General features: G+C 43.9%; 3 protein-coding genes across 3 annotated transcripts in view; 1 reads left to right on the top strand and 2 right to left on the bottom strand.

The window, feature by feature from the left end:
• The window catches only part of ppp4r2b (protein phosphatase 4, regulatory subunit 2b), a 7,842-nt gene extending 3,489 nt beyond the window's left edge, over positions 1–4,353 (bottom strand). The window contains exons 1-8 of the mRNA XM_047583774.1: positions 4,194–4,353; positions 3,151–3,232; positions 2,254–2,424; positions 1,303–1,396; positions 1,161–1,198; positions 967–1,041; positions 707–847; positions 298–605 (exon numbers count right to left, since the gene is read on the bottom strand). Of these exons, the coding sequence (XP_047439730.1) occupies positions 298–605; positions 707–847; positions 967–1,041; positions 1,161–1,198; positions 1,303–1,396; positions 2,254–2,424; positions 3,151–3,232; positions 4,194–4,227 (943 nt within the window). The 5' untranslated portion in view covers positions 4,228–4,353. The remainder of the gene's footprint in view (positions 1–297; positions 606–706; positions 848–966; positions 1,042–1,160; positions 1,199–1,302; positions 1,397–2,253; positions 2,425–3,150; positions 3,233–4,193) is intronic.
• Positions 4,354–7,114: 2,761 nt separating this feature from the next.
• Positions 7,115–24,911, bottom strand: gxylt2 (glucoside xylosyltransferase 2). The gene is made up of 7 exons (XM_047581789.1): positions 24,384–24,911; positions 16,121–16,322; positions 13,793–13,924; positions 11,019–11,270; positions 10,574–10,697; positions 9,442–9,614; positions 7,115–8,339 (listed from the first exon to the last, which is right to left on the bottom strand). Exons 1-7 carry the CDS (start codon positions 24,701–24,703, stop codon positions 8,163–8,165), a joined length of 1,380 nt encoding a protein of 459 aa, XP_047437745.1. The 5' UTR covers positions 24,704–24,911; the 3' UTR covers positions 7,115–8,162.
• Positions 24,912–27,953: 3,042 nt separating this feature from the next.
• shq1 (SHQ1, H/ACA ribonucleoprotein assembly factor) lies at positions 27,954–63,326 on the top strand. The gene is made up of 12 exons (XM_047584221.1): positions 27,954–28,035; positions 29,131–29,297; positions 29,369–29,433; positions 32,314–32,442; positions 32,536–32,696; positions 32,792–32,904; positions 32,987–33,111; positions 38,222–38,379; positions 38,844–38,897; positions 45,810–45,933; positions 51,967–52,087; positions 62,392–63,326. Exons 2-12 carry the CDS (start codon positions 29,155–29,157, stop codon positions 63,059–63,061), a joined length of 1,863 nt encoding a protein of 620 aa, XP_047440177.1. The 5' UTR covers positions 27,954–28,035; positions 29,131–29,154; the 3' UTR covers positions 63,062–63,326.
• Positions 63,327–71,598: the final 8,272 nt, after the last annotated feature.

Below are 71,598 nucleotides of genomic sequence, written 5' to 3'. Positions count from 1 at the left end.
TCCAAGTTTCCATTTAGAGTTTCCATATTTCCTGGCTACGTGTTATCATGCACAATTGTTTTGCCTACAAAGAAATTGCAAACAAGCTCAAGTAACATTGCTCCAGCTGCTTACGATGCTTCGCCCACTGGAACGTTTAATTGCATGTTTTTAAACGGGGGGAAATTATTACAAAGGATATGAGCTGACGACTTCCATTCAAGCCTAAGTAAGTAACACCCTTTTCCATATATTGCATCTGACAAGAACATACAATTTCCTCCTTAATGCATCACCAGATAAATAAAGAGAACCTACCTTGGTCTTCAGTGGCAGCAGCACTGCTGGAGGCTTCATTCTCCTTGCTGTATGGAGCCTTCTCCTCTTCCTCCTCCTCCTCCTGGACCATGGCTTCTGCTTCTTTTGAGAGGCAAGCGGCAAGTAAAGGCCTCGATGTATCCAACTCCTGCTCTTCCTCCTCGTCCTCCTCGTCGTCCTCTTCCTCCTCCTCCCTGCTGAACTTGAGTCTCTTCACCTCTTGCTGTTCAGCCTCCATGTCCTCCTCTGCGTCTGGGTGTTTGTTCTTCAGCGAACTCCCCAGGGAGCCTCCGGGCGCCGAGACCTCGCTGAGAGACGAACAACAACAAACAAGAGACCCAGATATGATTCAAGTAGATTCTATTTGAAGAAGATATGTTTAGTTTTTTTTACAGATATTATGACACACCTGGAGTCTTTGTTGCCTTCTTGCTCTGTGTTGAGGTCTTTGTTGTCTGTGCTGTCTGGCAGACCGTTAGCCGCTAGCGAGTTAGCCGGAGACAGCTTCGGTCTGTTCAGCGGTCGGGGAGTTCCTGGACCGTTAACTTTCCTGACAAAAAGACAAGCAAAACTAATTTAAGAAAAAAAAAATGAGAGAAAGGGAATTAAACAATATTTTTAATATTTTTTTTTGGACTATTCAAATATGAAATAAGTCCTCGACACAACCTCTCTGTAAAGGCAGATGTGTTTCCAGGAAGCATCACTCCATTCATTCTATTAACTGCACTGCATCCATTCTTCCTGCAAAGACAAATCAAAAGAAAAGATCAATCTTAATGCAGAAACTGAAAAAAACATACTGTTAATTACTACAATATTAAAAATATACTTTATTTTATAAATTTGAACCCAACACTTACTCTGAGGTTGGATGGACACAGCTTACCACCATTACGTTCTACAAGGGAAACAAAAAAAAAAAAGCCAAATTAGTAACAGACTCTTTCAGTTTAAGAGCTCAGCTTAAGAAAGGAGGAAAAAAAAAAAAAATCAACTACTTACTTTCTCAACCCCCCGAAGAAACTTATCTGTCCCTGTGTAGTTCCTCTTGGGCTCTGTGAGTAGCTCACACAAACGTTGGATCGTGAAAGGAATCCTGAACGAGGGGAATGAGACACAGATTAAACACAGAGTGATTAGAAGGTTTGTCATTAAGGAGGATTTTGTGCAAATGCAAAGAGACACGTCCATGTAAAAACTGGAAGAGTAACAACTAGAGGCTGAATTATACATCGGTATGAGCAGGGAGCAAAAAATCCTGAAGTACCACTCATCGAGCTAAGATGTGTGGCGTAACCATGACCACCACCACTTTCATGTAAGTGTACAAGCGCTAGTAAAATAGAAGGCTGTACAAACCCCCCAAAGCCCTTTTTTTATTTTTAATTATCGGGTCAAAGTGAAAACATACATTCTCAACTCAACCTTTTTTGTATTTGATTTACGTCGGCCTTCAACCAAAACCGAACTTGAATCCTGCTGAGCCTTTCCCTTTAAGGAAAATGGGTAAACTTAAGTGGCAGTGAAGTTGTTGGAAAGTGTATGGCAGCTAAAAGTGCTACAAGCTAGGTAAGGGCTGGAAAACAAAGGCAGTCACATAGCGACTTGTGAACATGTGCATTAGTCACATAGCGACTCGTGAACATGTGCATTAGTGGTGATAATCAGTGCAAAAAAAAAAATCCATGGCAAACACGCTATAAATGCTGAAAAGTCAACTCCAATTTTATAAATATCCTCATAATCAACGGTGCTTAACCAATCAGACATAACGACAAACCTCATCCAAGGATACTACGGTGAGAAGATACTGTATGACAGACAAGACACTTATTATATGAAGCAGTCAGCGGTTACGAATCTATCCATGGTTTGAGTTTGTTGTCAAGAGCTAGAGATTCTTTGTGCGGCTCTTTTAACCACCCGTGTCCGTAACTTCAGCCGAGTACGTACCCATTGTACCCATTCACAATCTTCAGGATTCTCTCCTTCATATCTTCAAATGGTACCGACTCCACGTTTGGGTTCGCAGGACCTCTTTGCTCAGGTGTCGATGCTCTGAAGTCGTCCATCACTTTCTCCAGTTTAAATAGAAAGTAGTTCTTAAACTGAGACCATTGAACCCTGGGAGGAAAGCAGAAAATACTGAGAATGCACCACAGAAACACATCACGCATGAGATTCAGATGCAGGAAAAATCTAAATGGTGAATAAAAGCAAATGGATCTATAGCACTAGACCAGTCTAAACGTTGCTTTTAGATTAATAGGAGTTAGTATTACACTGAAAACTTCATCCCGTCCCCCAAACACAGAGGTGAGTGCCAACCAACTTTCTTAAGAAACATTTTTTTGGGCATATTTAAGCTTCTCTAAAACCTCTTCTTCTGTGCATCCTAATCTAGGTGTTTATATATCTTTTCTCAGTGTGTTTCATGGCCCAGTCAACCAACAACAACACTTACTGTTTAGCATATGTTTAGTGTCTGTATGTCCCAATTAAAACGTGCTTCAAATTCCAAAAAAAATACTTCCGTTTTCTGCTGGTTTCGAACAGAACTGAGTAATTTAAAGTGGCAACATGGCTTTTTTTCGTGCAAATTAAATTCTACATAAAAACCAATTAGTTGCACTACAGTGAAAAGCTTAACATCTGTGTGCAACAACTACATTTAGGACCCATATAAAGTCTGACCACTAATTAGACCTAAACTACAGGCAAAGTCTACTTCAGTGAAATTAGCTCACAGGCCGCACCTCTCTACACAGCATCCACTTTTCCAGTCAGTTTTAAAAGTATTCATGCATGTTGGACACAGTATAAGCACGTTACTTAACAGTATCCACTTACATGGTCTCTCCAGTCTTGGCAATATGGCATAGAAACTGTTCCAGAAGAGGTGTAGCCTCTTTCTTGGCTTTCTTATCAAAATCTGGGGGAGAGAAACAAACAAATATGTCTTCTTATGGCCAGCTGAGACGAACAGGCATTGATTTAACCAAAGTTTACCAACACTGCTGAGAAAACTCTGCCACTAAACCTGGCCATGTACTTTAGGAAACAAAGTTAGCAGGTCTCCGACGACACTTACGCTTAGACAGAGCACACACTGTATCATAAACGTTACTTATTTACATAACCACCCCAGCTTAAGGTGACCAAAGTTCTGAAATAAAATCCGAGGACATTTACAGGTCGGAGTTAAAAAGAGAATTAAAGGTTATCAAGACGAATTGAAGAAACGGGAACAAGTACGATTTGATTTATTCACATTTAAACAGATTTAAACTGTTACCGTAATTATAGTAGTCTGCGCGCAACATGCTCACTACTAGCGCTTCCTATCTGACTGCTACCGTAATAACCGTTGTTCTAGTGTGCGCGCAACATTTTTTTTTTAATCTTCATTCATAAAACGCTAAAATCTGAGACATTTTCGAGGACAGTTTTAATCAGGGGACAGGTCATCTAAAACGGAGACTGTCTGTCCCCAGAAATGGGAGACGTCTGGTCACCATACCCCAGCCATGTCGCTTGCTAGCTACAACTAGCTTAAGTTTAGCGCAGTAGCTATATGTCTGTGTAGCCGGCGACACTCAGCGAATATTTCACATCATAAATAAATATTGTCAAATACTGACAACAAAGACACACACGTTGGTAAGTACGGACGTCTGAAAGACGGCGTACTTTCGTAGCATTCCTTCCTGGCTCATGTATTCGACAGAAAGCTAACCATTTCCGTGAATCCGCTCGTAACGTTAGCGCTAGCTTAGCGACGTTAGCTCCTGAGCTACAACGCGTTTCTTTTCTACAACACAGCGGGTTCGGGTTTACGTTTACATCACGAGGTGTCAAGCAACGCCAAAAGTATCGAAATACGCTGAAATGACCTCTGAGCGCCTCTTGAAGCGAGTCAATTTCCATCACGTCGGTCGTCGCCCTCTGTCAGTCTTGTGGATGTAAAAAAAAAAAAGAAGCCGACTGGAGGCTAGCTGCTGCTAAGCTACAGGCTCAGAGAGGAGGAGGAGGGGGAGGGAGCGTTTTAACATGGCGCCTCCAGGTCACTGCTGTTCACTGGAGGGACAACACAGACAGGAGGGAGATATATATAAACCAAAACAAACAATAAATAAATAAATAAAAGAGAGAGACAGACTGGAGTTACAGAGATACAGACAGAGATACATTTTTTCTTGATATAGGGGAGGCATTTCATAAGCCTTTCTTTTAACCATTTTTATACAATTTTCTGTCTTCAGTGTGCAAATGAATAAAATATCTCTCTATCTATCTATCTATCTATCTATCTATCTATCTATCTATCTATCTATCTATCTATCTATCTATCTATCTATCTATCTATCTATCTATCTAATAATGTGGGGGTGGGTTGGTGGTTGAGAGCCTTATGTATGCTGTTGTTTTGTTGCGTTGTATTATGTGTCCAAAAACATCATATATAATGAGCACAGAGGAAAAATAATAATGTGATGAAGCAAGTGGACCCTGAATTTGAATCTATCTATAAGAAAAAACGTTATAATAATATTCTACATTAAAAATATAATGTACCATGAGTACATATTTAGAGTAATAAATGTTGACACATCTGCACAACACTCACCCATCTACTGAATAATGCAGATTACATTTCAAACAGGGCTGCGAACGTAACTAGAAACTGAAAGACTAAAAAAACAAACAGGTGGTCATAATGTTATGCCTGATCGATATATACATGTATCTGAGTAAAGCTCAACCAGACATACAGTGTCCAGATGTGCAAAGTCCTGAGAGAAAACAAAGAGAACCCAGTCAAACTAATTTGTTTACTCAGGAAAATTGGGCAATATTACATATCTGTGAGTTACAAAAGTAAGTGCTCCTTTGGGATTAGAAGTCAATTTCACAGCCAAATTAGAGGCCATCTGTTCAGAAGTGCATCCAATCAAAACCTCATCCCATCCGTGGGGGTGCTAATGTCCTAGTTTGGGCCTGTTTTGCTTCATATGGGCTAGGTAGGATGGCCATCACTGATGGACCAATGAATTCTGAATTACACTGAATTATATTAATCCAATGGGCTTAATGGTGCGTTCCAGTTGTACTCCAAGTTCCGAGTTGGGATTTTCACCTGGAACGGCCCCCGAAGTCAAATTTTCTGCTCAGAAAGTCGTAGAATCCTCACTACCCTCAGGCTGAGTTACCAAGATGGCCGCCCTGTGTGTAAACAGTAATTAGAAGCTCCTGTAATATCCTGTTTATTATCACTTCTGATTAGTTTTTGTTGCATTAAATCGGTTGTACAGACAGTATTTTTAGCTGTTACAGTGTAATTTAAGTTTTTCATGTGTTATATGGGAACTACAAGCCCATGTCACGCAAACAATGGTTAAATACAATAGCCTGGTAAAACGAAAACAGAGGGAAAACACCATTGTGGTAAATGGGAGTTGGTAAATAGGATTAATAGTGAATTTTTTTCTACACTTAAATTAAACAGTTAAAATTTTAGTAGTTAGTAGTTGTAATAGGGCTAAGCTAATCTCGCGGTTGAAAGTCACATGGTTGCGTGGTGGCTGCATTGAGGGGGTTGACTCCAAGATGCTGGAACTCACTGTTAAGCCTTCTTGAGGTGTCATGGGCCCAACTTAAAGAAACATCAGTGAAGGGAGGTGTCCACTGGAAAACCCCAATGATGTGCTGCATACTGCCTACTGCTGTTGGCTAGGTTAGTTAGCCGGTGTCTTCTAGTGTTTTACTTCCGATCTTGGCAGAGGGGAGAGGTGTTGGTTGAGCTGGTGTCTTCTTGTTGGTTGCTAGTTGGTAGCTGACTGCTAGCCTGCTGGTCGGTTTTTCAGTTGGACTGAATGTTTCTGCCTTGTGTGGTCTTGTAGATTTCAACACTGTAAATAATTGTAGTAAAAAACTCATGAGTTGGTTCAATTTATCTGATCAGTTTACAATTTGTGTATCTTAAATAGCCTAAATTTAGTTTAACATTATTGCAATATCAATTTTTAAAAACTTTAATTTCACTGGGGGCTCAAAAAATTTAATTATTGAACACACCAAGTTTCTTCCGCACTCTGAGGTAAATGGAACGCACCATAAATCCCTCCAAGCTCCTGTAGTAGACAACTGATCAGCAGTTACCGGAAATGATTAGTTGCAGTTACCACAACCAGACATTTCCGGTAACTGCTGCACTAGTGACCTCAACAGATACTGAAAACATTAGTCATTAGCAACCGTAGTAAGTGACTGAAGGAAAGTACCCATTTGTGTTGTTTAACCTTCTGAGACCCAAGCATTTGTTTGGAAAGCATCTTAATTTCTTTACATGAATATTAAGATCATTAGGTATTTTTCATTAGTGGGACCTAAGAAGTAGAAAAAAATAAGCATAATCCTTGAACTGGAAGTAGTTTTTGAAAACAATCATAGGGACAGGGATTGTTTCAGTGTATACTACAATTTAAGTCACTTTAAGTGTACCAAAATAAAAAAAATGTTAATGTAAAAGCAGAATTGGAAATGATGAAATCCCAACATCCTCAGACAAGTACTTCCAAAGTTGTTAAATTTGCATATAATATCAAACTAGAAAAATTAATAAGCATAAATAAACAAGTGTATTGACTCTTCGTTACCAGTACATGGCAGACAGAAGTGTCTCTGTATGAAGACAACAGGTCTAAAAGAAGCAGAATAAGCTGCTGCAAACCTAAAATCTAAAGTCCCCATATGAGGACGCCGGGTCTCAGGAGGTTAACATATTCCCCTCCGTGTATGAGTAACTGAGGCTGAATTAGGCTCAGTACATTGCATCTTTTTATTTTAGAAACGCGTGTTGACCATACAGCCATTTTCTGTTTCCAGGTTGAAATGATTTGATACATTGAGATCATTATAACACAATGACAGCAATGTTTAAAAAACACATGACCCATATCATCACATTATGACGAGCCAGGATACTCTCTCAACACAGACACACACACACGCCTATACACTCACTGTCTTGTAAATAGTAACTGAGGCAGACATATATATGGCACATCATTAACTGTAGGATGTCTCTTTATTTCAATGCTAGCACTTTTGGTTTGGATTCGGTGGTAGCATCTGATGTCAACATGAATACAAAAAAAAAAAAAAACATCCAGTATTAAAATCATTCTCAAAGTGCATTTTTAACATTCGGTATATAACATTAAAAAAAAAAAAAAAATATCGTTATTTCATGTGTTGTGCTCTACTTAATACTGTCAGCGGCATTTGGCGACTGCAGATCAGAACTCTTCGTCATTCACACAGGCTCACAATTCAAGTGGTTTGCTTGCAAAAACTTTCACATTCAACTTTTTCAATTTTCAAGAGGAGCGGTTCACGAAATCTACTACTGCACAAGTAGTGAAGCTTTCCAGAGTTGCATTTCAGTGGCACGTACCTCCTCTTAACGGCGAGGAGGAAAAAGTAAAAGGAGGCAGACGTCTTTGTACAATTGCTGAGTTGACAAAAAAAAAAGATGTCTCAAACGTTTCTTTCACTTGAGATGAGCATTGTTCGTGACAAAAAACAAAATAAATCATGCAGTCTTTTTTCCCCCAACGTTCTCATAAATCACCCGTAAGCAACTGTGATGCAAATATAAAGATAAGGGCAATAAGGCAAATCTATTCTGTGGCATCACTGACCAGCACTGTATGCGTCTCTGTTTATATATAGGTTTATTACCCATACCATCACCAGGAGAATGAGGGGAGTTCTATATGCATGATGTGCATTATTTGATCCTTATTCCAGAAGGTCTATCAGGAACTTCCTCAATGCAAGTGCAGACAATCCACAAGGAGTTATTTCAGTGGTCTGACGTGTCGCACAACTTTTTCCTGAAACGCGCTCCTCATTGTCTTTTCTATCTGCTTGAGGAAGACCTGAGGAATCCGACCACACAGGGTGTTGACTGTGTCCAGGAACTTGGTCTGGATGGGGTAGAAGAGCGACTGGAACATGTTGTCCTCAAAGGGAAACTGCAGAGACACAATGGCAGAGACATCGCCAAACTTCAGTTAGCAATCCCAAATATATATATATATATATTTAATGGAACATATCACACATGGCTAAATGGCTTTTATAAACTCTGTTAGCAGGAACGGGGTGGGGTGGGGGCGCCGTATTAACCGTAAATTACGACCCGACTTGTCTTTAAGAGGCTTATCTCGGCAAAGCAGGGGGAACTGACTCTGCTGCCGGAGAAAAACAAGTTCTAAATTTAAAAAAAATGACCCAGATTGTTTAATGCAAGCCAAGAGGATGGAATTTGCAACACAGAATAGAGACTCATAGATGCTCCTTTTTTCCAAGCCAAAGGAAGTTGTTTAAAGGTACAGTCCAACATTTGGGAAACATGCTTCTGTTTTAATTTTAACTGGGCTAAGCCAGCGGTTCCCGTTCTCCATGATCCAGAAGAAACAGTAATAATACATATATAATAATACACAATAACACATTTCCATCCACACAAGACTGCTGGGGATGGCTGCTGCCATCGAGGAGTGTCATTGGTATGGGGTGAGGGGGAGGGGGGACATTGACATGAATGAATGAATGAATGCCAGGTTAATGTTATTTACTTCACCTGTCAGCGGTCATAATGTTGTGGCTGCTTGGTGTATGTTGTTACTGAACTCAAGAGCTCCTGTTATTTAGCCTGGCACAAGTGACTAAAATGGGGTTTCAAAATAATAGAAACAACAATGAATAGTACAAAAAAAGGAAACTGTCCGTTACTTTATGCAGCTGAGATTTATCTTCATGAAGCCGTTACAGGACGGTTGTATGTTTTCTATCCTGTTTTCTATGCTTAAAACTATTTTCATTTTCCATTAGTGTACCAAATAAAATGGCTTTAGTGACTATAAAGTGACTACTATTAGCTATATTTCTCTTCAAATTAATTCCAAGGCACCACTTAGACTGACGGAATACAAACAGTGACGTAAATACACGTGACTGAAAATGCTGCCATGTCCCATCATAACTCAATAAGTCATAGGGAATTAATAGCGGTGCAATATATTCAGTGATGGTGTGAATGTAACTCATATCATTAGCACGGGGGATACTCACGTCACGTATGGCGTCGTAGACCACTTTGAACGCTGGCTGCTTGTCGTCATGATACACGCCGCGGTTGCCGTGGAGGATGGACACGCCCTCCTCCTCGGCCCCTTTGCAGTTGCTCCCGTACATGCAGTGGTCAGGTCTGTAGTTCCACTGGCAGGGAAAGATCAGGAGACACTCTAGGGGGAAAAAAAACAAGAAGATGTGAACCATGCGCTCATAAATAAAATAAAAGAGGTTGAACTATTACTAACATGAGAGCTAAATGCTTTTACATGTAACACCAATGCCTCATTCAGCTCTGTTGTTGAGTAAACAAACAAACAAACAAAAAAAAAAGAGATGATGCCAGCTCTGCCAGACAGCCCCGAGCATTTAATACCCACATCTGGCTGCTGCAGCTGGAAATGAGTCTGCTGATGCCTGCAGCAACAGCCTCGTCTGTTTACTGGTTTCTCAGCAGTGAAAAATAAGATGGAATTTATGTGAATGTGATGATAGCGTGAAACTAGTGTTTTATATGCAGACTGGTATTCAGAAATGCATGCATAAAGCACAAATGGATAATCATATAGTGGGTAAAAACATTGATATGGTAATATATCGCGATACTTTTTCTTCCGGTACAATATTCATTTCCAAGAATGACAACTCATATTCCCCAAGTGGTATTGAATGCAGCATCAGCTGGACCTCAACCAAGTTTTCCATGACTCACCCTACTTCTGACTGGCTAGAGTGAAAGCTGCGTTACTCTCACTCCATTGGTAGATGAACTCAATTGACAATGCAATTTTTGCAAAATGCTGATCTTGTTTTATTAATCGCGATCAAACGTCACACGCAGGAGATCAGGCACAGTGCAGGAATGCTTTAAACCCTGCCAATGAACTACCACTGTCATCTGATGTACATATATACAATAAGTATTTTAAGCTGCATTTAAATTTGAAAATTTCTGTGAACTAGGTAGAATATTGCAATATATCGCAGTATCATAATATCGCAATAATGTATCGTCACTCAAGTGTCGTGATACGTATCGTGAAGTTGTTGCCACCTTTAAAATAAGAGGAGTGTATGAATATGAATGAAGGAGGTGTTTTATGAATAAGGGGGAGAAAAAAAAGCAGTGTACCCGGGTTGTAGTGGAAGATAATGTTGAGGAGGTCCTGATCTCCCCAGGTGATGTGGTTCTTGTACTTCTGATAGAGAGGATGGAGAAGATCCTCCCATGACAACCCAGTGGGGATCAAACTGTTCTGAAATACAGACATCAACAAAAAAACAGCTCAAGAGCAGCCTTGGGGAAAAAAAAAAAAAAAAGAAAAATCATCAAAGGAGGAGCACATTTACATTCCAACTTCCATTTCCAATCTGCTGCCAGTGTTAAGAGCTGCTAAATTGAGTTCTGAGGGCAGAAGTGTGTGATGCTAGCGTGGTAATCAGAAGGCTTCAATCACAGCCCACTCAGAGCACTCAAAGAAACAAACCCTTCAGAAACTGAAGAGGGAAATCTCGGCCCACTTTAGCTCTCTACCGAGCAGTGTGTGAGGAAACAGGGACCGTGTTTTCATCCTTACTTTAAACAGTGCACTGCGGATCCTGGTGAGGTTCATCAGCATGACCCCGGAGTTGACCCCCGTGACGCCGTAGAACGGGTGGCGCGCAAACCGGCTGTACCAGCCGATCTTGGGCACCTCGTGCTCCGGGGCCATCGCCGCCAGCTGGGTCTGGTTGAAGGACTTGAGGAGGCTCCAGATATCATCCATGGGCCGTAGAAACAGCACGTCAGTGTCCACGTACAGCAACGAGTCCACGTCCTTCAGGATCACCTGAAAGTACAAATCCAATCTATCATATCGCAATAGACTGAAGTGACGTTTGCGGTTATGTTTAGGTTTTAAGTTTAGGTCTATGTTCTATTTAATTTCTTTCACTGTTTTATTTTTCTGACTAATGCTGCTGTAACATTTGAATTTCCCCAATGGCGATCAATGAAGTATTATCTTATCTTTAGGTTTCTTAAGGTATGTGTGTGCATTTTGCACAATGTGTGAAGGAAAAATACAGATCTTTAATTCCTGCTGCTGTTTGGCTCCACAATGAACACTTGTAATATATGCAATATTATTACTCCTCCAGGTTCAACACTCTCATCATTCACTACTTTTTCTGTACTGTGTAGAACCCTGTGCAATATCCGACAATCATTATGCATTAAATATTTTTTGTTGCAATTTAATCCTTTTTGTACATATGCCAACACCTGTATATTGTTTATTCTATTTTATTTTTTTGTCTTATTATTTATCTTTTCCACAGTCCACTCTTTCTTCTTGTTATTTTTCTGTCCCTATGTATGCTGTTGGAACCTGCAATTGTAATATAAAGGTTTTTCTAATTCAAATTTTTTGATTAATGTAAGGTGCAGGAAAAGAGACTTTAGCTGGAGCATATTTTTTATTTTTACTCTTCAGGCTCCAGTACTGTGCAGCAGGCTCCTGTTCACCATGACTGTCTCCATCAAATCTACCGAGTCTGCAGCCAATTAGCTAATTAGCACACAACACAATACGCAGCTGGGGCTGATGGGAGAATGATTAGTCTTTTGCAGGCGAAGCCATCACGAACCAACGTACCGCCAAAATTAAAAAACACAGACCTGAAAAAGGAGCTTGATGAGAGAGGGGAAGTTATAACAGTCCATCCTGATTGGAACAAGAGTGTCTGCACCAGATATAATGACAATGCACCCAGTAGTTTAATGAGATGTTTCAGTCTGGACTGGAGTCGTTTGTCTGTATGGCATTGAGCTGCTGTTGGTACATATGTCTTCAATAATCCGAGAATAAAACACATTGTTTGCCCACGGCTTGTTCACCCAGACATTGACTCATTCACCGATGGTGACGTCTGGTCCAGATCGGGTCAATTAAATCGCAATAAATGCTGTTCCACATTAAAAAAGAACTAAAATCCAGCAAGTTGTTGCGACAAAAAAAATAAAAAATGTGTCGGATTGAACAAGAAATGACAGCTAAAACAAGTGCAGTGTACACGATCAGCCATAACATTATGACATTATGACGGGAGACGTGAATAACAGCGACCGTCTTGTAAAAAAATCTACTGGGAAACTTTTTGACCTGGCATTCATTTATGTGGATGTTACTTAGACATGTAGCACCCATCTGGACCAGACCAGGCACCCTGACCTCATAGCAGTTGGTAGCACTGGTGCCTCACAGTAAAGGTTTCCTTCCTCTGGTTTTCTCCCACCCCAGAAACATGGATGCACTGGGGCATGTTGGCCGACAGTTGCAGTGGCTCAAGACCTTCCCACCATCCGACCATGTAATTTGATTTTGTGCAAGTATAATGACAAATAAAGCACTTTACCTTTAAAGGAATGAAATTCACCAGATCTAAAACTGATCAAGTATCTGTGGGATAATTCACAAGAAGCCCCTCCCCTTAAAGGCCCCCACTAACAACATTGTGTTGCTGATGAGCCACCAGTGTTTTGGACCTACACAATTTTAGGCAGTTCACTGAGGATATCACAAGTTGCACAAATGTTACAATTGCTTTGTTTGCCACATAATTCATTGTGCATGGATTTCATTTTACGTACGTGGTCAGATGTGTTTACATGAACAGATCTATAGATATTGAGCTGATTTTCCCACCAGGGGAAAACATTGCAGATGCTGTTCTGACCCATAACACGGGTTTAGTCGAAGCACATCAAAGCCAACAAACTCCATCTGAACAAAGCTCCTCTACTCATATGCAGTTTGATGTATGGCTTAGAGAACAATTGAATGATCGTTGCATGAGAAAATGTTATTTAGGAATTCGAATCTCTGTTTTACATTTAGACGTCTGCAGCACAATCTGCATCGTTTGTTATGCGATCGTAATAAATCAGGAGGTACCGATCCAGCCCGTAAATAATTCAGTCTGCAGGTGCTCCTAATAGAGTGAATATTGAATGCCCACTCACCACGTCGCAGTGAGAGGAGAACACCTATGGATCTGTCTGAGCTGCAATATGTCCATTACATTGTAAGCAGTCCGGCTGCTATTTCAACGAACACAGGCAGAAATAGGAAATCAATAACCAGGCGCAAGCTTCACTTGATGAAATTACCGGATTCAGTCTCTGGAGAGTGCTTATTTGTTAAGTAAAAGCTGCAGAACCAGTGTGAAATCATCAATAATAAGTAAGCATAAGTATTTAATTATAACCGCACACTGGAATTAAATGAAAGGGTTGGAAAAAATGCTCAGCGCTGGTTAATGGCGTTAAGCGTGGTGAGGATGTGAGGCGAGATGAGCGGCGCAGCCTTACAGGGAGGAAGAGTCTCTGAGCAGCGCAGGGTTTGAAGAGCTTCTTCCACTCGTCTGCGTTGCCCACGGAGAAGGAGATGGGGTAGACGCTGTACTGGAACTTGGCTGAGACGGATCGGGGCCACCGGTTAAGCTGGAAGTGAAGCAACACGTCGCAGCGTTACACAGAGGAAGTGTCTGATTCTGAGCTTGTGCGAGAAAGTGTGAGAAAGAGTCAAGACAAACAACAATTACAGTGAAAGCTAATCTCTCTCTTTCCCTTCTCACAGACTTATCAGCTCATAAAGGCCGTTCAGAAACGATGACGTCATGTGGAACACACATGCAGTTGCCAGCTGTTGTTTTATTAAAAAGCTTTAGTCTAAACAAGGGAAGGCTCCGTCTTAAAGTGAGGGGTTGAATCTTTCCGCAATTGAGGGTTTAACAGATCGGGCCCTGAAAAGCTTGAGAAAGCCCCAAAAGATGAAACACGATTCAGACCAACCACTCTAACACCCGTACATTGTGTACGTGGCCGAAAGCTGCTCAAAACCTGTGCTACATTACAGAGGCTTCAACTGACACGACTCCTCGTCTTTCACAAGGGAATTTCCTCCACGTGGCATTAATTCAACGAGGCTGGAGGTTAAAGAGTTTAAAGGTCCCATATTGTAAATTTTTTTAAAGATTTCAAATAGGTTGCAGAGGTCCAACATTTATTGTTTTCAAAGTATATAACCCCAAATTCAGCCTTGGTCCTGAATTTCAGCCAGTTCAAGAGTCGATCTAATGAGTTCTACTGAGAACAGGCTGCTTCTGTGTCTGTACCTTTAAGTGCTACTTAGCTGTGTCTGTCCACGCCTACTCCATGCCCTGCTAGGGGGCAGGATGTGGCTTTCACTGCAATAAAGCCCGGGCGGAAGTGCAAAAAACTGCAGTTCATCAAGTGGCCACTTGAGGCTCCAAAAGGGAGCAGATCCCCATAGACCCTCATGTTAAAACGCCCAACTTTACAGCATTATTAAACATGTTTACAGCCTGGTACAAGAAACAACTTTTGCTTCAATAGTTGCACTATTCATGACAACTGTCCGGGGTGGAATTATTTTTTTACTCATTTGTTTATTTTTTACTAAGGTTTAAAATTCTGCATAATTAAGGGCGTTCCCGCTTTGAGTTACAGGTGGTAGCCTGAGCTAACAGGTAGCAGAAAGGTAGCACAACCCCCCCCCCATGTCCATACTTGGAATATCCAAGTGTGGGTGGGGTAAATCCAACATGGCGACCGAAGGCTCTGCCCACCATGGGCTTTATTTAGGAGGTTCAGAATCCAATGGATGACGCTATGATGGGTTTGTCCATAGTTTATACAGTCAATGGTCACCATGCACTGATGTTTACAGTGGATTTATGACTGTGGCTGGTAGAGACACACCAGTTCGATAACCAGGCACAGTTATCGAACTGAACCAGAACCTGACCTAGAAGGAGAGTTTCCTGAAGAAGTTCAGACTTTGCGGCTGCAGAAGAACGTTTCTGAATAGTTAGTTATAAATACTGTGTGTCTGAATATGTTACGTTTGTTCTTATGGGTTACTAGCGTGTACCTAACGGTAGCTTCCGTTAACCATGACGGTAATTGTTATGGTTCGTTGATGCATCCAACAACAGAGCAACGGCCTCCTTGTACCTTTGCCATGTGTATTCGAGAAGGTTTGCAAGGAGAAAAAATGGCACCTGCTCGGTAACTTTAGACGGCGGGCTCAAAGGCAGTATCCACTACTGAAGGGAGTGGATACTTTCCCACATGAAGTCAAGAAGGGAAAGATTTCAGCTACGCCTGTTTGAGCACATATTTGCCAAAAAGTGGAGCAAGCAAGTGAGGGAAGTGACAGATTTTTTCACCTCTGGGACCTCATACACAGGCTAACACATATTACTGTTAGAAAACCTTTATAAAGTGAATTTTACATAATGTGGGACCTTTAAGTCACTTTACTCAACGTTCATGGTCCATTAATTGACGCTAATAGACTGTTGGTTACAGTGTCAGTGGAACTAATCTAATTCACGCTAGGTACCTCTGCAAAGGTGACTTTGAAGTGATACACGGTGTTGAAGGGGAAAAGCTGGGAGCCTTGGTGATATATTACGCCACAGCCTTGAGATAAAAGGGTTGTACCAGTGTGAGTCAGAGAGAGCCAAGACTGCTCTGATCTTGATGTCATCTGGCTGCATAGAGAGGAGGTGTTTAACATGTGCTGCACACTGTATCCAAGCAGGAGATAAAAGCAGGAGGCTCCTTTTTTAAGTGAATAAATCTGCCGTACGTGTTCTGCACGAGTCTTACCCTTTCTTCAAACTGCGGGGCCAGAGGGTCCTCGGCAAAAATGTGAAACTTGATCTTCTTCAGGCTGAACAGGAGGGCCGATTTGACCATGGTGAGGGTCTCGTCCAGACGGTTCCCGCAGGCGACCACGGCCAAGTGCATGACCTCCTCCTGGGCTCGGGGGCGCTTCACCACAGATCGGGCCACATTACTTCGAGGTTTGCTGGGAAAGACAGTGAAACAGAGGGACAAAGGTGAACCGCTTGTACAAAAACCCGACATTATTTAAAGAGAATAGAGTCTGGTTCCTCGTTTCTTTGCAGTGAAGTGCAACAATAGGAAACACGGAGATAAAAACCTGCTCTGCTAATCCAACAAATGATGTGCAGGATGTGCAATTTTCTGCACCCAGCAGTCTCTTCAGATCTAAATGGGCCAAGGCCACGTGTGAGTAAAGGGGGAGGGGAGTGTGAGCGGGGTTTCGGATGTGCTGACAATCACAAACCTTGTTTCCCTCACTCATCGCTCGTAAATTGGCCTGTGTGCTGCAGAGCTTGTGATGAGCAATTTGTACTCAACAGATGGACGACGGTGCACTTGAGTCAAAACACGCATACGAAATGAAATTACCCAAACAGACGCTGCAATTTGAGTCTCCCACGTGAGGGTTGACCACTGTGGACTTGTGAAAGTTGAAATGCACATTTCTAGTTTATTTAAGCCAACATAACCCTGATAGTGTTTCATACACCTACGCACAGTGTACACACGACGAATTTTAGGAAAATGCACAAATTATACTGAAATCCACTACTTCTCCTTATACAGTGCTCAGTTTAATGACATGGTAGAAAAGCCTTTAAGCCTACACCGATAACCGGTAACATTATCACCACTATCCTGATATTGTGTAGGTCTCCGTTGTGCCACCAAAACAGCTGTGACTATTTATTCTTCATTAGGATCAACATCAGCTTCCACCAAGTGGTCGCTAATTCAGCAACGAAAAAAAACTAAACTTGAAATATTACCATATTACTATATAACTAAAATAGAAAACATAGATAAAATATAATAATTCAACAAATAAGTGAAGTTACTCTGAGTATAAATCAAACAACAATAACCAATATAGTGTCAAGAATGCAGCCTATACGTGATACATAATGATACATCTATACAGTTACGTTTCATGTACTTATCTATACAGGGCCATAGGAATTTATGTTTAAGTAACTTTTTAAAATCAAACCCAATAAAGTCAAAAGACAATATTTTAATTTATCGTCACGGAAAGAACAATGGAGAACTAATCAAGCTGCTCTGTTCTGTGCAATTTAAAGTTTTTTTTTTAAGATGTTTCTGAGCTGCACTTGACCAAATAAGCAGGCAATACTCTGAGACTGACTGAAAAATGTCACTCAAAACAGAAAATGGAACATAGGCAGAGCATTTCTTCAAAACAATATGATCAATTCTATAAATTCGCATTCAATAAATTCTCTAATTTAATACTTAATCATTTGATCTTAGTTACCTGCTCAACTGATCTGCAGATAAATTAGGTGCGTTGGCATTAGCAAGAGCATTCCCAATCCTATATACAATGAATTCAGTTCTGGCATTTGGTTATGTTATTTAACTCAACCTGAAGCTTCTCCCTGAAGAACAAAGTAGAGTCATCTGCATACATAATTAAGGTCATTTATGAAAATAGAAAACAAAAGGAGACCCAAACAACTTCCCTGCGGAATTCCACAAGACATGTTCCCACTGGCAGAAAAATTACCACTAAAAATACTCGCTGCCACATCGTTTCTCATCAGAGAATATGGGCATGGTAGAAGAAAGGTATTCAGTGAATTATCCAACATTAGCCAATATACAGCTATAAAGCCAAAATACCCAAGAATACTGATGTTGTACAACTAAATATCCGTCTTCCACCAAATGCATCCAGTCTCTGCGTGCTCCCATCCTCCTCACCTGTCAACCCGTCACTCTTGAACAGAAATGTCACTTCATGAATATGTCAGAGGCACAGAAAAGAATTCAATTTGGGCTTTATGGGAATGAAAAGAAGAGGAAGCAAGAAAACAGCAGATAATCCCCTTGTCAAATAGACAAGGTACAGAGTCGAGGATTTTCTCTCGGAGACGTGAATCTGCAGCTTTACATGCGGTTCAACAATGGCTTCGCACACTACCACACACACACACTACCACTTCTCTTTTTCTTCTGCAGCGCTGAGATTTCCCACTGGACTCTGTTCTTACATGCTCAAAGGCAAGGAGGTCCTTTATCTGATGTAAAAAAAAAATAGAAACGTTCCACTGTCTGCAGAGCTACTACTACTGCTGCTGCTGCTGTTGCTGTTGTGTTAAAACACACTCAGCCATGTGGAGTATCTCCCGCTATCTTAGAGAAACATTTGTACAGTGAGGCAGCCTGAAGCTAAGGCCGACACCGTCTCCTTGTCCTCCACGCACACACACTGCACAAGGCTGGCAAATGTGTGCGTAGAAGAACAAAGAGCCCTTTGTTTCACGTTTGTTTCATTGTGCAGAATTCTTTTATTTTTTTGGACGAGGACAGTGGTGGAAGGCAATTGTTTTTACAATTCTAAAAGACCGGGATTTCCTCCGAGTCTGGAGGAAGCAACGAGTCTACCGTGACACGGATGGGAAGAGTGAAATTTGACAGGTGGGTTTGCAGGGCTGTCTCCAAGCGTGACACTTCGTTTTCTGCATGGCTGAGGGACAATGATGAACCGCAGATTAGGATGAACGAGAAGGTGCCGAGAAATCTGTCTGCCACGCTTCAAAGGCCGACACTCTGTCAAGGTTGCTGAACACACATTCCTGTTTTTCCCTCCCCAAAAAATGCAATCCGTATCGCCTACAAGGGGGGCAATTACATCGCACTTAGTCGTGCAAAAAACTAAATGAAACCTTCTGTATAAAATTGAAACAACATAAAAAAATGTGTCTCTGTTGCATAAAGCACGGGCTGCACACATGATGGTTTGTGTCATGGCACTGATCCCCACATCTGGAAGCAGTCAAAACGCAGGGAAGAGGTACAAAAGGACTGAATTCATTACTGGCTGCATAAGGAACAGAGAAGGAGCCCTGTGCCTGAAAAGCTCCAGAGCCAACACTTGAAGGTGCGAAAGAAAAAGCAGAACCTTTAAAGATTATGTCAAAGAAAAATGTACACGTTCAGAGGGAAGAAGCAGCAGGGCAAAAACTACACCAAAAGGACACCTTGAAGACATTTAAATGAATAAAAATGCATCTTGTTGGACATATATCAAACACGTTCACTTTGGTTTGAAGCGGCATCAAACACCAGCGTCCATGCCGATGATGATGACAACTTGACAGTGAAAACTAGAGATTATTCTCAGAATTGACCGACTTTGCAAGCTGTTCAACGAGTTACGAGGCACGAATCAAAGCAGACGAAGCTCTGGCACTTTCTGAGTAGCTGTTGCTGCAGCCACAGCTCGATGAGTCAAACTACAGACAATCTGATTTTCATTCTGTCACCGTCTTGTATTACTTGAAGTCTTCAAGATGAATGAGTAATGAGTCTTTATTTATCGAAGATGTGCCGACTAAACAACAAAAGAATGTAACTTTTGAAATGTTGTACAGGTTACATGGTCTAAAACACACGTTCGACTGATTACTCACTGGGAACCGAATAATTGCGGCTTCATAAGCTTAATCACCTGTAATTAGGTTTAAGCCTAAATTCTTAAGTACAGGTTGCACTGATGAAGCGTAACCATTGGGGACAGTTGTAGTGTGTTTGCTGCATCGCACGCCAAACACACCCTCAGGACATTTCGTCAGTGAGCTGGTAATTATAGGGCACTGACCCGTACATAAGTTTATTGCCTCTGTTCTCTGAAAACAAGAATGTTGCCAACACCAATAATGTTTGTGCCCACTGGCTGTATAGAAAGACGCAAGAACCCTTCACAACGTTGCTCATAGGATTCCTGAAGCGTAACGCACTCCACCTTAAGGCTCATTTAAAATACTCCTGCATGTAGCCTTCACCGGTGGAAGCCATTTACACTTGTGCGCTGTACAAAGGTACTACCCAACAGCTTAATTTCTATTTACTTGTCTTCTCCCTGCTTCACTGTCAACAATGGCGACAATTTGCTTTTTGGCAGAATTTTGCAAGTCATACAAATGTTTGTATCTCCAAACCTCCTCAGTTAACCTTTACTCGATGTGTTCCATCTTCATTGATCCATAACAATCAATTTGAAAAGTGCAGAGATGGAGAAGCACACGGCAATACTAAAGTAATAGGTAAATAAAGACATCTGTGATTGAGGAAATAACTTCACCACACCAAGTGTCTGTGAATGTTGTCAGTCATCCAGGTCATGGTAACACAAAAGAAGGAAACTGGACTTGTAGAGTTTTGAGAAGATGTTTCATCACTCATCCGAGTAGCTTCTTCAGTTCTGAGAGACTTGTGGGAAGTTGAGGTTTAAATTAGTGGCACCTGAGGCCTGTATCACGAAGCTCAACTTACTTGGGCTACTCCCAACTTATCCAGCTGAACCTATCCACAACAATGACAATCTGGATAAGCAGTATCACGATGCTGGTTATCAACTCGGTAACTCAACTCAGGTTTGTGTTGTTGTGAATCGGTGAATGTGCACATATAAGGGCAGGTTCCAAGGCAGCAGACCAATCACAATCATGAGCGCTGATCCGCCAGCAAAAAGGAGCAAAAAAAGTAAATTTCACTCGAAATCTTGAAAAGTCAAACACCGTGGCTGCATCGAAGAGACACCAAATGGCATGGTAAAGGATTGCAGATTGCATAAATGTGCAAATTACACATCAATGGCTCAATTAGTTTACATTTAACGAAGCCACGAAACCCAATCACTGCGCTGCATAGATGAATCGCATGTATGATAATTAGTCTCATTCCCCCAGATGTAAGCCCTCTGGAGTAAAAAGAACATGGGAGCAGATAAAGTCATTTCTTAATTCCATAATGTTACATTGGCTACAATAAAGCTGGAAGCCAATGCCACAATTGGCTGTGTTTGCTTCTTATCCACATTAATATTGTAGATGCGTTAACGCTCTTCTAGTGATTTGGGCTCCGATCTCAATCGGGTCTTCAATGAAAGAACACGTGATTCTTTCCTGAACAGCTGATTGGCCAGTGGGTGGAGCCATCGGATTCAGATCAATCCTGAAAGTTACCCTGACCCGAAGCAGTTTTGCCGTTCAGAGATAGTTACCATGGTAATGTACCTCCATAAGAATGAATCCAGCTTCGTGATATCAAAAACCCAGGGTTAACCCTGAAGTTACCTTGCTAAGTCCATCATTCTGCTTCATGATATTGGCCTCTGGTGCCTTTACAGTTTCTGGTTATTACAGAAACAAGTCGAGCAAGTTTCTGATGGGTTTCACCCACAGAGTTTTCCTGTTTAAACCTCAACTTCCCACCAGTCTCTCAGAACTAAAGAAGCTACTTGGATGAAACGTCTTCAAGAAATTCTACAAGTCCAGTTGCCTTTCTTTAAATGCCTTTTGGATTCACCACACTAATGTCATGAATGGAAAAACTGCAAAAGTCTTTTGTACCAGGATGTCACCAAGTTTATTTCTTTTGTAATGTTGGGTATTTTAACACCTCAAATGGCCAGTTGCAGAACAGATGGCTTTGGTACCTCGATGTAGCTTTGATTTTATAAGCTGTGAAAAAGCTTGCAGGTGATTAGCCCATTTGGTGATTTCAAGAACATCAGTGGTTTCAGCTGTGTGTCCCACACCATTGCCATTAACTGGACTCCAAATGGCGACTTTTCAGTCACTTGTGCAGGTTAAATCTCTTCCTAGCCTCCCAGCTAATCCTGTGTCTTTTGCTTTTCCCCTTTGAAGAACTTCCCTAGTTGCCTCACAGTGGGATGTCTTGTCCTTGTTTTCAGTGAATCCATGACTTTCTCTTGACATGTCAAAACTCCTGTGAAACACAAGCTTGCCATTTGGTCAACAGTTAAATTTACATTGATGTAAAAACAGAGAAAGTCTCCGTTGCGCAAATGCTGCAGTCTCTAAAGGTTAGGAAAACCTATTATTATTTTATTTGGCATGATTTATCACTTCCAGGCTTTGCCTTTCAACTCCTTGAGGATTTTACCCAACCCGACTCTGTGTCTATCTTTCTGCCCTAAATGACTCATACACCAGTAATTTAAAAGTGAGTTAGCCAAACTAACAGACAGACATAACTGATGAGGCTCACAGGAGCAACCCTCTCCAAACACATCAGGCTACACAGGCAAGTAGGGAGGTTACGAACCACTCCGAGCAGAGTGCGCTCAGTCATGCGAGATGACATTTTTATAGGTATGCATAATACCGCCTGAAGAAAAGTGACTTCTTTGCTGCTTAACTATATTCGAAGTGACAGGGCAGGGGATTTGTTTCAACACGAAGTATCAACACCAATCTAATCCTGCAGATGCAGGCTGTAATGCAATATCACGAAGCAGACAGGTGGCTTACATCTGTGTTATGTACTTCTAGAACATGTAATCTTGTACATGTAACTGAAGTTACAGGTAAAACTCATAGGAGACATTTTTGGTCAGTCGACTAAATAAGAACGTCTTCTGATTTGAGACAAAGCTTTTGGCGGCGCGCTGTATTGGCGGTGTCTCGGCGGGGGTCAGACGAAGCTCGTCTCCTTCTATATTTGGCCTACAGGAAGTAGTGTGATGTGTCAAGAGGAAATGATATGATTAGGGACAACGGGGATGTTTGTCTGTGAGGCAGGCCGCACAGGAAATCTGTCCTATGTTCAGATTTACACACAAGCGGAGCATAAAACAGCGATTAAAAGGACTGAAAAGACGTCCTGTTTGTCACGCAAAACGCCGAGGAATAAAAGAACTGACGAGTCCAGCTCTATAATTCATCACCCAAGCATTAGTTATTGACTACTTTGCAGGGTTTCTGTTTGAAAACTACACCCTATTGTTCAGAACCCTCTGGTCTGATACTCTCGGCTTGTGCAATTAAAAGAAAGTTTTTTGTGGAGGCTTTGGCGTGATGCCCAGTGTGCTTCCACTAATCTCAGCGGTCAGTCTTGAGCATTTTCCAACCTGTTAGTGTTTTTTTTTTTTACTCTCTCTCTCAAACGGCCACCGGTGACCTCTTCCACCCCATCTCCCTTATCAGTGCTGAGCACACATGGAGGAGCGTGGCTTCTGGGAGGACGCAAAGGTCCTTTCTCAATGCAACGCCTTGATGGCTTTTATCTACTGAACAGTGTCCCCAGCCTCCAGCCCGGCTGCGGAGTGGAATACATATTACTGCCTGCAGGCAGTGTGGGTATCTCCACAACCACACCGCGGCCACTGCTGTGGCATCGCTGGCACTCAAAGCAGGAGTGTGGGAATAAAATAAAATAAAAATAACACGGGGATGCACGAGGACGAAATTGGAAAAGCTAGAAGATGTAATAAAATGCTTCCATCCTTGAACGGAAATAGCAACCGACAAATTCAGCCTTGATGGTTCACATAAGCAGATCATCTTACGGGTGCAGCTTCTATGTGACCTCCTGGATCTGAAAATCACACCTGATGGGCTTCTTCACACACGCACAGATGGTTCTGGCCAAATTTGACGACCAAATGCTGGACAGGATGGGTTTCCGCTTCACGCCACGTCCATGCTTGAATGGAACACTCTAAAGTGGCGACCCAGAGCGCGCTGCGCACATCTATATCCTCTATTAATTGCATTTTGAAGGTGACCTTTACTCCTCCTAAACCCAGTCACGGATTAAGAGGACGGCCTACTTTACATTAGAGAAAGGGGTCAAGATGTAGAGGTCAGGTAATGATTTGCCACCCTGTTGTTATCCTCTCTGCAAACACTGACAACATTTCCCCCCTAATCACATTAGCCATGGTCTCTAGCCACGTTTCAGGCAGACATCCGAGCAGACTGCAACAGCCGTGATTCACACAGGCCAACATGAGAGAGGACAGCTATTAAAGGAGACAAATAAATAAAACGCAGATGAGCAGATGCCCATGTGCATGCCCTGACGGATGAGGCTATTGTGAAAGCCCTGCGTCCTTGGGCACACGACGCAGGCAGTTGGATGGATGATAAAAACACTGACGCACTCTTCAACTTCTCACCGACAGGAAAAGATGGGAATGATCGGAAGTAAAGGAGACACGGTGGAGTCTGACTAACTAACTCCCCCTTACCTCTTTGCATTCACCCCTCTATTCATCGCTCTCCCCTCTTTCCGTCCCCTGAGGGGCTCTTCTGGACGCACGCCGACTCCGGCGGACTGTTTCCTCGCAAACTTTGCAACAGCATCGCGTCGGAGCTCGGAGGGAAACTGCGAGGAGTTGCTGTCCTCCTCCTCCTCCTGCTGCTGCTGCTTCTGCTTCTGCTGCCTGTGCCGCTCCTCTCCAACTTCTTTCAACAGCGGATCGTCCGCGGCGTTGCCCCCCAAAAAGTACAAAAGTAGGAAAACTCCGAAGCACACGGCGATCGCAACTACTTTGCAGTGGATGCGCATGGTGAGAGCGACTTGTTGCGGGTGGCGGAGGCGGTCGGGGCTCCGCTCATGTCTGCGGCGGAGGGAGAGGAGTCCGGGTTGACATTTTGTTGCCGCTCCCTGCTCGCATTTTTCTGCAGATGATGATGGAGAGCGGAGAGCTGCTCCTCATCGTCCATGGAGGATTACACCGCGGAGGAGTGGCTTCCTCGGCTTTACCGTAATGACGCGAGGATTTCCGCAGCAGCACACTGAGCTTTTGCACATACACACTACAGGTCAAAAGTTTGGAAGCAACTTCAAGTTTCTGTTCCCGCTGCTTTTATTAAAAAAACAGCAGGAGTATTATTGTATGTACTTTAGTGCATAACCAGACTTTGCTTTTATTGATATGAACCATTTCAGCTGTACATTAATGTTACCAGAACATTACTGAATAAATGTCAGCAGAAGAAAAGAGGTGCTAAGTTTCAAGGTTGAGAAGATGTGCAAAAGTCAAACTTAAGTGCAAAAGTAAAAAAACAAAACAAAACACAAATCTCTTTGGCTTTTGAGAGTCAGCATATAAATATCCCTTGTGTAAAGAATGCCTCATATGTACCATATACATGCTATTGTTAAAGCCAGGGGAGGTTACTTTGAAGAAAGAAAATCTCAAATACCTGATAATTACAGTAAAAATGTCTTCTGATAAGTAACTCTTCATGTAATAATCATGTTTATTTTATATACCATTTATACCAATGAAATTATGATCTTTTATGTACAAATTTGATCTTGCTTCCAAACTTTCGGCCTGTTGTGTAAATAGACATGTATTTATTGAGCTTTAACAATTTCCATAAATACAAAATTTCTAACAGTCAAACTATAAAAGAATCCAGTCCTCCACCCCAAAGGAAAAACCCTTTCATTCCTCTGGGTCCTATGTGAGACAGCAGCAGCTTTTTGAACCAATCAGAGCTCTGTACACGAGTTGAGTTTGACTAAATGCTGCATGATGCAATGTGTCATTTTCTTCTGATTTCATTGATAAAAGTCATTATAGGATTCAACCAATGCATTTTTTCAAAACAAAAATTCATGAAAATCCAACAACGTCTTATTTTTTAACTGTGTGCCAACTTTGATTACTCAACAACAGAACCACGTAAAGTGATTCTGTCTTTTTTTGATAGAAACTTAAGAGTCTTGGCTTTCAAAAGAGACCAAGACAATGAATGAGCTCCAAAATGTTCAGGAACAACATTCAGTTTACTCTGGGTTGGAGTGATAAGACGTTAAAGGGAAACAGAACTAAGAACAAAACAAAATGCAAAACTGAGTAACTACATGATGTAATCGCACACAAGGACATCTCACGTTAACAGAGTTGCTTCAGCTTTTGACGTTCTTAAAGGATGCAAGAAAGGGATTCCAGATCTCATTGAATTCGGCTGCTTTCTTTTTGTGACATCTACAACGATGAATGCCAGGTCCAAACGTTTCCCATCAGAACAATGAATTGTTACAAGATGGTTTAAATGTTATTTGCTTCCCCTGTCAGTGGTCATAATGTTATGCCTGATGATCGGTGGATATCCAAAAACAAAAGATCCTGAACTTGTTGGATTATCTTCTGCTTGTTCAGATCTAAATGAGCATTTACACATTTTTTTTTTTTTTTAAGAACCACATATTTCAACCTAATACTCACCTTAAAAAGAAGGATTTGTTTAATCCTCCATTGAGTGGTTCTCTAATGACTCTTAGTTGCCCACAGACGTATTAAACGCAGCCAGTTTTATAGACATCTATGGTGGTGAATGTTAGAGCATCCCACACAACTCAGTTCAGTTATACAGTTATACAGTTATAAAGCATCAATAACAACACAAATCGTCTCAAGACGCTTTACAAAACCCAACATGAAGCCATCTGAGGAAGCACAAAGTTGCTCCCTTTAAAACAGGAAGGAACCAGAACCAGAACCAGCTCATATGGAGGAACCCATCTTCTTGAGGGTAGAGACAGAAAAGGACAGAGAAGAGAGAGGATAGGCAGACTGATGAGACCAGGACCATAAATGAGTAGCTAATGTAAATGCACTTTATATATATAGCAACAAGACAATCAAAAAAACAAAAACAAGTACACTAGTATGTAAGGTTAGATAGAGGAGGAAGATGGAGGAGGAGGGAAGGTGAGAGGGACACACATGTATTAACATGATGTACACAAAGAAAATAATTATGAACAACTGGATCTGTTCAAAAGCTCCATTAGAGCCATATGATGAATTTAGAAAACGTGGCCTTTAGGTTGGAAAATAATGAGGAGGATTATGTTGAAATTTGGACTCCATTAGAAAATTATTACAGGTCATTCTGATGTACATATTCTTGATATTCCTTTAGATGTTGCATGTGAAACTTGTCTTCTGAGATTTAATGAGAGGTGGTGCTGAGGCCAGAGGGGCTGGTTGGTGTTCGGGGATGGGCTTCCTTGTTTTTTCCTTGTTTTATTTTGTTGAATATATGCATGTGTGTATTTATAAGTGTGCAGGTGTATATATACATATATAAAAATAAATGAAAAAAGAAACTCTATACAAGCATATACAGTAGTAGCTCACAAATGCATGAGTAGAAATAGAGGAGAAATGAGAGAACAGGAGCTCAGTGCGTCATCCTCCAGCAGCCTGGGCCTATAGCAGCTTCACTAAAGGATGGTTCAGTCCAGCTCTAATGATAAGCTAGATCAAAAAGGAAAGTCTTAAGTCCGACCTTAAAAGTAGAAAGACTGGGAGCTAGTTCCACGCTAAAGAAGCCTGATAGCTGAAGGCTCTACCTCCCATTTTTTCAGCCCACACTTTGAGATCAAAGTGATCCGTCTCTTATCTTTCTTGTCAATGCCAGACGAACCTTCTGCATGAAGGGAAATTATTCAGTTGCACTTAAAACTAAATCAATCTTAAAAACCACTAGTAAGAAGAAAATAGATGTAAGTTAAATAAAATAAATGAATAACAACAATAATAATGGGCAAAAAATATTTGTACTTGTGCAAATTGAATCAAAACAAACAATTTTTTTTGTGTAGCCTACAAATGGGCACCTGATTACCACTCATCATGTAGCATATGTCATACTGATGAAGTGTGTCTAATATTAGTGTCATAACTAACGAAACAAACAAAAAACTACCCAGACTTATTATTATTTTGACGTTGCCTCTATCTAAACCCTGTATTTTTGTTTTTTTCTGAGCACATTTTTACTGCCCGCTTCCACATTGTCTTACGGTAAAACATGGACGCCACATCAAACAGCAGCAGTCAGTGCAGTTTGTTGGGATAAACATCATTATTTTAGGTGAGTTTATCTCTTACGTTCGCTATATTCTTTATATATTTTCAGTGACTACCGCTAAATCGGCTCAAACTGTTTACTTCCATGGACTGCGGTGGACGTAGCGCAGTGAAAGACACGAGGACACCAGGCATGTGTTACCTTGTTGTAGCTACATGCTAGTAGCGAGCTAACCGTGAACGAAACTCCCTTTAAAAATCAATCAAGTTAATGTTGCGTGCTGTATATTCAACAGAGACTTTCGCCTCATACATTAAGACTTCATATCTGGTGATTTTAAATGTTTTTGTTTTATTCCGGAGTGGTAGGGACTAGCAGACAGGATTATTATTCCTCAATTTTAGACTTTGAGGAGAGTTAAAGATGCGCAGACCCGAACATATAACGTTATTTTGCTCATACATAAAATTGTCAAAACGTTAAGTAACGTTATTTTTGAATACGTTGAGGATTGCGCCGGAAATAATTATATGTTGTTATAATTTACATAACTTATTCAGAAAAAAAGTTTATATCGACACAAGCTTGTCAATAAGCAATATTTTTTTAAAATGCCGGATTTTTGGCTGCAGTTTGGTTCTGAGACTTAAATGGACTTTATTGATCAACAGGGAAACTGCTTGGTTACAGCAGCTCAGATGCACATAGAAAAACTAAACAAAAAAAACAAGTAAGTAATTAAATAAATAAAATTAAATTTAAAAAAACAGTAAAAAGAAAAATAGATACACCTACCGAAAACAAACCGTAATAAAATAAACATAAATAAAATAAAATATAATTAAAAAATATATAAGAATAGAATAAAATGCCCTTATTGTCATTCTCCTGTGTACAGAGATTGGAGAGCTTCTCCTTGTCATTGCATGAAGTAGATGGGTGCAGTAGGAAACACGCACTGTTTCCAGTTTCCTGTGTCAGTGTTGACACACGTGGGCAGCTGCTCAACAACAGTTAATCATAGAGTCGTCCACCAGGTGGCGTGCTGTAGTCAACTGGCTGCAGGTTCATTAACAGCCTGGGAGGATGTGCTTTGTAAAGCCGCCCCGTGCAGGTTTTACCTGGAGCTGAAGTTTCTCCCTGTCATTGATTCTGCAGACCTGCATTACATCATCGTTCACAATGATAACTCCTGCTTTCGACCTGAGCCAAGAGCCCGACTACCTGATCCTCAGCATCCGCGTGCCCTACACCCGAACGTCAGAGTTTGACCTTTTCATCGACGGAACGGACTTCAAGTTCTACGCAAAGCCCTACTTTCTGAGGTGAGTTACCTGGTTTAAAGTTTACTTATCTATGTCAGTCTTGATATAACTTGTTGTTTTTTTATTGGCAGATTAACTCTTCCTGGGAGAATCGTGGAGGATGGGAGGGAAACAGCCAAGTTTGACATCGATAAAGGTCAGTTTTCCTCATTGCATCATCGCACCACATGTGCAAACTCTGTGTTAAAGTGGTGAAATAGCAGAACAGTGTTTTATGAAATGCACTCCAAAGCCAAAGTTTGGCTCCGGTATCAGTCTCTGTAGAAACATATCTGGATGTGCAGCAAGATCATTTCACACAGCTTTTCTTTTGCTTCTGCTGTCAAATATGATTCAACCTGTCATCAGTTTCATTGATTCTTGTAAAATTCAGGACTTAGTCCAAGCAGCATTGTAGCAGGATGTCTGTCCTTCTCTCAAGTGTGAGATATTGGCAGAGAAGGAAAAACAGTAATTCAACTTCTCTGTGTGTGTGTTCAAATAATGACAGACAAACAAGTAAAACACATTTTTCACTCTACTATCTGTTTCCAAGTTCTAATAACAGTTATTTGTTCCATTGTCTAGCAGCGACAAATACTATGTGCACACTGTGCGCTATCATTCATACTAACTACTAAGAGCTTCGTTTGGACCTTTTGTTGTGTTTTGGATTTAGCAAAGTTTCATAGTGAAGAGACAGACGTGAAGTTCAGGAAGAAAGAGAAAGAGAATATTGGTTCCTGGTTGAAAATAATTACTGCACCTTCTCATTTATCCTTCCCATGTATATAGTGCATAGCTTTTGTATTTTATTTAAGTTATTGTTATTGCAGCAAAAGTGAGAACCACTAGTAAAAAATAAATAAATAAAATAAAATAAAATAAGTCTAAGAAAGTAAGATTTAAAAAAAAATATGATGATAATAAAATAAGAAAATATTATTATTAATAAAAAATAACAACATCAATAATAATATATAATACGTAAAAAAATAATAAAATATAACGGAAAAATAATAATTAAAAAAAAAATAAATACATAAAATAAATAATATTCTGACTTAGACTTTATTGATCCACAAGGGAAATTCCTTGATTACAGGAGCTCAGCTGCACATAAAAAAATAAAATAGGTTTAAGAAAGTAAGAAAATATGTATATAATATATAATAATAATATAATATATAATGTGTCGTACTTGTGAAGTGTGTCAAATATTAGAGCTACAACTAACAATGAAAACAGAAGGTTTTCAGGAGGACTCTAAGGCGCAGGGGTATGATCTACATGTGGTTCTTTTTGGTCATAAGTGCTTAAGAAACACCTGCATCTTTTTCCACTGGTGTATATTTGATGCACTGACACAGTGTAAACACATTTACATGATTGTGTGTGGTAGTGGTGAGCTGTCACACCCTCGTAAGATCCCTAAACATGGTTCAAGAAGCAGTGATTGATGTAGTTTCTGCTCCGGGTCAATCAGCCGCGGTAAATTAGCCTCCGTGATCGCGTTATTTCGTCCCATTTAAGGGGCCACTGGAGCCACCTGTAATGTCATAATGATCACAGCCTGCAGGCATCAACGGCGGCGGCTCAAGTGGGATTTCTTTAACTTGATAACGAGGAAATCATAACGACTATTGGCACGTGGCGTTGACGACTTACCTCTCACTTCCTGCCAGCGTGATCCGTCTTGTGACTTTTCTGTTGCACTTAATCACTTGTAACGATCTGTGCAGAGCTGGCGGCCTCATGGATTCTGACACCTCGACGTCCGTCTGTCAGCGCGGCCCCCGCTAACACGCTGCGTCTCAATAAGCCTGCAACATCTGCCGATGAAGCTCCGCTAATGAGTGGCCTTGTTTAGACTTGTAATGAGCAATCATTAGGATCCCTCTTCCAGGCTCTCCCCTCTGCAGAGCCGGCATCTCCAGCAATTAGTCAGCGTCTATTGTGAAGCGCTTCTAAGCCGTAACACTCGGGCGCATTGAAATTTTACGAGGCCTTCAGGCGGCCATCAAATTATCTCTGTGGTGCGGCCAAGTCGTTCACGCCGTCAATTGCGCGCTGCCTCTTTAGTTTTTAACGGCAGTTTGTAAAGCGGCTCCTTAAGTTTTCAAGTGTACAGATGGCCTGACTGGTCGGCCATTTTTTTTTTTTTTTTTTTGCATAAAGATGCTTTATTCAAAATCTGTGACTTCACTAATTAGTCTGTGATGATGTCGTCGTCTCCTGCCCCCGTGGGTGTTGTCATGCGGCTCTTTAACATGATCGCTCGGCCTCGTGTGATCTCTGAAAACTGCAAAGGCAATAAATACCGCTGCTTAAGAGAGCGCGGCTGTTAGAATGATTATTTAATCTTTAATGGAATTTAAAGATCCAGCGTTGAATTGAGCAGATCTATCAGACAAAAATGGGATAAAGTTTCCTTGTTAACTCACAGGGAGCAGGACCTTTACCACTCCAGGACCTCGCTGTTATATGACACTAACGGACTTTCAGCTGGTTAAAGAAGAAATGTGTTTTATTCAGAAAGAATGAAAAGGAACTGAATTCAGTTTCTTCTAAAAACAAACAAAAAAACCTTCAACATTTTTTTTTCTTTTAGTAACGTTGTAAAACTGGGAGGTACTGATAAACAAGTGCATCACCTTTTATTATCCTTCTGGTTTTTTTATTATATTTTCATATACACACCGATCAGGCGTAACATTATGACCACCGCCCCTGCTCTTTACCTTATACACGGACAGCAAATTAAGTTCTCACATGATGCTGCTCTCTTAATTAATTAATTAATTAATGTCCAAGTAATAATTATGCTGTCTCTGGTTTTGACTTAAACATGTCCAAGACTAAAGAACTGGTAATTAATTTTAGCAGGAAACAAAGCAAACCTGCTGCTACATAAGTAATATGTTATTTACTTCTTTCTCCTGTCAGTGGTCATAATGTTGTGGCTGACTGGTGTGTTAGCCGGTATGAGGGCTCCATTTGGATAAATAAACCGTCTTCACGTCCTTTGTTGCTGCAGGTCTGTTCACCGTTCGGGTCCCTAAAGAAACAGCCGGGGAACATTTCGAAGGACTTCAGATGCTGACGAGTCTCCTCGCGCCCAAAGGTTCTCGTTCGGCCAAACCGCTGGTGGAGGACGTGAGCGCGGGTGAGTGAGGTTCATCCATCAGTTCGAAGACGGTGTGTGGTGTGTGGTGTGACGGTGAGACGCTAACCTGGAATCAAACCTGCCTCGTCAAAGGGTGCGGTGAAAGTGCAGCGGATGATGAAGAGGAAGATGAAGAAGAGTTTGACTGGCAGGTGGAGCAGGAGGTTTACATGGAGAGATCTGAGGAGGAGCTGAGAGGCCTGCAGAAATATGGATTCGGAAATCAGAGGTCTGGAGTCTTTGCCAGATTACAGGTGGTGTATAAATATATATTTTGCACATTAAATCCTACATAAATATAGTTTCCACTGCTTTACTAGACTTGACGTGCTGGTTTATGCCCTGACAGGAGGAGCTGAGTGATGTGATCGATGTCAAGAACCCAGAGGGAACATCAGCGGCGGAGAGGAGGCAGGCTCGGCTGGAAGCAGAGGCGTCGGCGTTCTCTCCCGACCATTACCTGTGAGTTTAACAAAAAAAAAAACACTCACTGAGCCCCCCCCTCACGCTATTTCCATCCTCTGACATCCACGTGTCACTGCAGGGCTGATTTGTTTGAGGACGATGAGGTGAAGCGGCTGCTGAAGTTTCGACCGTGGTGGACAAAGCTGAGTCCTCCCACAGAGAAGAAGAAGGAAGAAGAAGGAGAAGAAGGAGAAGGAGAATGTGGTGAGTTTGTGTCATCTTATCATAATCTGCTTCAGTGCAGTAGCTTCCTGCAGAAGTAACTCACTTACAAGTAAAAGTGGTGCCTTGAGAATCCTCCTGAGGTGACTGGATTGAGTTATTATTGGGAAATGCACTCAAGGTATTAAAGGAAAAGTACTTGCTCTGCAAAAAAAAAAAGAAACATTATTGGTATAAGTAACATTATTAAAGAGGTGTAGGGATGTGAAAGCGGCGGTTTACAGTTGGAGATGGTTGTTTGAGTTGGTTTATGAATAAGACATGAATGTACAGTACTTATGTACAGTATCTTTAAACAACGCAACCGTGAGCGAGATCTCTTCATAAAATCCAGTTTTATTTTCGCGTCTCCTTGCAGTTACATCGTGGTCCACTAGGGGCCCGCGGACCCCCGATTGAGAGTCAGTGGTTTAGCTTAGTGGCTCCCCTAAAGAGTCTGCATGCTACAAAGTTGTACACACACAAATCTTGTACATATTTTATTTTATAGTTTTCAAGAGAATTTTTTTATGTGAAACTGTGACCAAGCAATTTTCCTTGTGAAGAAGTTAAACTAATCCAATTGTGGTCCCACATCTGGAATTTTCATTTTTATCATTCAACATATATATCATCTCATCCTCTGTTATGAAAAGCAGTAACTACACATTAGATGCAGTGGAGAGTAGAACTGTACAAAAGGACAAAGCTAAAATAATGGCAGATCCAAAAGTTTCCCAGAAGAACATTGAAATATCATGAGACGGTTTTAATGTTATTTACTTCTCCTTCGGTCATAATGTTGTGGCTGATTTATCTATGTTAGTGTATGGAGCAGGACAGGGGAGTCAGGAAGAATAAGAAGAGAGGAGGAAGAGAGAAAAGAGGATGGGGAGGAGAAGGTGGATAGATAAAGTGAGAAAGAAGAAGAAGGTGAGGAGGAGGGGAAGAATATGAAGGAGGAGGAAGGTCAAATGAGATGGAAGAAGAGGAAGAAAATTGCAAATTGTCATAATATTATAGTAAATATACTCTGGAGTAGAGTGTGCATGTACAGTAAATACTGCATGTGTGGAGCAATAAGCTCATTAGGTAATAATTTAGCATCTTCTCAGAAGTCACCAGTGGAGCAGTGACTGACGGCTGCCAGAAGGTGGCATTAAATTGCAAAAATTGGGAGGGTAATCATGCATTGTTTGTTATTATTGGAGCAAATTAAACTACACTTAGTGATCATTTTACTGCTCCCAGTGGTGCCATTAGTGAAGTGTAACGCTAGATATATGCAGGCTTGCAAACAGGAATGTGATCGCTGTGCTTTATGTCTGCCAGACACGGACATTGTTCTCTGACAATATACCAATCCCCAAAGGACGCATGAGTCTTTTTTCCCCCCTCTTCTGAAAGGAAAGGGAGACCTCTAACCAGCCTGCTGCACGGAGCTGCTGTCCCCACCACATGCCTCAGGCAGCTCGGGCAGAAAAGATTATTTAGAGATTGAACTCTAATCGTTGCGGCTCTCTGCCGCCTGCTGACCAATTTAAACGAGCACATTGGGAGAGCTGAGGCTGCAGAGCTGGGCTCTCAATTTTCCAATCAGCTGCCATCTGTTCCCAATCGCTGGCTCATGCGTGTAGATCGGGACGTGATGCTCGTTGGCTTGGAGATTCCCAGCTTCGCTTCTTTTTACCCAGCCTCTCTTCCGCTGGAGTGGTAGCTCGTTAACCTTATAGGTTCTCCCTCTAATCGTGCCATCCCGCTCTCCTAATTCCAGCGCTTCCACCAATTAAGCAGCCGCACGGCTCACAGCTGCAGCCTGTGTGGCGCGGCGCAGTGCACGGGTGTCGCACACTTAACGGAGGATTTAGATTAAACAGATAGCGTTATCGCAGGAGGGAGGGAGTGCTGCCGGCGTTTGTGTATCGTTTTTTTTTTTTTTTTTTTCTACAAGGGCCCGATAGCTGAAGAGCAGCCATCAGTCAGCGATGCAAAGGCCATTAGCCGCAGTCTAGAGTTTAGACTCCGGAGAACATTACGGTTCCCCGCGGCCCCCGCCGGCTCCCTCGCCTCATCTTGCATTCCGAGACGGAGCGGCTCAGTCGGCAGCCCCGGCGTAGATGAATGGGCCAAATTAAACTTAATGGCTTGATTGACAGCTCGAATGGCATTAGCCGCGGCTGAGTGTGAAGAATGGCGTCGGTCAGGAGCTCTTTAAGCGGCCCCGCCGTCAAATCTTAAAAAGCTTGCTCATGATTTTAACACTTTGTCGTATATTTCAAATGGAGAAATCACCCTCCTCCTCATCCCACCACCACCGGCGCTGCCTTCGCTTCTGCTAAGTCTGATATATATGTCACCTGACAGATGGATGTGGACACAAGTGCTAATGAGGTAGAAACTGGCCTCTTTGTGCTCTCCGGTGTCGGGGCCAGCGCGCTGACAGGCCACAGCTGTCCACCGCAGCCCGGTTTTAAGGCCTAATTGGTCCTGACAGCTCGGCCTCCCTCCGCCTGCTCCAACTCTGTTACGTCTAAGGTTAGAAGTTTGACCTCTGACCAACTTAGATACCCTTCTGTTGATTTAGGCTACCGGGTTTATCGTTTGTGCCGACTGCTCATTAACTGTCCCTCCGATTTGATGCTTGACATGATCGCAGTGTGCGAGCGAGCGCTCGCCATCGCCCGTGGCTGTCGCATTTTGACCTCCAGCGCTCGTGCAAATTTCCGCGAGCGTTTCCCAGCCCTCAGCAGCGTTTCGACGAGGCATATTTGCGCCGTGCCATCGGGCCATCTGGACCTGTAGAGAGCAGCGACGAGCCAGGCTGCCGTTCCAACTGGAGGAATTAGGTCAGAAATTAATTTGCAATCAGCACAAGCCCTCGTACGCTGCGTGCTAATGCCCACCAGGATTGACTGGCTCCGCGGCGGAGATGAATGAGCGTCGTAAATCTATCAGGTCTGCGGAGTTAATAGAAAATGTATCAGCGCCTTGAGGGCTGCCTTGTCCATCTCGCTCTGCGTGTTTGTGAACGTGGGGTTTAAGTGGGATTGCATGGCGTGTTTCCACAGAATAAATAAACCCAGTTGCTCTACGTCAGCATTCGCATGCACCAGATGCACCTTTTGTTTTCATGTTTGCATTCCTCAGGTGTTTGTGCTCTGGCACGTTTGCCAGACGCTGGCAGCACATTTGCTTGTTTAGTTGTGTGTTTTCACATCCTCCTCTCTCCTCTCGATGCGTGCGATCTTTATGTCTGCTCGACTGCGCTCTCCCTCTGCAGCTGCACCAACGAGGGACTCAGGTAGCGTCTGCAGGGAGCTGAAACCCTGACGTAATGCAGCAGGAATCTCCTTCGCAGCACAGCCAAGTTCCCGCTGCAGCCAGAGGGATCGTTCTGAAGCGCTCGCAAGCGTGTGTGTATCCGTGTGTATATCTAAATCGAATGTGCATGTTTGCGTGTCCAGCCAATACACACCTTGTACATCAGGGGTTGTGAGCAGGAACTCTCCTTTTCTCATGCAGAGAGAGAAATTGCTTTCAGCTGTTTTTATAAGCAGCCGTGATGGGGAGGGGGGGGGGACTGTTGCTGTCGATGCTCAGCGCGCCTTTCAATGCTGAACGATGCAGATCACTTAAATGGGATTGAAGTCTGTTTGTGTCGCCTCATTAGGCTTGCCACGGATCCCCATTAAGCAGATGTCTCATTCAGAAGGCAACAGTTAGTGGATCTGCACAGAGCAGAGACGTACGGGTTGTCAGATATGGTTTTTGTGTAACTGGGCTTAAAAGTTTCCTGATGTAGAGGAGGATAGACGCTATTATTAGCTGCCTAATGCCATCGGCTTTTTTAATTCACCTTATTTAACGTGGGACCGAAAGTTTGTTGTGTGCAGCCTCGCATGCTTCACAACAGTTCACATGTGGAAACGGTGTTCTCCACCACCCACTTCGTCCACAGCGAAACACGTTACCGACAGGAAAAGGGTTTGTCCCCCTCCTGTTTTTTTGGATCCTATCTGATCTCAACTCAGCTTTAAGTGCGTGTGTTCACACCTGGCAATAACCTGCGTCTCCAGATCTATATGCAAATAAAACCCTGACATCATCAGCGGCGCTGCAGAATATTTTAACAGCTGATGAGTCTAATGAATCTCCACCGCCGCTCCAGGACCCGAGAGCAGCTCCGTTTTATGTGTCATGACTTTGGCTTCACACATTAAGTTATTATTCACTGATCTCCACCCTGACGTTAGTTAGACCTGGATTAAAACTCCAACCCTAGAAGTTTCCACACACACGCCATTAATCTCTGATGATTAATCGGTAAAGGAGGAAGTTACACATGTGGTTCCTCGTACATCAACATGACCACATCAATGATTAACATGGAATAACACTAATGTGCTCATACTCAGTGCTTTCATTTGTTTGCTTAGATTTATTTATTTTACAGTTGGTGAATAGCGACACGGAGAGAGTGTTTTAAAAGGCTCTCGTTACTAAAGAACAGACATCACTTACGGTGCTTTATCCTTTTCAGGTGATCATTTATAAAAGTGCTTTCTGAATGAATGATGAATGAGAGGATATTTTTGATGTGCGAAACAGAAACGAATTTAGTTCATCGTTTTCTCAAAAAGTTCCCTTTCAAACTCTAACTACGAGGTTAGTAAAACGGCGCGCGTCTCACATCTATCTGATCTAGCCTTTGTGTGGTCGTAATGTTCGGGAGAGAGGGGGACTGAACCGATGTTTGTTGGACTGTTTATCCCTCCAGGCTCAACCGTGTGCCTCATTACGCTGATGCAAAATGGTTTCAATGTGTATTTCATGTGAAAGCCGTTGCTTGTGGCCGAGGAGCACGCTCAAATGATGTGCTTGCGGCCTGGACAGTTTGTAAAGTCATACCAAATTTACATCAGAAGTTTACATGTGTAAAACAAAACAAAAAAAAAAAAAAAGAAGAATGTATGCAACTCCTTCTCAGCTTAACCACCGTCACCGCCTCTCACACCCACTTCTGGATTCTTTGGCTTCACAAATCAGTCAGAGGCACATTTTAAACGCAGACTGTCTCATCTCCTTTTACTGTAAAGTCTTTGTTCTCGTGCAGCTGTATCGTTCACCGACGACGAGAAAGAGCAGCTGAGGAAATTCACCAACCGCTCCTACCTGCTGGATAAGGCGTCCCGTTACCAGGCGTGGCTCGGCCTCGTCGACGTCCTGCTGGCTTACTCCTACGAAGTGCGCTCCACCGAGGGGGAGCACAGTGTGAGTGTGTGTGTGCGTACGTACGTGTGAAGAGGCAACTCCTCCTGAGCTGCACTTAGTCTTGGATGACAAAGCCCTCTATCCTCACATCCTTTAGACCCCCTTCCATTTCATTCAGAGCCTTAAGAGATTACCAGCAGATCCCAGAGCTCAGTCCAGGCCTCCGTGTCTCTCTCCTCTAAGGTAGTGGCAGAAAGGCCAAACTTGATTTCAGGCAAGGTTGATTTCACAGTTAAAGACACTTCATGCCATGTGTCACATATTTGATACAGCAGGATATTTAATGATAGCCCCGCTGTGAAATTATTGAATTTCCACCAAATGGAGGGATTTCAGAACAAATCTCCAAATGTTTTTCGAAGGGTTTGCAGCTGCTTCTCCCATGAGTTTCTTTCCAAGAATTTCTTGCGTTGGCTCCTGTCTGTTATTATCATAATGATAAGCAGTTCCCATCCGTCCTGCAGGTGGAGTCACCGTGGACCATCAGGAAACTCAGTGGAACTTTGTGCTGGCTGGAGGTGAGTCAGTTATTACCCAGTGACAGAGAGATCAAGGTCAGATCTTCTTTATTATCTACTGCACATAATAAAATATTACAGTGAATGCCCCATTAGATAACCAGTGGCTCATTCATTTTTCTGCACATGCACAACGACAGCCGATTTTAACCACCAATTACCCTAACAAGCACATCTTTGGTACGTTTACATGCACATGAAAAAAAAAAAGAATTCTTGCCCCAATCCGACTTTAACTGGACAACATAAGCGCACGTTAACATGTTACACCAACTAAAATCGGAGTTCATCTTATCCAGTTCATCTTACCCAGATAAAGCAATTGGAAATCTTTTTTTTTTCCCGGCATCTACACACGTAATCGGACTTTAACCAACACTTTAAACGGTTGCGTGCATGTGCTCCACAACCGATGCGCTGGCGTATGAACATGAAACAAAAAACTTCCAAGAAAGTCGGTTGCACAAGAAGAAGAAGAGGGTAAACAGAGCCGGTAGAAGAACCACCATATTATTTATAATAGAATAATAGCACTAAAATATATATTTACATACACAAAATAGAGCTCCACAGATATAAGTAAGTCCTGGTGTAGGACGGCATGATGCTGCCACCACTGTGCTTCACTTCAGAGATGGCCAGTTTTTAAGGACATCTTGGTGGGAACCAAGCTGGTAAATTGTACTACATAATCAAAAGTGCATGTGTGAAGGGGTGCATGTGCTTGAAGCCACTAAATATAAATGAATCCAGGTTGGTTTGTAGACATTCTTTCACTGTATCTTGTATTTGTGTTCGTGGATACACTTTTTGGAGTCTATTTGTTTTTCTCCAGGTGAGGTTAATGTTGCCATGGACGTACCAAACCGCAGCTAGAATAGGTCTCACTTTGTGACTTTATTGACCCATGACCCATTAAAACATTTCACACTGACTAAAGATGTTATAATATAGTAATATAATGCAGCATTTCATAGTTCATCGTCTTTTTTTTTTTTTATCATCCTGCTGTTAATCCCAGGACTTGCAGCAGCAGCCGCAGACACGGTTTGCGTTTCATAGGGTTTATAAAGTGAAATCGAGAAATTCTTGAGGGGAGTGTCAAAAAAAGTTGAAGTGAAGGCATCTATTTTGTGGATTTCACGCGTACAGTTTCACAGTGTCAATATGCCGACAGCTGCATCTGAGTTTGAAGAGGGATTAGAGGCCCTGGCTGATTTTTTATTTTTTTTTTTCTCCAGACACATCCACCTCCGACACTCGCAGACAAACTGTCCAGGTTCAGGTTAGGTAGAACTCTGCCCGTGTCACTGCTTTGTATCGCTCTTTAATGTATAGCAGCAGCAGCAGCAGCAGGTGTTCTGGTTCAAAAAGAAAATGATAGGGTGTGTGTGGTCTGTCTGCCTGCCTGCTCAAAAGCTGCCACTACACAATCACTTGAGCGTGTAATGTGAGTGAATGGCATTAGAGACAGGAGCCCCTCCCTGTGTGAGCAGCGTGTCTTAACACATGTCTGCTATAAGAGGACACTTTTGAAAAGATGTTTTTCCCTCTCAGACTGATGGAGTCCAGATCCCATCTCACTTTCTCTGTATGCAAATAAACCCAGACATCATCTGGGGCGCAGTAGAATATTTTAACAGCTGATGGATCTCTACCGCTGCTCCACAACCGAGAACTACAGCTCTGTTTTATATGTGTGTGTGTGTGTGTCTCATGACTTGACATGTTAAGTTTTTATTTATTGAACTCCACCCTGACGTTAGTTAGACCTTCACAAAGCTCAGATTATAACTCCAACCCTGCAAGTTTCCATACACATCGTTAATCTCTGGTAATACAGGTAAATAAAGACGCCGGTGAATGAGGTAATACTTTTAACCACACGCTCCTCGTGCATCAACATGACCACATCGGTAATTAACACAGAATCACACCCAAGTGCTCACATTAAACGCTTTCACTTGCAAATTCTTACTTAGATGTGTTTATTTCTCGGTTATTTAGCAGCTTTAGCAGGACAGAATATTCTAAAAGGCTCTCATTACTGGGGAACAGACAAATGAGGCAGGAGCACATCTGTTATTATTCTGTATATTCGGGATTCAAGATCACTTTATTGATCCCTGCAGGGAAATGAGCTTGTCCAAGAGTCACGAGATGGGAAAGAACAAGACATAGACAAGAGTCAGGTAGAAGGAAAACATAAGAAACATTTATTTACAGACATTTTAGCTAAAGTGTCTTGTGTGCAGACCGTTAACCGTCTTTAATGTGACTCGGGATGCATTGCATTCACACCACCAAAGGACACATGCAGCTCCAAATGTGGATTCAGATTCTTAAATGTGAATGCATCCTGGAGGAGTTCACACCTGTCGTTTACGTGATCAGATCACACAGATCGGGTCATAATGCAACGTCTGAACAGGCCCTTTGCAATAACCGTGAAAAGTCCGGCTAGAAGTCGCATCACACTGGGTGTGATGAGGCATTTGTTCCAGTTTTACCATGAAAAGTAATTGAAGTGCAAAACAGAAGCAAATTTAGTCCAGATTTAAAGACCTACCTCAAACTACAAGGTTAGCAAAACGGCGTGCGTCTCACATTTGTCTGGGCTTGCCTTTGTGTGGTCGTAATCTTCGGGACAGATGGGAATAAACCGATGTTTGTTACCGTTTATCCCTCCAGGCCCAACTGGGTGCCTCATTATTTTGATGCAAAATGGTTTCAATGGGTATTTCATATGAAAAAAAAGCTCAATGCGTCCTGGGGGAATTCACACCTGATCGAATCACCCAGATCAGATCTTAATTCAACGTCTGAACAGGCCCTTAGTGGTTAAGATGAAACAACGTTTTGAAAGGAAAATTGCTGTTGCTCTGTTTTCCCGTCCTATTGAGTCTTTGTTGTGTCTTTGTGACTCATTCCAGCCTGTATAGTCGAAGGCGTTGGGCTCGATTAGCTTTTCTCAAGCTCAAAGTAGTGATTTCTCTGATAGTGATATGTCAACCTCGGATTCTCGCTAAAAAAGGATGAGGTCGGGTTTAAATCTTCAGTCTTACAGAAATGCAGACCAGCTTTGACTCTTCTGTTCCAAGAAGCCGTTTAACCTGAGTAATCTGGATAATGTTGCTGAGTAAACCTCTGACGGCTGTTTTGACATCAATCCTGATCAAGATTTGAGAATGTTCCACACTTGAATCAGCAAAGTTGTTCATACTTCTTGGAACAAGGCCCCTGTGTTGTTTATTCATCTACAATATATTAACCTACGGATGGATCTTATGATGCCGAAGGTGTCGTTTAATATCTGTCCGCTCCAGACAGATCAGATCATCAGATGGACGGCAGATCAGGCTGACCACATCGGTGCAAATAAACCTGACAAACTGCCTCTGCACACTTATGTCCAGATACATCTGGATTAGTTTTAGATCTTGTGCATCATATAAAGCTCGGATTAAAAATCAATGCAAGCGATTAACAGTCCCAATGCCGATTTTTTTGTTGTTTAGTTTATCACTGGGTTTAATCCGTCAGTTGCAACTCCAGCATTTTCCCTGCACTGACCATTTCACATCTCAGTGATGTGGTGGAATGCACACATTTATTCTGCTGGGGTTAGATGCAGGTATCCTATTTCTCAAAGCCTCATTACTTGATACGGGACCACAAATGTGCTGTGTTCGTGATTTTGTTGCTTCATTTGTTGCTAGATCGGTGGAAAACCACCTGAGCTGTGAAGCGGGAGGGGATGTTTGTTCAAGTCAAATCAAGCTTTATTGTCATTTTGACGTACGTGTGACTGTGATGCACCAATAATGAAATGGTGTTTCTCTCTTAGAGCCTGTGCAGACGCAGTTAAATAAGCCGAATAAGTAGTGAGAGTTAAGAGTTACCACGAGGATATGGGATGTATTTGCCTTCCCCCATTTCAGCTTTTCTCTTTATATTATCCTCCGTGAAAGACAGAATTCTCCCTTTCACAGTCATAGAGGATTATGTCCTGCCTTGTTTGTCATTTTATATTAAAAATGTGTCAAAATACCACCACGCCCCTTCTGCTGTTGCCATATAGAGCACATTTACTCTTACATTATGAACAGGAGAGAAAAAAAAATGGTGAATCCACCCACAAATCTGAATTTTAATCAAGGTCTGTTTCTATTTTATTTATTTTTTTATTAAGGGTGGGTATTAGCAAGGACTTCACAGCACGATACGTATCACGATACATGATTGCGATATCATGATATTGCGATATATTACAATATTCTATATAGTTCACTGAGAAATTTTAAATGCAGCTTGAAATGAAATACACTTCTCGCTTTGCAACTTTATCTGTCTACAGCCCTCGGACCGGAGGCAGGGAGACTCCGATCACGCTCTCTCTCCTCTGCAGGTCTGCCCCCCCCCTCTCAGTTACCATGAAGATATGAAATGTAAAAACAGAATTCTCCTTTCACAGTCATACAAGATTATGACTTGGATTATGACCACCAGTTCAAAGTTTTGCCTTGTTTGTCATTTGTGGATATAGATTAATGTGCCAAAAACACCCTCAAACTTCTTACATTGGAAACGGGGGGGCGGGCGTGTGCTCCAAAAAAAAAAAAAAAAAAAAAAACCCACTGTGACTTTTACTTGTAAAACCACAACAACCTCCTCCCACTTTGGAACTTTATCTCTGTACAGCCCTCAAGTGCAGTCACATTTCTGAAGCTGGTGCACAGCTGCTACTCCGTTGTCCCTTTACACGCAACTATAAATCAGGCTTAAATCTCACCTGACAGTTAGTTAATGAAGGCAGCTCCGCTTCTCATCTCTGCAGAGCCAGACTGGCGCTCGGCGCTCACGTGTACTGTATACGTTCGTGTTAACCATTGTTGTTGCTGCTGCTGCTGCTGCTGCAAGTTGTTTTCACACGTAACGCTGACATGTAGCCGTGCATCTGTCATGACAGACGATGCAGCCGAGCAGACGATCCTTCATTAATGTTCGGGACACATTTGAGTTAACACGCCCGCCGCAGATGTGCGCACACGTGTCCCCAGAGCGCGTTGGAATATTTTATGAGCGATAGGATCCCGCAGCGTCCTCGTTAAGCGTCGAGCTTGCACACATGAACGCCGCTTTGGGATCGGGATGGTTTTGGATTATAAACGAGTAGGGGTGGGTGTCGGCAAGAACTTTACGATACGAATCACGATACTCGACTCGCGATACGATACATTATTGTGATATTGCAATATTCTACGTAGTTCACTGATAAATTATTAAATGCAGCTTAAAATACAAGTTGTAAGATCGGATGACAGTGATAATTCATTGGTCTTGTGCAGAAAGTGGATCAAGTTTCTTGACACTCCACTGAACAGATGTGAAAATAAAATGCCTATGCATACGTGTTGCCTGAGTACTGTGTTATCCGTCTGTAGTTTGTTCGGATCAACAGGTTTCAGTGGCTGCTGCCGCCGCTGCGGCGCTAACGCCTCATGATGTCTCTTTAGTTGAAATTGCAAGTTGGTCGTGTTCCTTGAATGTCGAACTGGAGCGAAGCACAGTTTGGAAACTGCGTACTCTTTGTCCAGCTTAGTAGTTCCTGCTTCAAAACGTCAGTTTTTTGATTGCGTTTCAAGTTCTGGCTCTGATGCCATGCATTGATGTCATATTGTAGCTACGAAACAAGGTGCTTGCATGCTTAATATATCTTTAATTGTGTAGACACAGAATTCCTCTATAAATAAATAAATTCTCATGCAGGAGCGAGTAGCACTGCAGCGACATCTCATGCAGAAGTCGTTTGAATTCGGCCCAAAACACAACTTGTTCTTTTAAAGTCGATATTAAGACGTTCAGAATCGACATTGTATCGGGAAGAAAAAGTATCGCGATATATATTGCCATATCGGTGTTTTTTTCCCGCCCCTATAAATAGGCTAATGGGTGAGTTCAGGTGAAGCCGAGAGTCTTGACCTCGGTTTGAGAGGAGGTAGATTTCCTGCCGGCGTGACAGCGAAGTAAAGAACAGTCTTCACCTGCCTGGCAGCCCTTTTACTACTCGTCAGTCAGTCAGTCAGTCTGCAGAGCTGTCAGCTCCCATTGACAGCCCGTCTCACTCATCACCCGCTTCCCCTCCTCCCCCCTTCATATTCACCTCTACAATGGATGCTTCTCTGTCTCCGGCTGCCCATCTGTCTGCGTGTCACTGCTGATATCTTCTCCTCTTCCTCTCTTTTTTTTATGCTCTCGCTGGCTGTCTCTCTCGCCTCGCTTATGCCAAACATTCTCCTTTCCCCCACCACCACCACCACCACCCTGTCCCACCCACAGCCCCCTTTTTTTCCCCCCTTCCCTCCATCTGCTGCATGTTTACTTGTCCTCAGTCGACTGCGCTGGTGTGACTGCGAGTTCTGCACCCCCCCCACCCCCCACCCCCTGCAGCAGAAGACCTTATTTACACTCCTGCTAAACAAGCCCAAGGGAGAGCATGATCCCCGACGACACGCCACTCACAACACATCCCTAATAAGCCACAAAGAAAAGGAGGGGAGGGGGCGAAACAGATGATAAAATAAATAAATAAATAAAAAAAATCTCTGTTTCTGTCTCCGGGCTGTGTGTCCATTAGTGCAGGGAAAAATCTGAGAGTGATGGCAGTGATTAAAGAGAAGCAGCAATTAACAGGCCTGGGCTGCAGAGGTGTTTAAGAGTCGTCAGCCCCTCGTTTGCCAGCTCTATAAATGAGTAGTTGTTAGGAGTAATTAGCGCACCATCCACTGCAGTGAGAGGCGGTATTTATATTACATCAACATCAAAATATGTAGGAGATCCAAGCCTTTTCTTTTTTCTGTTCCGCTGCAACGTTCTGTTCCTGAAAGTCGAATCCTCCTCTCTGTCCTCCAGACTTACACCTCCCTGCACGAGGTCCTGGTGTCGTTCGGGCGGAGGGTTTTGTGCTACCCGCTCTACAGGCACTTCGGTTTGGTCTCTGCCGCAGTTCGGGATACAACTAAGATCTTGTTGTCAGGTGAGTCACACACACAAGCTCATAAAAAAAACTGTTAGAAGAAGTTCAGTTAGAGAATTATTTCTTATATAAGTCAGAAGATCATAATGTTTGATCTGTTTATTGTGATTTACAGTATGTTTAAGTAACCTATCACCATCTGCAACAAGATTACTGATCAGCCACAACATTATGGTGAGGTGAATAACATTTAAACCGTCTTGTGACGATTAATGTTCTGCTGGGAAACTTTTGGACCTGACATTCATTCATATGGATCAGACTTAGACCTAGACCAGACCAGACACCCCCACCCCACAGAAGTGACACTCCTTGATGGCGACAACATGCAGCCTGACACAGACACACACACAATAACACTTTAGGAACTGAAAACTGACAAAAGACCTGGCCTCCAAATTCACTAGATCCCAGATCCCAAACTAATCTAGTATCTGTGGGCTGATCCGTAGAGGCCCCTCCCCTCGACCTGTAGGACCCAAAGCCTTCTATCGGATTCTATCGGATAAGTCACCACAAAGGAGACGTTCACAATATTAGCAAGGTGGTCATAATGTTATGCCTGATCGGTGCATGTGTCCCTGCAGATCTGGATAATTTTCTCACATTATTATAATTTCAAAAATAAGAGATGGTTAATTTTAGAAAAATGAAGGGGTGGTAAAGCCTGTTAGTGACCCGTGCTCTCGAGTCCCGAGTCATTTGTGGGTCTTGTGTTTAAACGATGAGCTGAATCCAACCTAATTTCTCTCCTCTGAGAACACATGATCTTTTCCTAATTAGTGTTAATTGATTCTGTCCACCCTGTGGTTTCTCTTGTAAATAGGTTTTAGCGTGCAGTCAGATCGTCTGTCGCGTTGCCTGCAGCTCGATTGCTAAAAAGGCGGCTTGATATCCAGTGTGTCCTCGCAGAGTATTGTCTAACAGAAACAGCTGGCCTTGTCAGACGAAAAGTTGTGCACGTGCGCACTGCAGCGAGCGCTCGAGAGTAATCTTCCTCCAGCTAAAGCAAGAGAGTGGCCGGGGCTCCCACCCCCCTCAGGGAAGAAAATGTGGATTATCCGAGAACGGACTGTTGACTTTGATATCTGGGAGCCCTGTGTAATCTTCGAATCAAAAGCCCCCGCAGACAGCTGAGCGTCAGCAGTGTAAACACACTCGGCCTGTGTGAGGGCTAAGATTATCCAGTTTGGGACGATTCTAACACGAGTAAATGACGGCAAATTAACGGCCCTTTTAAGCTCCAGATTAGCATTTCCTCGCCTCATTAAATCAGAAGATGAGTTTATCAAGAGAAGGGGGGGAAACAGCCGTTGGAGTCACCGTTTTCATTCACCTTCCGCAAAGAACACAAATGCATTTGTCTATTTGGAAATAAATGTATGTAATTTTAACCCCAATTATTTGGAAGTATTATGGAAGAATGAGTAATAGGTCTTTTTCATAATGAAGTGTAACACTACAGTAATTCGGCTTGGCATGCGTCTGTGGGTGTGTTTCCTCCCAGCGTTACTCTACACACTAATTAATTTGTCAGGACAAGGCGAAATGGAAATGCACGCTCCATTTTTGAGGCACTTCATTTAAGTGGCAGTAAAAGCAAACATTCGTAGGTATTAGCCAAACAAACCCATTAATGGCAGCACACCGGGTTAAGGCCTTGGAGGATATGTTATCCGGGGGTAAATATTTGAACAGCCCTCTGGCAGTGTGGCGAGTATTCTCAAGGAGCTCCTCCACCTGCTTCCTAAGTGCTGTGACTATAAAGCTACCGGGTGCAGGTACAGGGAGGCCGAGAGCCTGGAGCGGGGACTGGAGTTTGGAAGTGACGAAAGGAGGACCTCTGGGTTAATGCTGCTGTCATGATCGGGGCTGACAGCTCAGGACAAGACAGGAAATGTCAGATGAGGTCTCCTCTACAGATCCATCCACTGTCTCCTTTTTCGGCTGTGCATTCGTTTGGACACTTTTGCAGCCGTTGTACAATTTCTTCTGGGATTCTGAGAGGGCTGATGACGACTTTTAGGTCGGAGCAATGACACTTTTCATGCAGTATACGTATTTTATTATCTTCATAAGGACCAGTTAAGAGTTTTTTCACACTTTGGCCTCTATGACCCTCAACCCTCAGGCCCCAGACGTCTCATAACAACAACAACAACAACAACAACATAATCAGTGGTGGACTACAGGGTTGTGACGATGCTGCATCTTGACCCTTGTTGGGCTACGTCCAATATTTACTGTTGGTTCACCACAACGATGAGCTAAAAAGGATTACATACTGTAATCCGGACTGTATTTTTGTATACGGTTTATGCGCATGCTCCGCCTCTTCTTCTTTTTTTTTTTGGCTGCGTTCTGTAGCAGAAACAGCGCCACCCATAGACCTGGGATATGTACTACAACCTTTCTACAACAAGATGCGGTTTTGCATCCACCTTTAAGGAGAAATTCTTGACACAACGCCGAGGAGAACCAAAGAAAAAAAAGATAATTTTGCTGTGTGTGAACGTGGCCTTAGACCTCAAAGCGGTTACATCCAGATTGGTCCTCAATTTCTCACAGCTCTTCAAAGGGTCTGTTGTGATAAGGTTTTAATTAAAAACACAAGAAAACGCGTTGAGATCACATTTGAGAGATCTGATCTCTGACCACATTCGGAGGTGGTCTGGGTCGCATGTGTCCTCATTCCTTTGGTAGCGTCAACAGTGTGTCCTGAATCACATTAAAGACCTGCTCTACTCTACAGAGGTCCTGCCAACCGCTGTAATAAATGATCACCTGGAAAGGAAAACGCACCATAAGCGATGTTTGTTCATTCGTAATCAGGGGCCTTTTAAAATATTCTGCCCTTGTAGCTGTTAGCCAAGTAAAAAAAATAAATAAATCTAAGCAAGTATTTACAAACGACAGTATTATAATATGAGTACAGTGTGAGATTCTGTGCCATGTGTGTTTAACTTGCGTATTTCCTCAATCACTGATGTCTTTATTTACATTTATTACCAGAAATGAGTGGTGTGCATGGAAACTTCCAGGGTTGGGTTGGAATAATCTGAGTTTTGTGCAGGTCTAACTAATGTCAGGGTGGAGATCAATAAATAAAAACTTAACGCGTGAAGCCAAAGTCGTGAGGCACACTCATAAAGTAGAGCTGTAGCTCTCAGTTCTGGAGCACCAGTAGAAATCCATTAGATGATGTCGGAGTTTATTTTGTCGGAGAAACTGGTCCCTTGAGATCTGATAGTTCAGATCAGCTCTAGGTCTGGACAGGCCCGTACAGATGATATACAGTAGCTACACAAAAGTGTTTGAAAGTGAATGGGATTGAAGAATGTAAAATTTCACATTTTCACTTTGCTGCAGCTGCAGTTTTTGGAACTGGCATTTGAGTCCTGAAGACACAGCAGGCTTTTGTTTTTGGTCCACTTCACGCCCACCGCGACAGCCACTCGGCAGCCCTGAAGGAATCACTGTTGCACACGAGAAGTGCCAATTCTTCCCCAGTAATCGTGGATAACCTGATTTCGCTTAATTGCTCCAGCATTTCACCGAGAATCGCAATGTTGAACCGGTCCAGCGAGCAACCTTTCCTCCAGTTTCATACAAACGACTTCCATCAATCCTCCATCTTAAAAAGAACTGAAATCTTTTTCAGGATGCGATCCAAGCCCTGGATTTTGAGGGCAGAGCTCCCTGCATACGATCCCATGCTTTAAATGAGAACCAAATGTTTGTTCAAGGCTTTCCTCACTGCGAGTGCTCAGTTTATTTTGATTGGTCTGGAATGTCTTTGGACAATGCCAACCAGCTATGCGGAGGTGGAGAGGAGCATTTTCTCCAGCCCTCAGTGGATTGTTGGCCACATCATACGACTATTTATATGCGTGATTGGAGGGAGAAATGCTGTGGCACTTTGGCCTGCTGCATACTTCGGGGTAAAAAGCCATTTGCCGGAACAACAAAAGCCGATTCTGTGCAGTCCTGCATGTGTGATGAATTTGGTGGTGAGGAAAGCTGCAGCATGCTCGCTAAACCGCTTTCCAAACACAACTGTCAGAGTGCAGGTGTCAGTCATGACTGGGAGCCCCCATTATCCAGTAGATAAACATGTTTGAAAGTTTACATACTTTGACTGGTGGATGATTTATGGAGATCACGATTAAGCTGAAATTGTATGTAATTAATGTCACGCCGTTTCAAATATACGTCAAATGTAGCACATGGAACAATAAAGCCCTGAAATTAACATTGACACAGTGCAGTTATGTAAATGAAGAAAATGAACAGTTAAGTGCTTTGATTGAAATGCTGCTCGTCTAGTCCAAACACATGACACATTACTTGGTTTATACTGTGTTTGGACACCACTGCAAACCCATCTGACTACTTGCCATTCTGCACCTATACCGAACTCTAAATTGCGACTTTTGCAAGATTATCTTTTTGCAGTCTCTACAAATATGAAACCCTAAAAAGCTGGAGTCATTATGTTGGTTGAACCTTCAGGGAATTTCAAATACTAACTCGTTGGTATTTGATGGTCAAAGCACTTTTTTTGGCAACATTTCTTTCGATAGTTCCAACATTTCACACAAACGTCTAATATGAATTTACCCTCCACAACTTCTGCCTCTTATCGTTGCATCATATAACAAACCTCTCCACTAGTACGTAAAGTCATTCCCTGGAGTCACACAGTCTTCAGTATATACACCACATCAGGCATAACATTATGACCACCGTCCTAAATATTGTTCAGGTCTCCCTTGTTCAGCCTGGTCAACACCTTGTGCTGCTCTGCATATTTTTTGAGTTGTTCCTTAAGTGGTTTTGTGTGGCTGCTGCCCTCAAGGAGTGTCATTGCTATGGGGTAGTTGTGTCTGGTCTGGTCTAGGTGGGTGGTTCATGTCTAAGTAACATCCACATGAATGAATCCAAAAGTCAGGTCCAGACGTTTCCCAGTAAAACACTGAATTGTCACAAGACGGTCAATGTTATTGACTTTTCCTGTCAGTGGTCTTAATGTTGTGGCTGATCCTTGAACTGGTTCCAGTTTCTTGCAGTCCGTGAGAATGATGTGCCTCCAATGTTATTGATTGCTTTAACCCATGGTCCTGCTCACCACATGACTTAACTCTCTGCAGCTGTGAGACACTTATTCAAGGAATCGAGGAGAGGAAGAAATATTAAGACTTAGCTGCATTCGCTAAATGAGATCAAAGTTATGGCGGCTGCAATCATTTCAAGGCTGTGATTTCATGCCGGCATTGTTTCCCATTAATTGCTTAGACTATAGCGGTCCAGCATCCATAGGTTCCCGACTCACTGCAGTCAAAGGATAATTTCAGCTCATTAATTTGTCAGATTTCCTTTGAACCTCTTAACACACAATGGACTGTGTGCAGCCTGTGGTTTATGCACATATTCATTATGCATGTGTAACTTGAAAGTATATGTACCTAACTGAGAAATGATCCTCTTCATTCAGAACATGCAGGTTTTTAAGTAAAACCTGTTTCGGGAATTGATGCAATGCATAGTTGTAAAACAGCTTCAATTTGTTACATTTATGTGAATTAAATATGTGTGAAGTTTGCACATTCACGAGTGTCTCTTCAGATGCGAAATGGATACAGATATGGATTTTGCATAATAGCCATAAAGACTGAACTGATGCCAGCGCTATTTTTTGATCAATTCGACAGACAGTCTGAGGACAACCACCATTAAACTGACAGATTGAATGCCAAAAATAGAGCTGTCTTCTTTGGTCCTTTTGTCTCAGATGAAACGCTTCTTTACCAGGGACTCTTCTTAAACCGTATGGATCAAATTACCCTGCAGCTTGTGGGATTTCCCTCTGATCCCATACCTTGGCTTTTATGTATGGAACAATGACTGCGAGCCTTTAGATGCATGCTGCGTCTGCCAGCAGCTGGAGTGCATTGTCATCCTTAATGCTGAGCATGAATAACACTGTTTTTTTTTTCTTCCATTTCCTTGCCGCTCTGTGTTCCTGCACACCAGGGAAAGCCGGCGTCCTCAAATGCCTGCTGGATATTCACAAAGTCTTCAGAGAGAACGACCCAGCCTACATACTGAACGATCTGTACCTCACAGACTACTGCGTCTGGATCCAGAGGGTCAAGTAAGTTCGCCGGAACGCACACAAATCCGTGCACGCACACACTCCACCGACCTTCATCTCTAGAGAATTACCTTCATTCAGCTGTCATGATGCAGCAGTACTGTAGAGGAGAGGATTAGCCGTGCCACGGACCAATTGAATGACCGATCCTTTGAGAGATGCAACCTCCCTCGTTTCCGTTATATCGTGTCAAAATGCGGCGTCGTTAAAGCCGATCGGCGGGGCATGAAACTTTTTGTGCACGGGGGTCAACTTCCTGCACTGGTACGAGCTAAACATGCAAAATCTGCACTTTTCCTCCTCAAGTGATACAGAGCCGATGTCTCTCTCCTCCTCCTAGTTCATATTTAACAATTGCTTACACATTTCAAATGTGCGCCCGCGAGCACATTACTCAGTAATGAGCTCTGTTTTACTCTTGGCCCGGGATCAGCCAAGTGGTGTGCTCGCCTGGAAAAAGCCCAGTTGAAAAATGTGTGCCTGATGTTGTAGGCTCGGCGCCCAGATGCAGACACGATAAAAGGTCCGGAGGGATTGAGTGCCCCCTCCCCTCCCCTCCCCTACCCTCCCCTCCCCTCCTCTCCCCTCCTCTCCCCTCCCATCCCACCACCTCTCACATTCTCATTTCCACGTTTTTCCAGAAGAAGTCTTGCGTTCTGCTTTTTTTAAGACGCTACGGCGATCGAGCTCGACATCTGGGTTTAGGGTTTGACGGGATCCCTTTTTCCTCTTCAGACCAGTGAGGATCCATCTTTGCAAATAAAAAAGCTGCGATAGCCTCTGTTCATTTTATGGCACGTGGAAACTCGGATGGTAATTCCAGTGATTCCCTCAGTTTCTTCTGTTTAAACTCGGACCGCGTGTTGGAGGCTAACGTTAGCGTATCACGGTGGTATCTCCTCAAGCGGCTTCTGAAATTTTTGATATTCTACAGAACCTCACTTCTGCCTGGCAGAGCTTGCAAATAGCTTGGCTTTTATCCAGTTCGCTTCTTTCTTTCTTTATTTATTAAATTTCTGACTTAAGTTGGGGCGGCTTACCCAGTGGAGCTTTGTCTGCATCCACCGTGTTTGCACTGAATGCACTCTCGTGTTGCGCGATTGCAGTAGTCGATGCTGGTAGCATGAAACCATGGCTTGCTTACTTTATGTCATGGCTACGTGGTTACGTCATGTTATCATTGTTATGTTAAGTGTTATGGTTTGTGCATTGCATACTTAACAGCGCTTGTGCGCATACATGACAAACCGTACTGTGTCAGGGTTGTTCCATAGCCAAGCATGGTAAGGTTGGAGTCTCACTAGCCACAGAATCCAGACTTTAGGGGGAAAGCTTGGCACGTCTTAGCCTCACTAGGGATGGGCACCGATAAGATTTTATTGATACTGATGCCGTTATCGATTCTGCTTATAGATCCGATTCCCTTATCAATTCCACCTCTGAATTTTTGAAAAAAGTAGACGTTTGCAGTTTTGTCTGACCAACAGCAATTTTGTTGAGTTTCTAAGCAAGAGATAAGAGCTCGGATAAGAAAACAAATGGGAATTGGTCAGTGGATCCTCGCTAGTTCTGCTCTGCTGAGACTTGGCAGTAGCTGCACTCGTTGACCAGAGGTTGACCAACACATGTCTCTGTCAGCATCTAATGCCATGAGTCGTCAACCAATGCTTCATCACGTTGGTGGTGTTGCTTGTAATTCCAGTGCTGCATAGTTTGCACGTTGCGCTGTTGCAGTCTGTTCTGGTGAAGAGAAGCTATTTTGGACCGATTCAGACTCTTCGCCATCACGTCTTCCTTGTCATCACGTAAGCATGATGGCATGTGAATGACATGCTTCAACGTCAAGATTTTTCTTCATCTTCTGTTTTAACAACTTTCAGGTGGATTACTGCCACCATGTGGCCTGGGGGTGTAAAGAATCGATAAGGGGAATCGATTAGCATGAAGGCTAATGATATCGATGAATCGAACCAGCTCTTGATGCTCTATCCTTTATTCTATAAGAACATGGAGCTGCTGAAGCTCTGTCAACTCCCTGAAAAACTCAATCGGTCTCGTCTTTACTGAGGGCCACCGGAGCGCTGCCCCGTCCCCGTCCTCCCCCTTTTCCCCACTGTACATTGGAACTAAATGTCAGCTTGACCTAACACGCCACGCACTGCATCGATCATTAAACGGATTAGCCCCGCGCTCTCTTGGCACTGACCTGTGATTGAATTGTTAGATTCTCTTTGAAAAGGAAAGCGGAGTTTTTGTTTTGTCGCCTCTAGCGAGCCGTCATGTTGTGAAAAAGACAACCAGATTAGCAATACCACTTCTATCACCTCCAGCCACTCGAGAGAGCCGCAAAGCATAAATAGCTGTTTTGTTCTTGGGAGTGTGAGGAGAAATTTCTTACAATCTCCTCCTGTGGTTTATGGAGCTATTTTCCCATGTTTGTGGTACGATGTGAGACGGAGCCTGCAGCTCATTAGAGCGACGCCTGTTCTGCGAGGTTTGCAGCAGCCCTGATTTCCACGGGCCGAACCTCGGCTGCCGTACGCGCGGCGTGACGACCTGACAGGCTCGATGACAGATCGCGTAGGTATTGTTTTCCTTGGTGTGAGATATTCCCACGTGCAGGATTTGTCATCCTTCGCTAAGTGAGTCGTCTCTGGGAGCCCGGCGGTTAGACGACGTGTAATCCATACCCACCCGGCGTGTTTCCCCGTGTATCCAGCTCGCCGGGCAGGGCTGCACATGATGGACGCAGCGATTAATGGACGTTCGCTTGCTGGAAGGGGTTGATTTATTTAATCTCTTCGCTGTCCCACATGCGTTTCGACTCCTGAAGTTCCTCTTGACTGCCGAGACATCGTCTCAAATTTACAACCTCGTAAAGACTTCACCGTGATTTAAGCCGCGGGGGCGGGCGCTCTCCTCCTTCACTCTCACACGCAGAGAGCGCAACCCCTGCGAACTGAAATCAAGAGTGTAACCTCAAAGCAAATTGGTCCTCACATCGCCTCAGTGTTGTTAAACTTTTCACCGTTCCAGAGTCTGTCCGTCCTTGTCGGAAAAACCTTTTTGATTTGGCGCTCGCACACGCGTCCAAACCTAATTATCTCTGAATTGGTAGCAGAGCTTTATTCCAAACGGAGCTGCAGCCTCTCCTGTGCGTTACTTTTCAGTGTTACTTGTGAAGGTCTTCTCCTGCCAGAAACCCCTGCAGAGTTGCTGGACGGCAGACGGAAAGAGAAAAAAAAAAAAAAAAAGCGAGGTCTCCTCACATTCTCTCCCTTTGTGTTCCCTCCCTTTATCAAAAAGCTTGGAGGCAGGCCAACGTAGACTCATGGCAGCCAGCACAGACAAAGCTTATAAGCCTGGGTGTTGTGTTACACTACCTCAGTTTAATCAGAAGGTCCACAACTTCCTTTTCTCAGCGCTGGTTCACTTGCAACCACCCACCCACCCTTATTAATTGGGTCAATTAGATTCTCGCAAGGAAAAAAAAAAAACTAACACGGGAGCATACAAGTAGTATGCTCCAGGGTTAGTCTGAGAGGAGGATGAAGTCATTAGTGGAAAGGCAAGAAAATTTTGTTCTGTTTTTCTTTTGTTTCTTTCTTTTGTGGTGCAAATGTGTGAGTTTTTTTTTTTATAAGCCGTGTGAAATGGACTGTGACAAATTACTCCAGAGACTGGAAAATTGACAAGAAATGGTTTGCGGATAAGCGGAGCCTCACACCACAACGGCTAAATGGAGAGGCTGGAATAATTGTGAATGGTAGGTGTGAAGTGAGCAGTCCTCAGAAACAATGGGTGTTGTTTTCACCGCGGGAAGATGTGCAATGGAAGAAACGCATGTGTGCAGCACCACGTGAAAACAACAAAGGCAGCGGCCAAGAATCAAGTTGTGTGCGCTCCTTTTAATTTGGGAATGCAGATAGCGGAGCCCTCAGCGTTTTCTTCCTGCGTAATCTCTCTCCGCTTCCCTCGCCTCGTTCGTCCTCTGCATCGCGTCGGTAACTTTGGCCGTCGGGGACACGGTGTCTGCAGCTCTGACAGCAGCTTCCCGTAGGGAAAAGCATCTGGAGCGCAAACAACCACCATCGCCCCAGGGCAACAAGGTCAAGCGTGGGGAGGGAGGGGCGGGGGGAGTGTGTTAGCTAAGGCCTGCAGTCAAACTCTTTAGAAGCAGATTCCCCTCAGCTGAGTGAGGCCGGTCAGGTCACCTCAGTTTACCCGACTCTGGGCTGAGAGCTGAGCGAGGTCTACGCTTCACTGTGACTTCAGCGATACAAGCAGCAAACTGTCAGCGCTGCACAAAAGCAAAAGAGGAGGAACTTCTTCTGTCCCCTGAAAACAAACCTGAAGAGGTCTTACAAGTGTAGATCCACTGAAGCCTAATTTAGGCTTCTGCGCTCAAGTGTTGCAGAGGCTCCGGCATCAACGCAGACACCTGTGCTGACTTCGCTTGGTAGTCAAGTGTTTCTGCTTTAGTATTTCCGGCTTCTTCTCCATTTCCACAGTTTTCAAATTGATTGAATTGGATCAGTAAAGAACCGGAATGGGTAACTGAGGTCTGTAGATACTGATATTTGTATAACTCGGCCAAATTCCAACAAAATTTCGCCAAAGGTTTGCACAAGTATAAATGTCTGGCATCGTCTTTGCATCGGGTCTTTGCGTAGCCCTGCACAGAAGCATATTTGTGGCTTAAGGTTCACAGAGCTCCTGCAGTGGATATTGATCTTGGTTTCATGCGGATGCTCTCATTTAATTTCCGAATTAGAACGATGTTTAATGAACTGTTAAACACCGGTTCTGTAACATGTCAGCCACACGTCTGACATCCGACACCCAGATGTTTGTTTGGCGCGGCTTCCACCAGGCGACGTCGCACACGACTGTCAAACTTGCCCGTCCTAAGAGCTTTGAAGCGGATAATGGAGCTGCTCTATCAGCGCTGAAGGAGATCCTCAGGGGCCCCCGCTGGGGAGAACAAAGGGACAAATGTCTCCCAGCTAACGGGGATAAGTAGTACAGATTTCCTCTCAGCGTGAGGCCACTCCAGATTTCTGTCTTGAATACACAGGCTCATTTTAAACACAGGCTGCTATGTTTGCATAACGTCCTCTATCCACGTTTCCAGTGCCGACTCCAGCTAATGCAACTGATTATAGTGATTCTTTCATTTTTTTTTTCTTGTGTCTTTGCAGCTTCAAAGGCTTGAGATGGAGGCGTATCAAACCAGGCTGCTTAACATTGCAAATTAGATGTGAAATATTGTGTCTGTGAGATAGAAGAAGGTAGTAGATCTGCATACACCGATCAGCCAGAACATTATGACCACAGACATAATAATCATCATAATTCAATGTTCTGCTGGGAAACTTTTGGACCTGGAATTCATTCATGTGGATGTTATTTAGCCATGTAGCCCCCACCTAGACCAGACCAGACACCCAAACCCCATAGCAATGACACTCCTTGATGAGGAGGGTTTGGGATCTAGTGAATTTGGAGGCCAAATGAACATGTTCATGTGTGTGTGTCAGGCTGCATCCTGCTGGGGACGGTTGCTGCCATCAAGGTGTGTCATTGCTGTGGGGTGGGGGTTTCTGGTCTGGTCTAGGTGGTTCCTACATGTGTAACACCGCTTTCATATCGAAAATACCAGGTTGACACGGGATTTTCAGACTCGCTGATCTCACGGTCTTGCCAGTGCACTGCCATGATGCCGGTGTATAAGCTGTATATAAACACAGTCACACATGCATTCCCCGAATGGTAGGACTTCCCGAACATGACGTAGGGCTAATTCACCTGTGCGCTGTCACAATGCATTTGATTTGTTTGATTGAAAAACCATAGTGTAAAATCCTGGGTCGCACGTAAAAACCCACGTCAGCCCGGATTTTTCGTGCCGTGTGAAAGGGGCTTAAGTATCATCCACACCAGTGAACGCCAGGTCCAAAAGTTTCCCAGCAGAACACTGAACTGTCACAAGACGGTTTTAATGTTGTCAGTTGTGAAATCTCCGTGCCCTGCAGTAAATTTGTTGATGGGTATAAAGGACAAAATGATAACCCAGGATGTGAGAAACACAATGTTCCTTCAAAGTATCCTCCCGGCCTGTCAGCGGATATTTACGACACCGCCGATGAACCATAGATCAGTGTTTCCACGGTCCACTAACTCTTTTCTGAGGTTCCTCTATGCCGGGTCTTGAACGTTGCCTGGCTGGATAAATACATCTGCGTTTCTCATTTCTGGAACCGGAGTAGCTACTAGTGCTTCGGACCATTCCAGTTTTCAGTCACACTGGTGGATCACATCTCCCAGTACCCCCCCACCTCACCCCACCCTCGCCTCCGGCTAGTGAACGATGCGATTGCAAATTACTCCGGTGCTTATATTACACAGATTTATACATCTGAGCACAAGCTTTATCTGAGAGGTTTTCAAGAGCAGAGGCGCTGAATGAGCGTCTCTCTCAGTGAGCACGAGCCTAATGAAAGAAATGTCAGATTGTAATTTAGCTCGGCTCCGTCCCAGACACACATGCGCTCTCTCTCTTTCTCTTTTCCACTATTCTCATCTAAAGGCTTTGGCAGATGGAGGAGTCTTTGTCTCGGCAGAAGTTTTCCAACCTTGAAAAAAAAAGCAGCCCCTCCTCAGTTTAATGAAGGCAAGCCACAACAGCGGTGTAGTAATGACTGGATTGTGTACAACATTATCCCCCCTCCACCTCCTGGACGGAGCCTTTGTGTTCACCGCAGGCTGAGCTTCTCCCACCACAGAGCGAGGGAGGGGGGGAGAGAAAACAAGCGCGCCTCTCCATTGCTAACTCAATAATGACTTCCCACGGGGGAAAGAGAATACGGGGCAGCCTTTGAAGTGGCTGTGCTGCAGGAGGCTCTTCTGCTCCGGCCCCGCTACAGGAAGCTCTCACGTGGGTTTTTTTATGGAGCCTGGCTCCCTGACGGACTCCGTGCAGGCTGCTGCACACACTTTCTTCATCGTCGTCGCCATCACCGGAGGTTAAATTAACGGCTTGATATCCTGCGCTCAGTGTTTGAAACGAGCTATTTGTCACTGTTAAACAAAAAAAAACCTTGGGGAATCTTTTGCTGACTTTCACACAGAGTTATCCAAAGAATGTGGTGGTTTTCTGGGTTCACACATAAGTCACCTCGAAGGACAGCTTGGGATTGTGTGAGGAGAATGGAGCACCGCCCACAGAGGGAGGGAGGGGGGGGTTGTGACGAGGCGTCTGTGGCGCTCGTCTTTATTTCGTCGGGGCACATTTGGAAAGTCTGCCGTACAAATTTGAAAATTAGCACAAAGGCGCTGACCGGTGCTTTTGTCTGTGCTGTGTAGAGATGTTTGTGAGTCTGTCCACCACGATATCTCAGGAATCTGGGAAGTGTTCGCTATAGAAATACGACTCCTAACTAACGCCTGTTCAGACCTCACATTAAGATCTTTATTAAGCTTTAGATACGTGTGTTCAGTCCTGGTGTCTCTAACGAATCTCGACCGCTGCTCCAGACCCGAGAACAGCTTTGTTTTATGTGTGTGCGTCTTGACTTTGACTTCAAACGTTAACCTCCTCAGACCCAATTGACCCATTAGGTTATTATTAATTGATCTCCACCCTGACGTTAGTTAGACCTGCACAAAACTCAGATTATAACTCCAACCCTGGTTGTTTTCCATGCACACCATTAATCTCTGGTCATAAATGTAAATAAAGACGGTGAATGAGGAAACTTCCTCATACCTTATACATCAACCTGACCACATCAGTAATTACAGAAACACACACACTGGAATTCATATTAAATACTTTTATTTGTAAATTCTTACTTATGGAACAGACATCACTTACACCACTTTATCCTTTCAGGTGATCGTTTATAATAGTAGATTTATTATAATACTTGAGTGCAGGTGGTCAGAGATCAGATCTCTTAAATGTGATCTCAGTGCATCCTGGGCACCTGTTTTACGTGATTGGATGTTAATGCAGCCGTCTCAACGGACCCTTCCAGACGTCTAGGACGTGTTTGACTGCATTTCTTTGGTTTGAACACACAGTTCACCTTAGGTCACATTCAAGACGACCTGCTAAACATGGTGCTTTTATTCTCGAATAGTTGCCATAAAAACTCTGTGATGTCTAAATTCAAATTATTATTGCAGTTGATCCAAAAACCACTGAAGAGAGGCAGCTGGACTAGAAGAGATTTTTTTTCTTCAGTTTTAAGGGACTGTTGGGAATTCGAGGTTTAAACAGGAACACCTGTGGGTGCAGACCATCAGAAACTTGCGTGACTTGTTTCTGTTAACGAGCAGAAACTGGCACGACTGGTGTCAGCGACGGGTGAGTCTCAGCAAGTCGGCATCTATCCGTTAATGGACACAAGTCAGGCATGTTTCTGTTGGACCAGATCCACAGATGTTCCAGTTTAAACCTCAACTTACCTCCAGTTTCTTAGGACTGAAGAAGCTACTTGGATCAAAAAAACGCTTTCTGGATATAAACCATGACCTGGATCACCGAGAACCTTCACAGACATTATAGCTATTAACCAACTAAACAACAGACGAACAGAAGAATTAACTAAAAGTTCATGTTGATGGTGTGTGGTGGTGACTGTGCGTATAGAAGCTTCCAGGGTTCAGTTATGATGTGAACTCTGCTGCAGGGTCTTTAAAAATAACCAACGTCTGGGCACAGATGAATAAATATGGAATTATTTACATGTCTCATGTCTCTTTATTGCACATTGCCGTTTACAAAGATCCATCAGCTGTATTTGCTGTACTTGCTGTATTTGCATGCAGAGCACAGATCTGAACGGCTTCTGCTTCAGCTTCTGCTTCTGTTTCAGCTTCGGCTTCTGCTTTCAGATTCTGCCAGTGTGGATGGGAAACACTTTGGGTTCTCGGCGCGTCCGTGTTATCCAGCAAACCTGTGAGATGTGTTTACTCAGTCCCTACTGAGGTCCTAAATGAATGCGAGCCCCCCCGCTAGCTGCTTCCATAAACACTTAAGTCACCAGAGTAGGGAGCTCATTAGGCCTGCACTGGTAATGAGGAGCCATCCTGGTGCTCAGCAGTGGGTTAATTGGACCAGAGAGGGCAACAAGGGCTGAGTGTGTGTGAATGCGAATGGCAGCGGAAGAGTAGCCCCCTCCCTCCTTCCCTCCCTCCCCCCTCTCCCACCACACACACTTTCTCCCACCCCGAATGGACACAGTCTGAATCGGCAGTGACCCGCAGAGGTCGGCTCGTAATCACCATGGCGATGGGGGCCAGCACGCACGCCCTCCCTAACCGCGCTGGGGGGACGAATAGCAAGCACTTAAGTTTTTGGCAGCACGGCAGCCGCTCCCAGCATGAATAATGTGCGAGAGGAGGCCTCCGTGCAATCTGATGGCTTTACACAAACAAGGCCTTGTAGGAGGACATTCATCAGCAATAAAAACGCTCTCCCTCTTTCTCCTCAGCGCGTCGTCTTCTGCAGAGACGCGTCCATAAAACCGAGGGGACGGGAACGTTGTCTAATGTCGCCACTTTATTGGAGGATTCTCTTAATCTTTGAGACATTTAGCTGCGGGGCTGTTGCCTGTAGTCATTCTCCGTCCAGGCCTTTTTTTTTTTTTTTTTTTTATTGACTGGACTGCAGTCAAGACTTGGTGCACAGCTGCAACCGTCTCTCCAGCCACTTAAGGACCGGCTGAAGCTTCATTCTTTCCACTTCCACCGCACCCACGTTGTCGTGGCCTTTCTCTCTCTCTCTGGATCTGAGTACTCAGGATTTAAATCTTGCTGCGGACGTTTGCGAGAGCTGTTTACCTCTCCTCTGTGTGAGGTGAGGTGAGGTGAGGTGAGGAGGGAGGGATCTGCCTCTGTCTGTAATTCCTCTCTGTCTCTTATCACTTCTCGCAGGGGGAGAGCGGCGGTGAGGGTGGGAGGAGGGGGAGGAGGAGATCCTGAGCCCGGCGTATATCAGCAGCGCTCATCTTCCTACATTATTAAACATCCATATTTCCATATTTCATTGAGCCCCCGTCGCCTCTGCAAATCGCGCTCTACTTAACATTCATATGAGGTTTGGTTAATGGGTATTAGATTTGTAGATGGTTATCCTGTGGCTATGTCTTTAGTACGCGGAGCCAGTCCATCAGTCAGTCGTCACGTCTCTTCTCTCGTCTCTGGTGCCACTGATGTAGTTTCCCTTTCTTTCCTCTGTCTCCGTGCAAACACCACAAGAACTTTTTTTTTTTTTTTTTTTTTCCATTTCACCACAGGTCCAGGAAGGTGACAGCCTTGGGTGCGACGTTAAAAAAAACCTCCCTGGAGAAAAAGGACTTGGAGCTGGAGCTTGATGAGCTGGAGCTTGCAGCGACAATGGTGGTGGAGGAGGAGGAGGAGGAGGAGGAGGAGGAGGTGGAGGAGGAGGTGGTGGGAGAGCAACGGGATTCCAGGATCGCTCCCGTGTCTTACGGTGACAGCAGCAGAAGCAGCAGCAGCGACTCATCCGACGAGAGCGAAGAGTCTGAGGCTGAAGGACAGGGCTGCGCTGAATCCAAGGAGGGAGGAGGAGGAGGAGGAGGAGGAGGAGGAGAGACATTTAAGGACAACCCTCCACAGCCCCAGCCCACCTCCTCCTCTCCCTCCCCCTCCCCCTCTCCCATCCCCCACCAGCCCACGAGCACGTTTTTCTCTGCAGAGGAGAGGAAGGTGGACGCCCGTCCCTCCAGACAGCTGATCCAGGAGCTGGGGGATCAAGTGGCGGAGGAGCTGAGAATCTCTCCGCCAGACTCCAGCCTCGGAAAACAGCTGGACGAGGCTGCAGCGGGGAGCGCCGAGGGCACATCTGGGAGGACTTTCTTGGAGCTGAGTCCTCGCAGGAACCCTTTACTCATCGTCCAAACACAGGAGGACCTGCACGATCCTGAGACGGACTTCATCAGCTGACCTGTAAACTCTTTGTAAGTGGCACGAGTGTTCCTCCAGTGATGAACTTATGTTTTTTTATTGTTCATTAATGAGAATAAAAAAATAAGAATAATTGTGGTCTATTTTTTTACTCTCTGAACATTTTGATTTTTTAGGAGTTCAGTCCGCTAACAGTGATCTGCCAACAGTCTATTAACCATGTATATTTCCTCTGTACATATTTACACCTGTTACATGTCACGTTGGGCTTCAATAAACAGAAAAGGCAAAGATATTCCACCAAGCTGTGAAGCGTTTGTCTTTTTGTTGCCTGTCACTCTGGAGCTACTTTTAAAGAGAGCCACTACTCTCCTCTTAATAAATAGCAGGAAGAGCACTAACCTCTCCCTGACGCCTCGGCATTGATTGAAGTGGAAAAGACTCTGTCTGCACTAAACAGGGCAGTGGAGCACGGAGCCGGGGCCCGGGTGGTGGTGGTGGCGGCGGAGGGGGGGTGATTGATTCGGCCGGCGCGAGCGGAGGAGCGGCGTCGACACGGCTCAATATCATCGTCCGCGTCTTAACAGGCGAGAGAAAACAAACAAGGAAGCACATGTCAGGCAGATAGATGAGGGCCGCGAGCGAGGAGGAGGAGGAGGAGGTGGAGGAGGAGGAGGCGGGGGAGCCGTTAGTTTGAGCGATAAGAGCACCCCAGGACCCGAGGCAGCCGCCAGATAGAGCGGCGGAGACAAACCGACACTGTGGCTCACGCTGCGGCCTGTAGGCTTTAACTAGAGGAGTTAAATATCCGTGTCCCCTGAGTGGACTTGCATTGATTAGTATAATTAAGGAATACAGAAATGACCCAAATTAGTGAGAGTGGTGTGGTGATTGTAACGGGTTGGAACCAGCTGAGGGAGATCTAGCACAGCCTCTGTGTTGCTTCAGGCTTTTATTCTTAATTTAATTTCAATTTTTTATTATTATTTCATCCGGCTTGATTGACGGCAGCTCTGGAGCCGCCGGTGATGATGATGATGATGATGATGATGATGACGACGGCTCTTTAGGTCGGTGGTGCTGGTGGTGGTGGTGGTGAAGGCGGCGGCGGCGGCAGCGTCTCGTCGTGTCGTGTCACAGAGATGGATGTTGTTGTCGGGAACCTCCCAAGAAGAGACGGCATCGCTGTAGCGTAGCAACCTCCCTCGGGATCCAGCGACATCATCGCCGTCCCATTTAAAACCCCTTCTTTGCAGTGAGTGCTGTGACTTGACTGCCCCCCCCCTTCCCTCCCTGCAGGCGGCGGATCCCTTCTCCCCGTTGGGGTTTCACATTGATTAAGTGACACGGGGCCCCCGATGCCGTTTTTCATCTGAAAGCAGTGGCCTCCGTATTCCTCCATTAGCGCTGCCTCCTCACTCGGAGCCTGGCTGCTGCTGCTGCTGCTGCTGCTGCTGCTGCTGCTGCTGCTGGTGGTGGTGGTGGTGGTGGGGGGATGGGGGGTGTTTGGGGTCTGGTGAGGGGTCCTCAACCAACCCCCCGACACGTCTTCTGAGTTCTTTCGCAATTAATTCTCTGTCTCTTTTTAAGTGGGCTAGGCCGCGGTTTAATGGACGCAGCTGATAAATTCTACGAGGCGGTGCTTAATGTGGCGTCCGTGCTCTGTTTTGACTCGTGTTTGATAAATCAGGCACTTACACATGTAGCGAGCGTTCACCTCTGACCCCCGACAAACTGATAATGTCTTCAAGACTGATTTGACTCAGCCTCGTAATTAGGTAATTAGGCAATTAGCACTGGAAGATGTCAAATAATGAAGGTATGTCTGCTAAGGCCTTGTGCTGAATGTACAGACTGTGCATTACACATCATCATGTTGTACAAAGAATCCTTTAAATGTGTGGAATGGGGGCACCCCAAGGAAGCTATTTAAGGCTTATAATGGGGGGGTTCCCACAAATAACACACTGAAGTTAGTGCATCTTCGTTTTTTCCCAGTGATTTTGACTTGTTAACATAAACTGTGAGATCAGAGACACGATCTATATCAACATGTCCAACATGTAAAGGAGTAAAATGATCATGTCACTCCTCATTTAACAGTCCATTAGATACTAAGCTGTAGCCTTGTAACATTCTCATAAACTACACTAATATAGACCCATCAGCCACAAGATTATGACCCACGTCAGGAGAAGTCAATAACTTTAAAACCATCTTGTGACAATTCAATGTTCTGCCGAGAAACTTTTGGACCTGGTTTTCATTCATTTAGCACCAATCTAAACCAGACCAGACCAGACCAGACCAGACCAGACACCTCCATCCCATAGAAATTACACTCCTTGATTGTAGCAACACAAAAACACTTGAGGAACAACTTCAAAAAACATGAAAAACAGCACAAGGTGTTGGACTGGCCTCCAAATTCAATAGATCCCAAACTGATCAAGTATCTGTGGGATGATCCACAGACAGAGGCGCCTCCCGTCAACCCATAGGACCCAAAGGCCGCCCACTAACGACATTCTGTTTCCAGACACCCTCAGAAGATCCATGTCCATTATCTGATGAGTCACAACTGTTCTGGAGGCAACAAGGGGGAGACCTACACAAGATTAGGAAGGTGGTCATAATGTTACGCCTGATGTGGTGTAAATATACTGAAGACTTCGATGCAATGACTTCTCGTACTGGTCGAGAGATTTGTCACATGACGCAATGATTGGTGACGTTGGAATTATCAAAAGGTGTGATTCCAAAAAATGTGCTTTGACCATCAAATACTAACGAGTTTGTGTCAAAATTTGAAATTCAACCAACATAATGACTCCAGCCTTTTAGGGTTTCATATTTGTAGAGACAAAAGTCACAATTTAGAGTTCGGTATAGGTGCAGAATGTCAAGTAGTCGCATAGGTTGGCGATCCAGAGCAGGATGCTTTGGTGCTGAAGACCCATGTCCATTCATTCTCTGATGGGTTTTGGAGGCACGAGGGAGACCTACACAATATTATCTGGTCATAATGTTATGCCTGATCGGTGTATGTAATATACTCTTATATTTCAGGACTTCTTAAACTCCTCCTGGCTAATTCACGTAGCCTTCCTGCTATGGAAATGCATTGCTTGACGTAAGCACACAGATGAGAAGCCTGAGACGTGAAAGGGCATCTTCTGTCTGGAAAGACAAGGTGTCTCATTGTCCTCGTGAGCAAACACACGGACTCAACTGAAATCATCCGAAGACCAAGCGAAGCGTTTTAATGTAAAGAGCCTCTACGTCAACAGTGAATTAACCGGGACCAGAAATTTAAAAGTAATCCCACTCAGGAGATAATGCATTCCTTTCCTTGTTTTTGTTTTATACGGGAAAGGCAGCGGCAAGGACGGTGTCGTAACCAGCACCCCTCCACCGTCCTCCTCCTCCTCCTTCTCCTCCTTCTCCTTGCCTCTGGTTGATTGTAATAGAAAACTCAATCTCCTCTCCCGTTCCCTGAGAGCCAAAGTGATTCTGGTGCTTGAAAAGATTAATAGCCCTCCAGAAGAAATGAATCAGGTGCTCTTCAGGGCCTGACTCCTCCGACGGGCGTGCAGATAGAAATCCTTTTGTGCGGCGTCTTTCTCTGGCGGTTCTGCGTCGGCCCCCCCGCTCTCGCCCTTTTTGTGGCCTCCGTCCCGCGTCGTGTCGCTCCGAGGGATCGGCCTCGGACGAGACGAGGTGGACGAGGCGGGAAGCAGGTGGCTCAGTCTCTTGAGTTCCTCTTTGTAGTCGGCCCTCTTGAAAATGACTGGCGTATGGTAATGAGGGGACGTCAGAGTCTCTCTCCGGCTGACAGTGCTGACGGGGAAGGATTATCTAAATGGGCTATTTTCATGCTCTTAATCACAAAAGAACCAGTGAAACACCCCCCTCTTCTCCGTACAGCGCGTGTGTGGGAGCATGTGTGTGTGTTGACAGCGTCGGCATCCACTTGTCGTCGGCACCGCTGCCTGGCTGATTCACTCTAATTGGTGTGAGCAATGTCCGTTAAATCACTCCCTAACTCTCGGTGGACGTGTGCTATCAGGCAGCTTAATGCAGCAAATTGCCTCTGCCATGCCGGAGCCGTGTGCGAGAGCCAGAAAGCCTCTCATCGTTATACACCGCCTTGTTAAGTGCGTCGGGGGTTGCAGGTGACTCTGTCGAGGCAGGGAACGTTTTATAAGGGAGAACAGCCGCGCGGCAGCTCGACTCTGACCCGCCGCGGACACGTGAAGCTTTATACCGACGTCTGAGGTACGCCGCGGCTCGTCGCAGGCTCGTTTCTGACGAGGCTGCCTCCACATTGTGGTTCAGCTTGTTCTTCCTTTCTGTCCACAACAGTTGCTCCTCTGCCCGAGCCAGTCGCTCCACCACGCTTTCCAGAAAAGCGCCGCGCTCGTGTTTGTTTGCCTAGCTGAAACAGCTGTCAAACGCGATTAATATTTCAGCGGGAGACCGTGCTGGAGGGAACCTCTAAGTGCGAGGGGAGTTGGAAACAACAAGGCAGCGCTGTTGCTTTCTGGCGTACGCTCCCTCCTCGACTGTGTCTGCTGCATCTATGCGAGCATCCGGCTCAGAGCCTCTTTTACGGCCGTGTTCAGACCTGGCGTTAACATCCGATCTCAGGTGATCTGCTTTAGTCTGCATGTTTACAGGAAAAAAACGAATTATTGCCTTAATCCGACTTTAACCGGACAACTTAAGTGCATGTAAAACATGCAACTCCAGAGTTCTCCTCATCCGATTAAGACGCCCAGATAATGAGATTAGAAATGGATTTTCTCCGGCATGTATACGCCTTAATCTGACTTCTAAGTGGACAACACTTGTGCGTGTGCTCCACAACTGATGGGCTGGCGAATGACCACTGAACAAAAGCCGGTCGCAGAAGAAGAAGAAGGTAAACAGAGCCAGTGGAAGAATCACCTGAGGGATAGCGCCATCTTATCTGCACCTGAAGTAGCAGGAACATTATGTATGAGATCTGATTGTTGTTTGAAATGCCGGTCCGCTGCATGGACGACTCCGGTTGTTTATTATATGACGTCATAGGTCAACTGGAAAGGGAGCCGTATTGACCCGCTGATAAGACACATATCGCCACCTAGTGTGGAGGAGGAGGAGGACATGTTTCCGTCAGTTTTTTGATTTTCTCTGTCGCATGTAAACTGAGACAAGGGCCACATTCAGAAAGTATAATTTCGAGCATAGCTTCATAAAGCTGTGCATGTAAACGCGCTGAATGTCTCCTGTTTCCAAACCAATTTTATTTATATAGCGTCAATAACACAAACTGTCTCAAGAAGATGCTTTACAAAAAATGGTCTGAAACTTCCAGAGCATGCCTGAAGGAAAAACTTAACAAGAAGAAAACTTGAGCTATTGTGGAGGGACCCATCTGTCTAAGGCCAGCCGGGTAGAAACAGAGAAGAGGAACAAGATAAACAAACTTCTGTCATAGATACATCGGACTGAAGGAAACACGTAGCATCTAATAATACAAGCTATAACTGATGATCTTATGTGACAGTTTGAGAGAATAAGGGGAATCATTGGCAGGTTGGAGAATTGTTCATCCAGGTAGGAGTGGATAACTGCAGGAGGCCATGAAGACTGGGGCAGGCTGATGAGACCAAGACAACAGACGTAGTTTGGGACTCCACATGTCTGATACACAGCGCTCCAGGCAGATAAACCCCTGTGAAGTAGAATAACAGCTATTGTCTCAAATGGATCTCTGCCGCTGCTCCAGAACCGAGAACGGCACAAAACTCCAGCACTGGAAGCTTCCATCTGAGGAGGCCCCGTGAATCCCGAAATGAAGCAGCGCACCATGTGAAATCAAACCGCACAGCTGGTGTCGTTCCAAGCCGGAGTAGACGGAGCAACAATCGCACCGAAGCTTTGATGCCGAAACCTCCGAGGCGTTTGCTCAGTGGCGTTTGCTCAGCGCTCCCCTTGGCTTCCGTGTGAAGTCCACGTTCGCAGCCTTTCCCCGGATCAGAGCGGAGCGGGCTAACGATGCCTCGCGGATGTTAACAACCAGGCCCGGGAACACGAGATTTCTCCCGGAGTGCTCTGCCGCACGAGCTCCCCTGACACATGCCGACACGAGTCCTCGACACTGATGAAAGCTCCTGCGTACGTGTAAACACAGAAAGACACTCTGCTGCCTTTTCCGAATTCCTTTGACGTGCGCGGGGCAAACAAACACAGAGACGTGTCCACCTTGAGAGCAGCACAACCTCGTCCTGTCACGTCTCATCCACAGATCTCTCCTTAAACCTGCTCTTCCTGCATCATCATCATCTCACTTGCGGCCTTCTCTCGTAAAGTCACTCTCTTTCTACATCTTCCCCCTCCCCCTCCACCGACACGTACGACAAGAGTTGGCCTCGCACCGTCTTCCCGTCCCCTGGGCTGTGTAGCATGAAAGCAGATACCCACATGTGTCGCTGCGCCGATCCTGTCAGCATGTCACGGATCGACTCCCCGCCGCGATTGAATCGCTGTTCTGTGGCTCGGAGAGGTGTAGATTACATCTGCATGGGTACAGCGCGGTGCCTCCCAGCTGACACAACGGCATCAGCATGGAAGGAGAAAAGTACAGGTTTAAATGAAAGGAAGAGGAAGTTAAGGAGGAGCACAGGACTTTCTTTACATCCTGCTTTCTAATTTCTTGGAGTTCTGCTGCTCTCATCAAAGACCCAGACTTGAGGCTAATGAAACACAAAGAGCGAAGAGTAGATTGCGACTGAAGCGTCGCTGCAGAATCCGCCACCGACACGAGTGGCACTGACATATCAGAGAGGAGAAACGTGCATGTCGTACGTTAGCGCTGCGTCAGATCAGATAAAACAGGATAATCTGCACGGAGTTATCTGCAGGCTGGTTTGTGAGCTGAGTGACTCAGCACTCGAGAAGCAGAAAGGAGTCAGATAACAAGCTTGTACCTGGATCCATTTACTTGTACACAAGGAGGCTGGTGACCGTTGAACCCTGGCAGCACGGCCGCGTTACGCGACCTTTAGCTCGTCCGCATTGCTCAGGATGATTATTAGAGTTTATTGCTGCACAAGGGAAATTGCTTGGTGCTTCAAAACCACCAGTAAAAATAAAAATAGTGTGAGATATAAAATAAGGAATTAAAAAAAGCATAAGAATAAAATTTTAAAAAGTATAGGGATAAAATAAAAAGTATAAAATAAAAGCATAAAATAAAATAAAATAAAATAAAATAAAATAAAATAAAATAAAATATTGAATATATACAAATCTTATCAAAGATTTTTAAAGAATCTTTAAACTTTTAAAGAATTTTAAAAAATGCATAAAATAAAGTAAAATTGCATAAGAATTAAATTAAATTAAAAAAATATTGCTGGTTATTAAAATAAAATAAAATGCTGCATATATCCAGATCTACAAGAAATAGAAGTAAATATAAAATATATACTATATATAAGAAGGATACATGATAAGGTGTAATAATATGAATGGAGGAGCATTGACGTGATTAACATGGAGTTTTGTATTGTGTCGCTGGATGAGTCTGGTGGGTGTGAAGAATCGTCCCCTGATGGAGGGCAGTTTGTCCTCAGTGTCCTCCTGTCCCTCACCAACACAAACGTCTCTGAACCAAGTTCATGCTTAACGCAAACTTTGATCCGCCTGAAGTTGTGTTTCAATCATTATTCTCTCTGTATGTAGAGTGTTTGCATATATTTAGAAGAAGTTATGTTCACGAAGCTTGTCTCTGTCATGTGGTCGACTGTGGGAGGCTTTAAAAGCCACGTCACGCTTTCCTGATGTAATTTCTCTCATCTCTCCAAGCCCGCGAGGGCCTACGTGGACTGCATCCGACCGCAGCCAAAAACATTCGCGCTCGCATGCGCACCTGCACGTGTGCAAGTGAAACAAATGTGAGTGTAATTTATTCAAGGACGCGCAGATGGGGGTGAAATCCCGGCGAGAAATCCTTCCTCAGAAGTCCGGTCCATCCCCGGCGCTAGTCGACAAACACCAGCTGCAGGTTCATTCACAGCTCTCGCTCACATCGTGTCCAGATCGCGTGGATGAGGAAATAATAACCTGGCCTCAAGTTGGCCTTAAGGGAAACGTTTTGTTCTGTTGGCTAACATCATCTGGACCTCCATGCCTCAGCTCAGTCAGAATTAAAAGAGTCTGTCCAACAACTGGGTAGAAATACACAATATGAGGAAGAGGCGGTCATAATGTTATGCCTGATTGGTGTATGGAGAAAGTGTATGACAATCCATAAACGTGCCAAAGAGAAGAGGAAACCAGATGATGATGATTTTTCCAAATAGGAGCTGGTGGCCTAAAAATGTCTAAAAATTGCCCCCCTCCCTCTCCGTTATGTTTTCTCCATGAGGTTCCCACATGTTCTGCATGTTCTTCCACAAAGTTGTGCAACATTGTAGTGGAGGCCACACAGGCCACATGAATGAGCTCAAATAAAATAAGAGAATTGACTTGATACTTAAAGACACTTTGAAGGGTTTTACAGCTCACATCAGACTTTTTCTCTT

This window comes from Mugil cephalus, chromosome 4, assembly GCF_022458985.1.
Source record: "Mugil cephalus isolate CIBA_MC_2020 chromosome 4, CIBA_Mcephalus_1.1, whole genome shotgun sequence".
Taxonomy (NCBI): Eukaryota; Metazoa; Chordata; class Actinopteri; order Mugiliformes; family Mugilidae; genus Mugil; species Mugil cephalus.
Note: the sequence above shows the minus strand (reverse complement) of the source record. Positions and strands in the feature narration are given on the sequence as shown.

What these genes read in the sequence shown, in the direction of transcription:
- shq1 (XM_047584221.1), top strand. Translation starts at nt 29,155, where the DNA reads ATGATAACTCCTGCTTTCGACCTGAGCCAAGAGCCCGACTACCTGATC. An exon ending in GGTGGAGGACGTGAGCGCGG is followed by an intron (nt 32,443 to 32,535) that starts GTGAGTGAGGTT and finishes GCCTCGTCAAAG; the next exon opens with GGTGCGGTGAAAGTGCAGCG. An exon ending in AGAAGGAGAAGGAGAATGTG is followed by an intron (nt 33,112 to 38,221) that starts GTGAGTTTGTGT and finishes GTTCTCGTGCAG; the next exon opens with CTGTATCGTTCACCGACGAC.
- gxylt2 (XM_047581789.1), bottom strand. Translation starts at nt 24,703, where the DNA reads ATGCGCATCCACTGCAAAGTAGTTGCGATCGCCGTGTGCTTCGGAGTT. An exon ending in AGAGGGGTGAATGCAAAGAG is followed by an intron (nt 16,323 to 24,383) that starts GTAAGGGGGAGT and finishes TGTCTTTCCCAG; the next exon opens with CAAACCTCGAAGTAATGTGG. An exon ending in TATCTTCCACTACAACCCGG is followed by an intron (nt 9,615 to 10,573) that starts GTACACTGCTTT and finishes TTTTCCCCCTAG; the next exon opens with AGTGTCTCCTGATCTTTCCC.